We start from the raw sequence: 72089 nt of genomic DNA on the forward strand, positions 1-72089 counted from the left end.
ATCGCACAGGGTGGAAGTTAGGCATCGGACAACGTCGTAGGACGTTCTGACCCGAATTTATATATATAAAATTGAAACAATAATGTTTTATGTTTATAATATTATTATTTATAAGGATTATTCAAGTTTTTAGCTAAAAACATTTTGGCCTTACAGGTTATTAACTTTAACCCTTAATAAGAAGGCCATAATAGGTAATTTTTTTGTAATTTCATTCTAAAATGCATTGACAACTTATTTGATATCGATATGCTTATTCGATATGCTATCTATGCTCATTACTAAAATTTTTAAATAATTTCCATTAATATATTCTTAGTTATTCAATTGTGTTCAAAGAATGTTCGTTTCGAGTTTTTTAAAGAAGATCATAATATATTAAGCATTTAATTTTTCGTTTAAGTAAAAAACTTTTTTATGTAGTTTTATTAAAAGCGGATATTTTGATTATTACAACTCTAGTTTTAAGTTGAACGACTGATTTATAATAGTAGCCTTGTATGGAGCCCTGTTCCTTGCAAGGCCGTTTGGAAGAGCTTAATAAAAGTTAAGTTTAATAAATAGTGATTACATCTAGAATAAAAAAAGTAATGTATATGATACACAATAAAACAGAGTGTTAATTAATAATTTGTTTCTTTTATTTATCCAGTAAATGAACTAATAAAAAATCTATTCGTTACAGTGGCCTTCCATGGTCCACCCACCTTAATCTGATTTTCTCACGTTTTACACTATTTTTTGACCCCATTTAATTTTGACCCAAAAAAATTAAGTGAAAAATGCCGCAATTCCCCTAAGTGAGATTTAGAGAGATTCATATAGAGATTAATAGACGCCCCCATTAAACTCGAAGAGTAGTATAATATTTGTAACAAAATGCTTTAAATATAATGTATCAACTTTTAAGTAACATTTCAATGATATCTATAGCCAAACATTATTTTAACGAACAAAGACCTAATCTCCGACTCGGTTTGAATATTGAATAAGGAACAAGCTAATACGAATATTGTTAGAAAGTCCAGGCATGTAGAGTCACGCACGAATAAACCATTCAAATGGTGCTTTAGAGCTAACAGCTAACACCTCTATTGCTAAATCGAGCAGACTCCGAATATCCTTGCACGCATATCATGCCAAAAATAATATATGTATTTACAGTTAAAACTTGTCAGAACGGAGAAGGTAAAAAAATATATCTCTAATATGTATATGAATGATTTAAGAGAAAAAAAGTTTTTTTTTCTTATTGTAGAAACTTTATAAATTAGTTATTTATTGTATATCTCAATTTCCTTTTTGATCTTTACTTAAAATGTAGCTCTACTAGCTAATATCGGTTTTGGTTGACTGCATAATAAGCCCCCATAACCGTTCATCATGAGATCAGTATTCATTTCATAACTCGTCAATCGTCAATCATACTCCAATATGCTTCAATATTGTGTTTGCATTCTTGAAATTCCTTTTATAGACACAGATCCAGTAGACGTACAGTACTTAAGTACTTTACATAACGTAAAAATCCCATTTTACCCATAATGGTGTTTGGGATGCATATTCATGATTCCTTGTCATAGACAAATGCAGACCATTTCTTCCTATGTCTGGCCAATTGTTTTGCTCTTGCCCACGTACTTCCCTTTCTTTGCAAAATACTTTCTACTATTTTGTTCCATGTTTATTTTGGTCTGCCTCTATTATTCTCCTGCCTCGAGTCCTTGCCTCCTATGTTTTCTTCACTGGAATATCGTTGTTCATTATTTTGTAAATGTCGGTTAATGTCCCCACCAACCACCAACTCAATTGTCGCTGTGCTATAAATTCTTGTATTGATTGAATTTGTAAATTTTGTCTTATTATATCGTTTCTAATTCTTTCTCTTTTTTTTGTGTTACACCTCTGGCCCTTCTAAGGTATTTAATTTGTTTGTCGATGTATTAAGGCAATGTTTGGATTGTTGTATTTCATTTGTTAATTTAAGGGGTGCAAGGGGTAGTGAAGCGATACATATAGCCAGAATTAAATTCGAAGAATTCCTAGTCCCTACTTCTTTGCCAAATTCAATAGTCTCCGCCCCTTTTTACGTTTTAATTTCTGCCACCAGTTGGCAGCATCGACTTATACAGGCTCATTGACTAACTATTAATATATAAACAAGGGTATAACCTTATACAATCCTCAGACCTACCATCTTTCTGGGGAAGAGGAGTAGTAAACTACTCCTAGCCGGCCGAGAACGTACCACAAGGGATCTATCGTCGCGGTCCTCACTGTGTCATAGTCATCCCGAGCTACAGTTGCAGCCAAAACTGTGCGGCAGCGTAACCGTTACAGTTAAACCTTTTCACGCAGCTAACACACATCAATGATGGAACATTCGAGTGGGATAAAATCATCACCCGGAGGTAAAATACCCCCTCAATCGGATCTCCGGGAGGGGGTGCCTACTCGAGCGTATCATCGGAGAAACAAAAACATCAATGTTCGCACTCTACTGGACAAGATAAATTCAAATCGACCAGAGAGAAGAACAGCATTGGTCTCACAGGAACTCCACCGACTAAATATAGACGTTGCCGCTCTTAGCGAAACCCGCTTCGCGGATGAGGGTAGTCTCGTTCTGGAGCATTACACCTTCTTTTGGAAAGGTCACCCCGCAACACACAGGAGAATTCATGGCGTAGGCATTGCAATCAAAAACGAAATCGCCAACAAATTAACAGAAGTATCTATTGGTGTTTCCGAACGTCTTATGACACTACGGTAACCCATATCAGACAAATCTTACGTCAACATCATTAGTGCCTACGCTCCCACCCTAGACGCTAAAATTGAGGACAAGGATAAATTTTACCAAGCTCTACAAAATACTCCCCAACGAATTCCAAAGCACGAACGAATCATTTTGCTAGGTGACTTTAATGCTCGTGTCGGTAGACAACAGGAAATATGGCCTGACGTATTGGGAAGACATGGAATGGGAAACGTAAATAGCAATGGTGAACGCCTATTAACAACATGCACAGAGTATAATCTATGCATCACCAATACGTGGTTCATGTTGAAGGACAAGTTTAAAGGTACCTGGAAACATCCCAGATCAGGTTACTGGTTACTATCAATTGGACCACGTAATCGTTCGAAGGACGCATCTAAAAGATGTCAGAGTCACAAAAGCCAGAGTAGATGCCGAATGCGGCACTGACCACCCACCGACTTTTAATTTCAAAAATAAAAATCCAGTTAAAACCCAAACATCCACACTGTAAAAAGCAAAACAACATGACCAGATGGAACGTACGGGGTCTAGAGACCAAAAATACCGCCAACGCCCTCCGGAAAGCCATCAAAGATTCACTTCTACCGATAACTTCAATCTCAATCTTGAAAGCTGAACAAGGTTGGACACAATTAAGGGATGCGATTCATAAAACTAGCGAAGCAGTACTGGGAAAGGCCAACAAAAAAGAAACAACCAGACTGGTTTAACGAAAATCAACCTCATATACAGACCTTATTGGAACAAAAGCATAGAGCATATCAAGCAGTCACTGCAAATCCACACAATCCAAGGCTGGTAGACAACTTTAAAGCAGCCAACAACACGCTTCGAAGAAATCTGCGCTAATTAAAGGATGATTGGTTGTCACAAAAGGCTAATCAGATTCAAGAGTACGCCACGCATCACGTTTATTGTAAATTCTTCGAAGGCTGTAAAAGAAGTATACGGCCCGACCAAGAATGTAAACTGCCCAATCATGGCGCAAAATGGCGAGCTCCTAAAAGAGGAAGAGCAAATTAGAAACCGCTGGAAAGAGCATTACAGCCATATCCTTAACCAAGAAAATAACCCCAATATAGAAGCACTAAACACAATACCTCAGTATAACAACCTCGATGTATTAGATATACCTCGATGTAAAAGATCATAAAGATGTGTTCAATAACAGAACAGGAAATAATGGCATCCATAAAACAGCTTAAAAACAACAAATCAGCTGGCTGTGACGCGATCCCGGCGGAAATCTATAAGTGTACAAGTAAAGAACTTATTGGTCATCTTAAGGCTCTCTTCGATGTCATATGGGAAAGCGGAGAGGTACCTCAGGACTTTTGCAACGCGAATATAGTGAATATATTTAAGAACAAAGGAAGTGCATCAGACTGCGGAAATTACCGGGGAATTGCACTATTGGCTATCGGAGGAAAAATTCTTGCAAAAATTATGTCAAATCGCCTGCACCCACATATAGAAAAAATCCTTCCAGAATCACAAACGGGTTTTCGTACCAACCGCGGCACCGTCGATTCTATCTTTTCCATCCGCCAGTTACAGGAAAAAGTAAAAGAGCAGTAGTCTAAACTTTATGTTGTATTCATCGATCTAACAAAGGCCTTTGACTCTGTGAACAGAGATGCACTTTGGGCAATTATGAAAAATTTCGGAGTACCCAACAAATTTCTTACCGTGTGTAAAAGCCTCCATAACAACAACCAGTCAAGAGTGTCACATCATGGATCACTGAGACCACCCTGACAAATACAGGAGTTAGGCAGGGATGTGTCTTAGCGCCTCTCCTATTCAACATATTCATGGCAGCGCTCTCTATTATAGTGGACAGCAAACTCCAGGAGAGAGGATTGGGCATTAGATACAGATATGACGGTGGTCTGTTCAACATAAAAAAACTCAGAGCAAAAACACATACAAAATTAATCACAGAACTTCAGTACGCTGATGACTGCGCTCTAGTTGTAAACACGTTACAACAATTACAAGAAACATTGAATATATATACCTGGGCATACGAGGCTTTGGACCTTAAGCTAAACATCGACAAAACCAAAATCATGTGCACTCCCCCGGAAGATCATAACAATGCTATAAAAATCGGAGAAGAACTATAGGAATATGTAGCGGAAGTTATTAATTACCTCGGCAGTTTGATTTCCGAAAAGGCCAATATCGACTCTGAAATTCGGCACAGGATTAGCAGCGCCTCAAGAGCATTCTGGAAATTAAAAGACAGGGTTTTCTACAATCATGACTAGAGTACAAAAAAAAGTTGCAATAAAAAAATTGCAAGAATCTTGCAGTGTACCGAGCAATTATAATCCCCACCATGTTATATGGGAGCGAAACTTGGGTGCCGTACCGCCAACACATGAACGCATTAAACAGGTTGCAACAGAGACACCTTAGACAGCTCTTAAGAATCCGGTGGTTCCATCATGTCTCAAACGTATCGGTACTTGAAAAAGCTAACTGCGAGAGTATTGAAGTCATGGTTACAAAATCCCGCTTAAGATGGACTGGTCACGTACGCAGAATGCAAGAAAACCGCATACCAAAATCTCTGCTTTACGGTGAGCTTGTAGACGGTAAGAGGAGGCCGGGTAGGCAATTTAAAAGGTACAAGGACATTCTCCACGAAAACTTAAAGGGGATTAACATGCAGAATCATTGGGAAGAAGCAGTTCATAATAGAACTCAATGGAGAAGAATCGTAAACTCAGTTAACAGCGACAACCAAAAAGTAAAGAGGCAACAAAGCAATGAGATTTTTGAATGTCCGGAGTGCGGTAGGCAAATAACATCACGTATCGGGCTTTTTAGTCACAGAAAAGCTCATGAAAGAAAACGCCTTGCGTGACCATCTTTTGATGCGTGTCGAATACTCGTTAGCGAGTAATGGCAGTATGTATGTATGTATCCACACTGGCATGCTTCTTATTAAATTATCAACGTTATCTTGGGGAACGTTTTTCCATTCTGCAAATGCTGCATCAATAAGCTGTGCGAGATTTTCTGGATTGTTTCGACGAGCTCTAATCCTTCTTTTGACCTGGTCCCACAAGTGTTCGATAGGGGTTAGATCTGGTGAGCATGCAGGCCAGTCCAAAATTATGACATCTTCCGTTTCAAGACATTCTCTAGCCACTATGCTGGTATGGGGAGGTACATTATCGTGCATGAAGTTAAAATTATTCCCAATTGCAGCTCTCCAAAGCCTAACGATTGGTTCTAGCACTAAATCAACATACCTCCGACCCGTTAAAGTTTGTTGAAGTGGTAATAATGGAGTTTTTGCTCCCAGCATAATACCTCCCCAGACCATTTCAGTTCCTCCTTTATATTTTGGTACAGATTTGGCAGCCTGGAGCCTCGTCGTTTTCTTGGAGCTCTGAGAACCCGAAATCGATGGTTATCTGATCTTAGGCCAATTCTGGTCTCATCCGAAAAAAGAACATTTTGCCAATTCTCAATTGTCCAGTTTTGATGTTGAAGGCACCAATTTAGCCGATCAATTTTATTTTGCCGAGATAACTGTGGGACCAATAACTCCCTCCTACTGTACAACCCTCGATCACGAAGCCTTTTTCTTATGGTTTCAACTGAAACGTTCACACGTGTAGCTAGTAGCTGTCATAAGTTGTCTTTGAGAAACACTGGGATTTCCTCTAGCGATTTGGCACAGAAAGCGGTCTTGTTGTTCAGTTGTGACTGTTTGACGGCTTTGTCTGGGCCTGTTCCGAGTTCCAAGTACCTTGCATATGTTTTCGATACAACAGCCTGGGTAACGCCTACTATCCCTGCTACGTCTCTTTGGGGCAGTGTTTGTTCGGTGAGAGCAATAATTCTTCTCCTCTGTACATCTGTTAATCCAACATAAGGCATTTTTTATTTTGAATTGAATGAAAATTACCGGACAATCGTGATTTTACTACTGAACACAAAATTCACAAGAAAATAAATCGCAGCAGTCGTTTATTCTTTATTATCCTGTTTATTCACAACAAAAAGCCTTATCTTAAAGTAGTATACCAATTTTTTTCGTCTGCAAAAAGTCAAGTCAGAAATAAAGAGTGATTCCATATAAGTTTGGTTGTATGTTTATATTATAACAAAAAATGCTTGCAAGTTTTTCTCTGATTCAATCCAAACATTGCCTTGGCAGATCGACTTTCAAACCGAGCAAATTTAACAGTATCCGAGGAAAAATAAATACATTTCCGCACGTGCTAATGAAAAAAACCGTGTCCCCGCGGTCGGTCACATCTGCGGCCCCCCGTATAGACGTACCGCTCCAAGCAGTCTTGCGCATGTAGGTTGTGGAGCGTTTCCTATTTTGTCAGAAAGGAGGAGCAGTAAACTGCCGGGGCGAGCGTTGGTTGGGTCTGTTATCGTTCGCGGTCGGGAAACACCACGTGTTTTGGCGATATTTTTTTCTGCGGCGTATCGGTGAAGAGCAAGGCCGGACGGTGAAGGATATGGGACCAGTTTGACATCGATTGTCTGCAGACCACCACAAGTAAGTCACTGAAAGCAGAAATACCGTCTGGGAACAACACACCGTTTCTTTTTTGCTTTACACATAACCTAAAAAACATATCTGTCGCTGCTAAAGATAGGGCCTATTGACATTTAAGCCGGCTGCCCCAAAATTTTCATGAATGGATCTGGTTTGTTCGTTTCATAAATTATTCAAACATCGCGTGGTGGCTGACTGCTTGAGAATTTTTCTTTAAAAATTAATGCGCCTTGCATGCGGTCAGACTTTTTGATCGTTATACTGCAGTTTTCGCGGCACATGCACAATTTTCAAATGTAATATGTCAGATACGGAAATAGAATCTCTAATTGGTATGGTAATAACTTGGAAAAAAAGGTTAACGCGTTTATTTGGATCTATTTTTACTATATATGTAGGTATTAATATAGGTATCTATTGATATGCACGCATCATTGCAATATTTTTATATAGGTTTTATATGCATGCGTTTATACCGGGTGCCTCTCGAAAGTGGCTCACCCTTATAACTTTTTTATTTTTTCAGATAAAAAAAAACGAGTTTTGGTATGTTAGTATACGACATAAATTAGGATTGATTGATGTATTCAATTGCGTTTGGTCACTTCCTGATTCACCGTAAATTAGGTACTTTTGATTTTGAAGCTAAAATCTGCTGTTAGAATCAAATAACCAATTTTTATGGCGATGAGTTTTAAAATCCTTAAAATTGCAGTATTTTGCATGTTCAAGGATATCTAATATATTGTCATAAAAACAATAATTAATATTAGTTTTCTCTAAATATATTAATACATTTATGAGATGATAACTAACTTTAGAAATCTAGATGTCATACACAAACAGTACCATTTTAATTTTTCAATTAGAAAGACATTACTTTTTTGTGTATGACACTTAGATTTTTAAAGGTACATAGTTATGATCTCATAAGTTTATTTAATATTTTCTTTATTTAATTATAAGATGTTCATACAATTTTAAGTCTCTATCCAAAATTAGGATATTTATTTTTTGCATATAACCAAAGATAGCTGAAGCTGAAGAGTTATCGGGTCAACTTTCGTTTAGCTGCAATCAGTTATTAGAAAAAAATTAATTTTTGTCTTTAAAAAGCTACTGTGAACCATGGAAAACACAAATTTTCCTGCGGAAATACGTAATTTCCAAATTTCGCACTTTGGAATAACTGAAATCTGCTATAAAAAATACATTTTGCGTTTTATTTTTAATATTTTTCTGAACATATAAACACAAAAATTTTCCTGCAGAAATAAACTGTTTTCATTTTCTAAGGAAATTTATTAGACTTTAGAATAGCTGAAATCAGTTATATAAATAAATATATTTTTGCCTTTTAAGGTGCGTATTCATTATCCGAACGAACGAACGAATGTTCGCTAGTGGTATGGACGGGGACCGTACGATAGAACCGCACGAGAAGACCGGACCATAGACCGGACGCATTTCTTGGCGAACGCCTTTGATGTACCGACTCGAAACGGATGGTCGAGCGAACGAACGAACGAACGGCCGCATGCGTTCAGTCCCCGTCTAAATATACCGCACTTTCATTCGTTCGTTCGTTCGTTCGGATAATGAAAACGCACCTTTAGAAGCATTCACGAATTGAGAAAAATAAAAATTTTCCTGCGGAAATAAACTCTGTCCATTTTCTGAGGAAATTTAATAGACTTTAGAATAGCTGAAATCAATTATATAAAAAATAAATATATTTTTGCCTTTTAGATGTGTTTACAAACTCAGGAAAATAAAAAATTTCCTGCGGAAATGCTTGATTTTCATTTTCCATTTTTGTAAGCATAAATACATAAAAAATTATCTTTTTATCACTTTTGAACTAAAAAAATCATTTAAAAGCGTCTAAATACAGTCTAATAATAAATTTAATAATATTTTTACAAAATCACAGTTAATTATTAAATTATAAAAACCACAGCTTAACACCCACAAAGAAAAGCTAACCAAAGCAACCCAAATGCTAACCAACCTTATATTTTTGCAAAATCACAGTTAATTGTTAAAATATAAAATAAAAATGCATGATCCAATGATTTTTTGTTTTGAATCAGCCCTATTTAAGTAAAGCTTTAATAAAAAACAAGAATATGTGCAACATTCCGAGATACTTATAGTTTACAAGAACCTATATTATCTATTCTATAAGAATTGTTATTCTTCCGAAAGATGTTTTACCCCACCCAGCACCCCTATTCGCTCCCGGGTCCCGTAAGCTTCTAATGCCTAATAAAAATAAAAAATTTCCGTAGACACTTTTTTGTGTTTTTATGTTTAGAAAAATGTCTAAAACACACCCCGAAGACTAGTTTTGATGTAACAGATTTCGGCTATACTAAAGTCCGAAAAATGAAAATGACGCATTTCCGCAGGAAAATGTTTGTATATTTGTACTCCTAAAGCTCCGCGCGCACTGAATAGGTATCGGCGAGAGCGAGCGGCACGACCGGTCGGAAAGTCGATTGTAGCCGCGCACTGGAGTCGCACGATCGACGCGCGACGGTCGAGAGTACGTCACCAGCATAAATTTGAGCATAGACGAGGAGAAATTTATTCAAATTTAGTCCAATTCATTCGGCACTTCAAAAAATTATAAAGTATTATTACTATTTATATTTTTATGCAACTTTTTATATTTTATGCTTTATGATGGAAATTGATATTATTTAGATCTTAACCAAACACAATTAATATATTTAGATCTTAACAAACCACATAAAATTAGCGAAATAGAGTGGAAGATGGGGATAAAATATACTACATGACTCTTAGCTTAACTGATTTTAACAAATTTGGTATAACTGAAAAAGGTTTAATTTGTTCTTTAATAACAAAGCTAGATATGAAAAATAGTCAAATAAAACTTCTATTTTTAGTTTTTTAATCTAAATAAGTGTCATTACAAACGTTTATATACTATAGCTTTTATTTTAAGTTTTTAAAATCTTTGTTTTAAGTCAGTAGTAAATAAAACGAAACTTGTGTTTACATTTTGTTTAATGATTGACGTTTCGACCAATTTTAATTCGGTCTTGTTCAGAATCTATAATATACGTATAAATAATTTTCTACGTTTGTGGTAAGAAAAAATTATATATTAAACACATTGTTAGTGATAAAATTGTATTGTATATTATAGAAAATTGAAAAAAGAAAAAATATAAATAGTTTTTATAGTACCATATTATCGAAAAGGAACGGCATCAGCGATGACCATGAAATGAAGGTCGGTGCCATTTTATATGTAAATTTATATAGGAAATGTCATCAATCGTCATTTTCCATCCAACTGGACGCCGTTTTTTTCTATCATACGGTAGATATATGTACAAATATTTTATTCAAACATAAATATTATTTTCTCTATTTGTACCTTTTACGAAGCGATCAACATAGTAATATAGGATGACTTATTACTTATCAGCTGTTATTACTAGCGTCAAAACAAACCAAAAATTAAATAATATGATAAGTTTTTTGACGATATTTAAATTCGATTTTCAAAATAATGTGAGATAATCAAAACGAGATGAGAAATAAATGGGTTTAATCGGAAGGTTTTCTAAGTCAGTTATTGAATAAGTGTAGTAAACAATATAGGTTACGTGCTAGTAAGACATTTTTATAAAAAACCGCATATTAAGTATGATATGGTCTCGTACACTTTCGATTAATCATCGGACATGTTAATGTAATGTTTAATTCATCGGACATGTTTATTGTAAAACCGCTCCACTAAAAACAGTCGCTCGGCGTAGACTATTCGCCCCTTCCCATGCATTCTCTGATTTCGCCTGATGGCGCGAGTACCGCCGATAGCTCGAAGCGCACCGAGCGCACCGATCTAATGCGGTGCGCGGGCTTACATTTATTTCAACGTAAACTGAAAATTACGTGTCGCTCGTTCTCGCTGATACCTATTCAGTGCGCGAGGAGCTTAACGCCTTCTAGAACGCATATATAAAAGCTCAGTCACTTTGGAACCCGCTTTCAAGTAAAGTTTTCGATTTTTGGCTTATTATTAACTACAAACGATGCAATTGATTGTAGTAAATTCAATTTTTTTGTAGTACTAATAATTAGCCAGAAAAAGTAAACAATTGTGCTCAATGTAATAAAGAGAAAAAATATTGTTTTAACAAAGGTCTAAAAACCTTCAAAATCGTTTGTAGTTTTATGTAGTAGCAAAAAAATTCAATAAAAGATCCCTGGAATTAGTGAATTATAGTAAAATATGAAAATTAACATAGTTTGACATAATGTCTTTAGTTGTTCTTTGGTTGTACCCAAACTACAAACGATGCAATTGATTGTAGTAAATTCAATTTTTTTGTAGTACTAATAATTAGCCAGAAAAAGTAAACAATTGTGCGCAATGTAATAAAGAGAAAAAATTTTGTTTTAACCAAGGTCTAAAACCCTTCAAAATCGTTTGTAGTTTTATGTAGTAGCAAAAAAATTCAATAAAAGATCCCTGGAATTAGTGAATTATAGTAAAATATGAAAATTAACATAGTTTGACATAATGTCTTTAGTTGTTCTTTGGTTGTACCCAAACTACAAACGATGCAATTGATTGTAGTAAATTCAAATTTTTTGTAGTACTAATAATTAGCCAGAAAAAGTAAACAATTGTCCGCAATGTAATAAAGAGAAAAAATATTGTTTTAACAAATGTCTGAAAACCTTCAAAATCGTTTGTAGTTTTATGTAGTAGCAAAAAAATTCAACAAAAGATTCTTGGAATTAGTGAATTATAGTAAAATTTGAAAATTAACATAGTTTGACATAATGTCTTTAGTTGTGCCCAAACTACAAACGATGCAATTGATTGTAGTAAATTCAATTTTTTGTGGTACTAATAATTAGCCAGAAAAAATAAACAATTGAGCGCAATGTAATAAAGAGAAAAAATATTGTTTTAACAAATGTCTAAAAACCTTCAAAATCGTTTGTAGTTTTATGTAGTAGCAAAAAAATTCAATAGAAGATTCTTGGAATTAGTGAATTGTAGTAAAATTTGAAAATTAACATAGTTTGACATCATGTCTTTAGTTGTACACAAACTACAAACGATGCAATTGATTGTAGTAAATTCAATTTTTTTGTAGTACTAATAATTAGCCAGAAAAAGTAAACAATTGTGCGCAATGTAATAAAGAGAAAAATATTGTTTTAACAAAAGGTCTAAAAACCTTCAAAATCGTTTGTAGTTTTATGTAGTAGCAAAAAAATCAATAAAAGATCCTTGGAATTAGTGAATTATAGTAAAATATGAAAATTAACATGGTTTGACATAATGTCTTTAGTTGTACCCAAACTACAAACGATGCAATTGATTGTAGTAAATTCAATTTTTTTGTAGTACTAATAATTAGCCAGAAAAAGTAAACAATTGTGCGCAATGTAATAAAGAGAAAAATTTTTGTTTTAACAAAGGTCTAAAAACCTTCAAAATCGTTTGTAGTTTTATGTAGTAGCAAAAAAATTCAATAAAAGATCCTTGGAATTAGTGAATTATAGTAAAATATGAAACTTAACATAGTTTGACATAATGTCTTTAGTTGTACCCAAACTACAAACGATGCAATTGATTGTAGTAAATTCAATTTTTTTGTAGTACTAATAATTAACCAGAAAAAGTAAACAATTGTGCGCAATGTAATAAAGAGAAAAAATATTATTTTAACAAAGGTCTAAAAACCTTCAAAATCGTTTGTAGTTTTATGTAGTAGCAAAAAAATTCAATAAAAGATCCTTGGAATTAGTGAATTATAGTAAAATATGAAAATTAACATAGTTTGACATAATGTCTTTAGTTGTACCCAAAGTACAAACGATGCAATTGATTGTAGTAAATTCAATTTTTTTGTAGTACTAATAATTAGCCAGAAAAAGTAAACAATTGTGCGCAATGTAATAAAGAGAAAAAATATTGTTTTAACAAAAGTCTAAAAACCTTCAAAATCGTTTGTAGTTTTATGTAGTAGCAAAAAAATTCAACAAAAGATTCTTGAAATTAGTGAATTATAGTAAAATTTGAAAATTAACATAGTTTGACATAATGTCTTTAGTTTTACCCAAACTACAAACGATGCAATTGATTATAGTAAATTCAATTTTTTTGTAGTACTAATAATTAGCCAGAAAAAGTAAACAATTGTGCGCAATAGAATAAAGAGAAAAAATTTTGTTTTAACAAAGGTCTAAAAACCTTCAAAATCGTTTGTAATGTTATGTAGTAGCAAAAAAAATCAATAAAAGATTCTTGGAATTAGTGAATTATAGTAAAATTTGAAAATTAACATTTTACAATTTACTACAATCAATTGCATCGTTTGTAGTTTGGGTACAACTAAAGACATTATGTCAAACTATGTTAATTTCCAAATTTTACTATAATTCTCTAATTTCAAGAAACTTTCGTTGAGTTTTTTTGCTACTACATAAAACTACAAACGATTTTGAAGATTTTTAGACATTTGTTAAAACAATATTTTTATTCTTTATTACATTGCGCCCAATTGTTTACCTTTTCTGGCTAATTATTAGTACTACTAAAAAAATGAATTTACTACAATCAATTGCATCGTTTGTAGTTGATAATAAGCCAAAAATCGAAAAGTTTACTATAAAGCGGGTTCCAACGTGATAGAGCTATAATATATAAAGTCATTTTTTATTTAACAGATTTCAGCTAAACGAAAGTTGAGCCGAGTTATCTTCCAACTGACGATGCGCATGGGACCAGTTTGACATCATCGATTGCCAGCAGACGACCGTATGGAAGTCAGAAAAATGTCCTCTGACAACAACACACCGTTTTTTTTCGCTTTACACACTAACCTAAAAGATATACATATCAGTCGCTCATAAAGATAAGGCTTATTGACATTTAAGCCGGCTGCAATACCTACTACTCCAAAATTTTCATGAATGGCTCTGGTTTGTTCGTTTCATAAATTATTCAAATATCGCGTGGTGACTGCTCCAGAATTTTTCTTTGAAAATTAATGCGAAATAATGCAAAAAATTAATGCAAAATCATTTTTTTCACGGCACATGCACAGTTTTCAAATGTAATATGTCAGATACGGAAATAGAATCTCTAATTGGTATGGTAATTACTTGTAAAAAAAAGTTAAGGCGTTTATTTGGGTCTATTTTTAGTATCTATCTACTATCTATTGATATAGGTATCTATTGATATGCAGCATGCACGCATCATTGTTAAAAATATTTTTTATACGTTTTATATGCATGCGTTTATATTATACCGGATGCGTCTCTAAAGTTGTTCACCCTATAACTTTTTTATTTTTTCAGATAAGAAAACGAGATTTGGTTTGTTAATATATGACATAAATTAGGATTGATTGATGTATTCAGTTGCTCTTGGTCACTTCCTGTTTCACCGGAAATGACTACAACTTTTGATTTTTAAATGGCGCCCTCGGTATATATATATATATATATATATATATATTTATTATATTTTATTTTTATATTATGTATATTTATACATTTTCGCTTAAAATCAAATCGTATTTTAAACTTCAATCTAGTGTACCATGGCTGTGATAAAAACACTATTTCTTAATCAAGGAGCCTTGGAAAAATTGATTTGATCGTCGAATGTTTTTCGTGTCTTGTCCTGGAAAGCTGCCCAAATCGTATTTGTAGTCATATTTCAATTTTTTTTAAAATGAAACAAGGGGGCCCATTCCCATTAGCATATTTGGAAAAAAACATTTTTTACGAATAATTTGGTACCACACACTTGGGATTTTGAGTCAAATTGTTGTTATGTACCGCATGTTACAATTTCAAATAAACCATATGCAAAAATGTCAATAGTGGACACATGATATGCCATTCTATTCAGTGTCATTTTCTATCGAATAAAGTAGAAATACACCGAGGGTGCCATTTAAAAATCAAAAGTAGTAGTCATTTCCGGTGAAACAGGAAGTGACCAAAAACAATTGAATACGTCAATTAATTCTAATTTATGTCATACTCGTATACTAACATACCAAATCTCGTTGTTTTTATCTATAAAAAAGTTATAGGGGTGAGCCACTTTTGAGACGCACCCGGTATAAGGTAATCTCGTATGTTGTATTATGCTCAATAGTCGAATTCGGGCAATTCCCGAGAAAAATACGCAAATCTAGTTTTGAGCAAGGAATATATCCCAAACCCGAAAAATTAATTTTATTCGATTATTTTTTTTTTGCTTATAGTGTGATTTGAGTGCATTGGCTTCGCTCTTTTTCGTTGGATTTGTTTAGTTATTTGGCGAATTGGTTAGCGTGGTTATTTGGAGGTGGGTGTTAATTCATTGGTTAGTTGGTTTTTCGGGTTTGGGAAATATTCCTTGCTCAAAACTAGATTTGCGTATTTTTTTCGGGCATTGCCCGAATTCGACTATTGAGCGTAACATATGCACGTAAGTAAAGGAATTAGTATAATGCTAATAATATGATTACCGAGATGATTACGTACAATGATATAGATGAATAATGTTTAGTGGGACCGGTTTTAGGTCATGGAGTTAAAAATTAAAAGGTTAGGAGTATTTTTACTATCTATAAATATTAATTATAATAATAGTTAACAAATAATGACAAATGTAATAACTCGTATAATACTTTATAGTTTAAATTTAAGGTATTAGTAAGCTCCCTGAACTTCTCTCTGATCGAAAGTTATTGAAGGTAAAAATATACTACTGTGTCAGAATCAAATAACCAATTTTTATGACGATGAGTTTTAAAATCCTTAAAATTGATTTTTACACGTTCAAGGATACCTAATATATTGCCATAAAAACATAAATGAATAGTGAAAAATTAAAATGTACTGTTTGTGTATGACACCTAGATTTCTAAAAGTAGTTATTTGGATAGTTATCTCATAAATGTATTTAATATTTTCTTTATTTAGTAAGATTATCATACAATTTTAAATCTCAATTCAAAATTAGGATAGATATTTTTTGCATATAGGTGAAGAGTTATCTTCCAAATGACGATCATAGACTAATGTCATGTACTAGAGATAGATTGGACACTGGCATAAAAAAGGGTCCGTCATTTAGAGCCATCTGGTAATCCGGAAGAAATTAATGGAGGGTTTTGGCATAACATAATCTTTGACATAATATTAGCGTTCCGTTATTTATTAGTGCTAACTAAAATCGTAACGTTATTCAAGCGCAAAATCATTCCTTGTAAAATATAAAATAATAAATATAGAGTTTTTTTACTACATTTTATGTTTTATTAGATCATTAGAAGTGTCAACTCGACCAAATCTAGACCATGGATTATAGTCAACATAGAGACTGTTATGTCATCTTCATATACAGGGTGGCGCACCGCATTCGCCTCGGTTGATTTTTCGAAAACGGAAAGATGTAGAAACAAAATATTTTATGGGTATATGTGGAGGCAATGTGCACAATTTAAAATTATTTTGAAATATATAGGGTGTTTCAGAACTAAGATCCATACCAAAGTTATATTTTTTCTTATGGAACACCGGGTATTTTATTTCATTTTTGGATTCTTGGGACCAAAAAAAGGCATTTATTATAAGGGTTAAATATGTTGAAAATCTTTGGTTTTTGAGATAATTAAAGATATTTAAATTTGCAAGCTACAATAGAATAGATTATTAACACCCAGGTACACTACTTTTCAGAATTAATTCTTGTGCTGAGTTTAAAGGTAGAGAAATAAACTTTACAGAAAAATGTAATTGCGTCCTTAAATTTATACAGGGGTATCAAAAATTGCTGATCTATTTTAAGAATTTATTTTACATAAAAACTTCGCTATTTCAAATACAACACCCTGTATTTTTTAAAATAAATTAAAGCAGATTCAAATGCTTTTTCAAACTGTATTAGGGTTTCCTATACCTATCTAGCTCAGATTTTGAATAAAGAGCAATTTTTCAATAAAATGGCAACCAAGAGGTCTAGTGTCGTCATGGCAAGTGGCATTTCTAGTGACAGTTAGTAGCTATTTTCAAAATCGAAATTAGTTTATGGACTTATTTAAATTTATACCAGTTTACTTTTATTTAATTTACCTACAATAGTTTAATAAATAATATTTATTAAATATGAATTTATTATTCTATCAAGAATAACGAAGAACTAGTTCTTTGATTTATTTTACGATGACTTGTAGATATACGGATTTTCTATAAAAGAGCCAATTACGGTAAATTTATTTTCTTCACTTCCAACGACAGGTTTCTGCCTAATAGGTTTTTTATAAACCACACTACCAGCTCTGCGAAATAGGACAAGTAGTTTTTTAAAGGGACGCTTATCAGAAAGATTCCTATTTCGATATCTTTAAGCATAAGCCCTTGAGGCCAAGAAGCAATTTTTCTCACAATAATAAAAAAAATAAAATCACTAGTAACATATCTATTCGTTCCGCTCGCAGATGCTGCTTTTTTTCTTGATAAAATAATGAATACTTACTTATTAAACTATTGTAGGTACATTTAAGTAAACTGTTATAAATTATAAATAATAATGTCCATAAACCATCCATAAACTAATGTCGACTTTGAAAATAGTTACTAACTGTCACTAGAAAATTGCCATGGCGACACGAGCCATCTTGACTGCAATTTTATTTAAAAATCGCTTTTTATTCAAAATCTGAGCTAGATAGATATAGGAAACCCTAATATAGTTTGAAAGAGCATTTCAATCTGCTTCGATTTGTTTTAAAAAATACAGAGTGTTGCATTTGAAATAATGAAGTTTTTATATAAAATATATCCTTAAAATAGATCAGCAACTTTTGATAGCCCTGTATAAATTTAAGGAAGCAATATTATTTTTCAGTAAAGTTTATTTCTGTACCTTTAAACTCAGCATAAGAATTAATTCTGAAAAGTAATGTACAGGGTGTTAATAATCTATTCTATTGTAGCATGCAAATTTAAATATCTTTAAATATCTCAAAAACTAAAGATTTTAAACATATTTAACCCTTATAATAAATGCCTTCTTTTGGGCCCAAGAATCGAAAAAATGAAATAAAATACCGGGTGTTCCGTAAGAAAAAATATAACTTTGGTATGGATCTTAGTTCTGACACACCCTGTACATTTCTAAATGATTTTAAATTATGAACATTGCCTCCCACATATACCCATAAAATATTTTGGGTATATGTTGTTTTCGTATAATCAACCGAGGCGAATGAGGTGCGCCACCCTGTATAAATTAGAAACCTGTACTTTAATGCCTTTTGCGCCCTCTGGCGCTTTTTCTTTAAAATTAATGCGCCTTGCATGTGGTCATATCTAATTTTTAGAACGAACAGTTCTTATTTCTAATTTTTCAGATATGGAAATAGAATCAGTAATTGGTGTGGTAATTACATACAAAAACATCAACGTGTTTAGGTGGAACTATTTATAAATAATAATTTATATATAGCTATAGCATGATAATCATGCAAGTATTTCGAATTAAAAAATAAACATGAATTATTTTAAAAAGATATACAGGGGGTCCGAATTGTATTCCGGAAACTTTGGCTGCATATTCTGTAGATAAAAATAAGTAAAAAAGTTCATATATAGAAATGTATGTCCTAAAATGCTTGGTTTGGGAGATACAGGGTGTAGAAGTTTCATTTTTATTGCGATTTTCTCCAAATAATTTCTGAACTATATCTAGTGGATATTTGGATGAAAATTGGTATCTGTGTGTTTTTTGACAGTAGTCAGTGAAGTAGTGGGTAGTCAGTGAAGTAGTCAGTTAGTAGTGGGGTGAACTTCAAAAATGCAAACCAGATACAGAGATCATTATAAATACTGTAAAATAAAAAGTTTTCAAGAATTAATTCTACTATACCTACGATGGGATTAAAATTAAAAAGTTTGAAATGCATTTTACTTCCTGAATAAAAGAAAACAAATTAAATTATTCAATTAACTTTTTATTTAAACAATATTTGCATTATAAAATTGTTTAGATCCAAATAAAATGGATCAACATTATTTTCATGCATTTTGTATTGTTCCTTTAGCTGATTACTTCTTTAGGTTTAAAAGTTTTATTTTCGAATGTTAAAGTAACATCTTGGACTCTCATGTTGGGTGTTAGGAATTGTTGTAGTGTGTCAACTCCATCTCTGGGCAGTCTATCAAACGGATAACCCATTGAACGTCGGTCAGGATACAGCTTGTCCTTAAGGCCACAATAAGAATACGAGTCATTGCATTCTCCAGTAACTTCTTGGTCTATTTTATCATCAGCTATGTTTGATATCATAACAAATAATTGACAAGGCAATCCTTCAGGAGTGCCCTTGGGAATAAGGAGATTATCGGGCCATCCGCAACCACAAAAGTTAAAACGAGCCAAAGCATCACCTCCTTCTGGTCTAGAGGTATCTACATCTCGATATGTCCTTTCGAAAGGAATTGTAACAGACGAATCGCTGGAATTACGCATGATGGTGTTCTTTCCTTCTTTCAAATTAACCTTAAATTTATCCAATTCGATAAACATATGCTTTTGGTCTGTAAATAACCATTCATCGTTACGTTCGTCAAACTTGGGAGCTAAAAATATTCTACATGTTCCTTCGCGTGCTAAATCACTTTGAACGTCAATTTTGTATGTAAAAGATCTATGTTGAAGATGGGTGAATCGAACAAAGACAGCACCGCGAGGTTGAAAGTCCATACCTCTTGATAAGTCTACATCCGATTGTTGCCAAAAGGTTTGTAGGTTGTTTGTTTTCCCTCCTTGCACACCTACTTCAATACCTTCAACTGTCACTCCGGGATAATTAAGTTGGTTTACAGTGTACTTTGGAAGGGCTGATTTAAATTTTTGGAAAAGGTCGTCGATGTAGGAATGCCAACGATAGAAAATGGGATCTCTCATTGCCGTGGCCGAATCACCAATTACTCCGAAAGATTCTAAATGTCTGTGATCTGGATCGTGAATAAATGACAGGAAAACATGCCCCATGTTGTGAAGATTGCCGTAGAATTCTCCGTTTGGAGATAGAATGCTGGCTTCTACCATATTACCTAAAATATCAATACCTTCGTTTTCATTCAGTTCGATAGTTTTACCAGTGCTATCAGTAACTGATTTTGAATTAATAGCCGCAAAAATTCTGTCTCTCCATCGTTTCAAGTCATCTAAATCGAGTTTTAAACCGTCAGTTTCTCTTCTAAGATTTCTTATTCTTTGATTTTCAACCCTTGCAGGCCATCCCCTGCTGGCTACTAAACTGTCCAATTTAGGAAAATATGCCTCCTTAATGGGTTCGTCCCAGTCGATAAGACGTTCGACTCTTTTCATTTTATATATAATTTTCCTGCGGAAATGCGTAATTTCCAAATTTCGCACTTTAGAATAACTGAAATCTGCTATAAAAAAATACATTTTGCGTTTTATTTTTAATATTTTTCTGAACATATAAACACAAAAATTTCCCTGCGGAAATAAGCTGTTTTCATTTTCTAAGGAAATTTATTTGACTTTAGAATAGCTGAAATCAGTTATATAAAAAATAAATATATTTTTGCCTTTTAGAGGCATTCACGAATTGAGGAAAATAAAAATTTTCCTGCGGAAATAAACTGTATCCATTTTCTGAGGAAATTTAATAGACTTTAGAATAGCTGAAATCAATTATATAAAAAATAAATATATTTTTGCCTTTTAGAAGCGTTTACAAACTCAGGAAAATAAAAAATTTCCTGCGGAAATGCTTCATTTTCATTTTCCATTTTTGTAAGCATAAATACATAAAAAATTTTCTTTTTATCACTTTTGAACCAAAAAAATCGTTTAAAAGTGTCTAAATACAATCTAATAATATTTTTACAAAATCACAGTTAATTATTAAAACATAAAAACCACAGCTTAAGACCCTCCACAAAGAAAAGCTAACCAAAGCAACCCAAATCCTAACCAATCTAATAATATATTTGCAATATCACAGTTAATTATTAAATTATAAAAACCACAGCTTAACACCCTCCACAAAGAAAAGCTAACCAAAGCAACCCAAATGCTAACCAATCTAATATTTTTGCAAAATCACAGTTAATTCTTAAAATATAAAATAAAAATGCATGATCCAATGATTTTTTGTTTTTTGAATCAGCCCTATTTAAGTAAAGCTTTAATAAAAAACAAGAATATGTGCAACATTCCGAAGTACTTATAGTTTACAAGAACCTATATTATCTATTCTACAAGAATTGTTATTCCTCCGAAAGATGTTTTACCCCACCCAGCACCCCTATTCGCTTCCGGGTCCCGTAAGCTTCTAAACTGAAAAATGCATGAAAAACAAAGTGCACAAAATGACATTGACACTTTTCCGCAGGAATTTTTTTGTATTTCTTTGCTCGTAAAGGCTCGTATAAAACAAATATAAGTTCATTTTTCATGTAACTGATTTCGGCTATTCTAAAGTCAAAGCATTTTTTTATGTAAAATAAAAATAAAAAATTTCCGCAGACACTTTTTTGTGTTTTTATGTTTAGAAAAATGTCTAAAACACACCCCGAAGTCTAGTTTTGATGTGACAGATTTCTAAAGTCCGAAAAATGAAAATGACGCATATCCGCAGGAAAATCTTTGTATATTTGTACTCCTAACGCCTTCTAGAACGCATATATAAAGTCATTTTTTATTTAACAGATTTCAGCTAAACGAAAGTTGAGCCGAGTTATCTTCCAACTGACGATGCGCATGGGACCAGTTTGACATCATCGATTGTCAGCAGACGACCGTATGGAAGTCAGAAAAATGTCCTCTGACAACAACACACCGTTTTTTTTTCGCTTTACACACATAACCTAAAAGATATACATATCTGTCGCTCATAAAGATAGGGCTTATTGACATTTAATCAGGCTGCAATACCTACTACTCCAAAATTTTCATGAATGGCTCTGGTTTGTTCGTTTCATAAATTATTCAAATATTGCGTGGTGACTGCTCCAGAATTTTTCTTTGAAAATTAATGCGAAATAATGCAAAAAACTAATGCAAAATCATTTTTTTCACGGCACATGCACAATTTTCAAATGTAATATGTCAGATACGGAAATAGAATCTCTAATTGGTATGGTAATTACTTGTAAAAAAAGTTAAGGCGTTTATTTGGGTCTATTTTAGTATCTATCTACTATCTATTGATATAGGTATCTATTGATATGCAGCATGCACGCATCATTGTTAAAAATATTTTTTATACGTTTTATATGCATGCGTTTATATTATACCGGATGCGTCTCTAAAGTTGTTCACCCTATAACTTTTTATTTTTCAGATAAGAAAACGAGATTTGGTTTGTTAATATATGACATAAATTAGGATTGATTGATGTATTCAGTTGCTCTTGGTCTCTTCCTGTTTCACCGGAAATGACTACAACTTTTTGATTTTTAAATGGCGCCCTCGGTATATATATATATATATATATATATATATATATATATATATATATATATATATATATATATATATATATATATATATATATATATATATATATATATATATATATATATATTTATTATATTTTATTTTTATATTATGTATATTTATACATTTTCGCTTAAAATCAAATCGTATTTTAAACTTCAATCTAGTGTACCATGGCTGTGATAAAAACACTATTTCTTAATCAAGGAGCCTTGGAAAAATTGATTTGATCGTCGAATGTTTTTCGTGTCTTGTCCTGGAAAGCTGCCCAAATCGTATTTGTAGTCATATTTCAATTTTTTAAAATGAAACAAGGGTGGCCCATTCCCATTAGCATATTTGGAAAAAAACATTTTTTACGAATAATTTGGTACCACACACTTGGGATTTTGAGTCAAATTGTTGTTATGTACCGCATGTTACAATTTCAAATAAACCATATGCAAAAATGTCAATAGTGGACACATGATATGCCATTCTATTCAGTGTCATTTTCTATCGAATAAAGTAGAAATACACCGAGGGTGCCATTTAAAAATCAAAAGTAGTAGTCATTTCCGGTGAAACAGGAAGTGACCAAAAACAATTGAATACGTCAATTAATTCTAATTTATGTCATACTCGTATACTAACATACCAAATCTCGTTGTTTTTTCTATAAAAAAGTTATAGGGGTGAGCCACTTTTGAGACGCACCCGGTATAAGGTAATCTCGTATGTTGTATTATGCTCAATAGTCGAATTCGGGCAATTCCCGAGAAAAATACGCAAATCTAGTTTTGAGCAAGGAATATATCCCAAACCCGAAAAATTAATTTTATTCGATTATTTTTTTTTTGCTTATAGTGTGATTTGAGTGCATTGGCTTCGCTCTTTTTCGTTGGATTTGTTTAGTTATTTGGCGAATTGGTTAGCGTGGTTATTTGGAGGTGGGTGTTAATTCATTGGTTAGTTGGTTTTTCGGGTTTGGGAAATATTCCTTGCTCAAAACTAGATTTGCGTATTTTTTTCGGGCATTGCCCGAATTCGACTATTGAGCGTAACATATGCACGTAAGTAAAGGAATTAGTATAATGCTAATAATATGATTACCGAAATGATTACGTACATTGATATAGATGAATAATGTTTAGTGGGACCGGTTTTAGGTCATGGAGTTAAAAATTAAAAGGTTAGGCGTATTTTTACTATCTATAAATATTAATTATAATAATACTTAACAAATAATGACAAATGTAATAACTCGTATAATACTTTATAGTTTAAATTTAAGGTATTAGTAAGCTCCCTGAACTTCTCTCTGATCGAAATTTATTGAAGGTAAAAATATACTGCTGTGTCAGAATCAAATAACCAATTTTTATGACGATGAGTTTTAAAATCCTTAAAATTGATTTTTACACGTTCAAGGATACCCAATATATTGCCATAAAAACATAAATGAATAGTGAAAAATTAAAATGTACTGTTTGTGTATGACACCTAGATTTCTAAAAGTAGTTATTTGGATAGTTATATCATAAATGTATTTAATATTTTCTTTATTTAGTAAGATTATCATACAATTTTAAATCTCTATTCAAAATTAGGATAGATATTTTTTGCATATAGGTGAAGAGTTATCTTCCAAATGACGATCATAGACTAATGTCATGTCCTAGAGATAGATTGGACACTGGCACAAAAAAGGGTCCGTCATTTAGAGCCACCTGGTGATCCGGAAGAAATTAATGGAGGGTTTTGGCATAACATAATCTTTGACATAATATTAGCGTTCCGTTATTTATTAGTGCTAACTAAAATCGTAACGTTATTCAAGCGCAAAATCATTCCTTGTAAAATATAAAATAATAAATAATAGAGTTTTTTTACTACCATTTTATGTTTTATTAGATCATTAGAAGTGTCAACTCGACCAAATCTAGACCATGGATTATAGTCAACATAGAGACTGTTATGTCATCTTCATATACAGGGTGGCGCACCGCATTCGCCTCGGTTGATTTTTCGAAAACGGAAAGATGTAGAAACAAAATATTTTATGGGTATATGTGGAGGCAATGTGCACAATTTAAAATTATTTTGAAATATATAGGGTGTTTCAGAACTAAGATCCATACCAAAGTTATATTTTTTCTTATGGAACACCGGGTATTTTATTTCATTTTTGGATTCTTGGGCCCAAAAAAAGGCATTTATTATAAGGGCTAAATATGTTGAAAATCTTTGGTTTTTGAGATAATTAAAGATATTTAAATTTGCAAGCTACAATAGAATAGATTATTAACACCCAGGTACACTACTTTTCAGAATTAATTCTTGTGCTGAGTTTAAAGGTAGAGAAATAAACTTTACAGAAAAATGTAATTGCGTCCTTAAATTTATACAGGGGTATCAAAAATTGCTGATCTATTTTAAGAATTTATTTTACATAAAAACTTCGCTATTTCAAATACAACACCCTGTATTTTTTAAAATAAATTAAAGCAGATTCAAATGCTTTTCAAACTGTATTATTAGGTTTCCTATACCTATCTAGCTCAGATTTTTGAATAAAGAGCAATTTTTCAATAAAATGGCAACCAAAGAGGTCTAGTGTCGTCATGGCAAGTTTCTAGTGACAGTTAGCTATTTTCAAAATCGAAATTAGTTTATGGACTTATTTAAATTTATACCAGTTTACTTTTATTTAATTTACCTACAATAGTTTAATAAATAACATTTATTAAATATGAATTTATTATTCTATCCAAGAATAACGAAGAACTAGTTCTTTGATTTATTTTACGATGACTTGTTTAAATATGAATTTATTATTCTATCAAGAATAACGAAGAACTAGTTCTTTGATTTATTTTACGATGACTTGTAGATATACGGATTTTTCTATAAAGAGCCAAGTACAAGTAAATTTATTTTCTTCACTTCCAACGACAGGTTTCTGCCTAATAGGTTTTTTATAAACCACACTACCAGCTCTGCGAAATAGGACAAGTAGTTTTTTAAAGGGACGCTTATCAGAAAGATTCCTATTTCGATATCTTTAAGCATAAGCCCTTGAGGCCAAGAAGCAATTTTTCTCACAAAATAAAATCACTAGTAACATATCTATTCGTTCCGCTAGCAGATGCTGCTTTTTTTCTTGATAAAATAATGAATACTTACTTATTAAACTATTGTAGGTACATTTAAGTAAACTGTTATAAATTATAAATAATAATGTCCATAAACCATCCATAAATAATGTCGACTTTGAAAATAGTTACTAACTGTCACTAGAAAATTGCCATGGCGACACCAGCCATCTTGACTGCAATTTTATTTAAAAATCGCTTTATATTCAAAATCTGAGCTAGATAGATATAGGAAACCCTAATATAGTTTAAAAGAGCATTTCAATCTGCTTCGATTTGTTTTAAAAAATACAGGGTGTTGCATTTGAAATAATGAAGTTTTTATATAAAATATATCCTTAAAATAGATCAGCAACTTTTGATAGCCCTGTATAAATTTAAGGAAGCAATATTATTTTTCAGTAAAGTTTATTTCTCTACCTTTAAACTCAGCATAAGAATTAATTCTGAAAAGTAATGTATAGGGTGTTAATAATCTATTCTATTGTAGCATGCAAATTTAAATATTTTTAAATATCTCAAAAACTAAAGATTTTAAACATATTTAACCCTTATAATAAATGCCTTTTTTGGGCCCAAGAATCGAAAAAATGAAATAAAATACCGGGTGTTCCGTAAGAAAAAATATAACTTTGGTATGGATCTTAGTTCTGACACACCCTGTACATTTCTAAATGATTTTAAATTATGAACATTGCCTCCCACATATACCCATAAAATATTTTGGGTATATGTTGTTTTCGTATAATCAACCGAGGCGAATGAGGTGCGCCACCCTGTATAAATTAGAAACCTGTACTTTAATGCCTTTTGCGCCCTCTGGCGATGCGGAAGACACTAAATTTGTAGTTGGATAAATTTTCATTGAGTGTCTAGGGCCTGTTGCAATGCTATTCTAAAATTTACATCAATCAGCTGAAAATATTTGGTTCGTTCGTTCATTCGTTTTTTGAATTAATGAGTTATTCAATATTCAAATTTTCCTTACGTTGTATCGCGTGGTATCTGAATGCACGGGAATTTTTCTTTAAAATTAATGCGCCTTGCATGTGGTCATATCTAATTTTTAGAACGAACAGTTCTTAAATCTAATTTTTCAGATATGGAAATAGAATCAGTAATTGGTGTGGTAATTACATACAAAAACATCAACGTGTTTAGGTGGAACTATTTATAAATAATAATTTATATATAGCTATAGCATGATAATCATGCAAGTATTTCGAATTAAAAAATAAACATGAATTATTTTAAAAAGATATACAGGGGGTCCGAATTGTATTCCGGAAACTTTGGCTGCATATTCTGTAGATAAAAATAAGTAAAAAAGTTCATATATAGAAATGTATGTCCTAAAATGCTTGGTTTTGGGAGATACAGGGTGTAGAAGTTTCATTTTTATTGCTATTTTCTCCAAATAATTTCTGAACTATATCTAGTGGATATTTGGATGAAAATTGGTGTCTCTGTGTTTTTTGACATGAGAAATCTGATTTCGATGTGAATATGACTATGTCTATTTTTCTATGTCAATATGACGGGGATGTATATTTTTTCTCTCAGTAGTGTTATTCAGGTACGGTCGAAAAGTTATTACTCTTCAGAACAGCTAAAAAATATGTAGGTGGTGCCCCCTACATGTAGGAGTTCATACTGACATCGAAATCGAATTTCTCATGTCAAACACTCAGACACCAATTTTCATTCAAATATCGGCTTTACTTCAGAAATTATTCGGAAAAAATCGAAATAATAATTAAACTTCTACACCCTGTATCTCCGAAACGAAGCATTTTAAGACATACGTTATTTATACGAACTTTTTTACTTATTTTATTATTATTTTATCTGGACAATATACTGCCGAAGTTTCCCGAATACAAGTCGGACCACACTGTAGATCTGGATATCTATATGACATAAAAGAATATCAGGTATGATTTTAGGATCTTATAAAATTTAAATGAAATGATAAGTTGCCTATTAAAAAATTAAAGTTGCCTTTTAAAATTAAAGTTGCCTAATAAAAAATTGATGTTGCCTTTTAAAAATATTTTTATTTGTTTTAGTAGTGGGACGAACTTGAAAATGCAAACCAACTACAGTAAAATACAAAAGTTTTCAAGAATTCTACTATACTTTCCATGGGATTTAAATTAAAATAGTTTCAAATACATTTTACTTCTTGAATAAAAAACGAATTAAATTATTCAATTAACTTTTTTATTTAAATAATATTTTCATTACAAAATTCAAATACAATGTATCAACATTATTTTCATGCGTTTTGTATTGTTTCTTTAGCTGATAGCTTCTTTAGGTTTAAAAGTTTTATTTTCGAATGTTAAAGTAACATCTAAGACACTCATGTTGGGTGTTAGGAATTGTTACAGTGTGTCAACTTCATCTCTGGGCAGTCTATCAAACGGATAACCCATTGAACGACGGTCAGGATACAGCTTATCTTTAAGACCACAATAAGAATACGAGTCATTACATTCTCCAGTAACTTCCTGATCCACTTTATCATCGGCTATGTTTGATATCATAACAAATAATTGACAAGGCAATCCTTCAGGAGTACCTTTGGGAATAAGGAGATATCGGGCCATCCGCAACCACAAGGCATCACCTCCTTCTGGTCTGGAGGTATCTACATCTCGATATGTCCTTTCCAAAGGAATTGTAACAGACGAATCGCTGGAATTACGCATGATGGTGTTCTTTCCTTCTTTCAAATTAACTTTAGATTTATCCAGTTCGATAAACATATATTTTTGGTCTGTAAATAGCCATGCATCGTTATGTTCATCAAATTTTTTTATGTCACTCCAGGATAATTAAGTTGATTTACAGTGTACTTTGGAAGGGCTGACTTAAATTTTTGGAAAAGTTCGTCGATGTAGGAATGCCAGGGGTAGAAAATGGGATCTCTCATTGCCGAATCACCAATTACTCCGAAAGATTCTAAATGTCTGTGATCTGAGCTAGTAGCCTAGTAGCCTAGTAGAATAATTCCCCTCTCCGATTTTTGTTTACCACGGTTGCTTGGGTAGACTAAGTGACAATGCCAGTGATGAAGATTCAGTCCAATATCTTCTGAAGTACGCCAAGCGATGTTCTTCTTCTAAATCGGAAGCTGTAAAATCTTTAGGAATCTCAATTGGTGTCCGGTCATTTTCGGGTACTACTGTAGCATCTTCCAAAGCTTGTTCAAATACTTTGCTGTCCACATACTTATCTGGGAAAGAGTGGATTATAGACGGGACATCTAAGTCTTGAGTATCGGCTCTGTGAAGAATTGCCACAGATAGCCAATAGTTGAATAAATAAGGATTGACTCGATCTCTGGCGTAAACTGCAACGGCTATAAGGTCTTGCACATTTCGTACTTCTAAGAAGATATTTATTAATCTTCCAGCTATTCTTTGGTGCTTTGGTATGAAGAGAGTGAAGTTTTCGTCCCTTGCCAGGTCCAAAATTTCACCAAGGTCTGGAATAGATATCTTGTTGACAGCAATTTGTTCCGATGCTTCTGATCCAAAACGGCTGGCACCAATTTTCATCCAAATATCGCTTTACCAGAGAAATTATTCGGAATAAATGAAAATAAAAATGTAACTTCTACACCCTGTAGATATCTCCGAAACGAAGCATTTTATACACTTATATCTTTATACAATTCGGACTACTCGGTTTATTTATGTATATCTGGATATGATTTTAGAATTTTATGAAATTCAAATGAAATGATAAGTTGCCCATAAGTATTTTTTTTGTAGTGGGCCGAACTTGATAAATTCAAACCAAATACAGCATAAAAAGTTTTCAAGAATTCTACTTTATCTACTCACGATGGGATTAAACCAACTAAAATTAAAATAGTTTGAAATAAAAACAAATTAAATTATTCAATTAACTTTTTATTTAAGCAATATTTGCATTATAAAATTATTTGGATCCAAATACAATGTATCAACATTATTTTCATGCATTTTGTATTGTTTCTTTAACTGATAGCTTCTTTAGGTTTAAAAGTTTTATTTTCGAATGTTAAAGTAACATCTTGGACTCTCATGTTGGGTGTTAGGAATTGTTGTAGTGTGTCAACTCCATCTCTAGGCAGTCTATCAAACGGGTAACCCATTGAACGACGGTCAGGATACAGCTTGTCTTTAAGGCCACAATAAGAATACGAGTCATTACATTCCCCAGTAACTTCCTGATCTATTTTATCATCAGCTATGTTTGATATCATAACAAATAATTGACATGGCAATCCTTCAGGAGTGCCTTTGGGAATAAGGAGATTATCGGGCCATCCGCAACCACAAAAATTAAAACGAGCCAAGGCATCACCTCCTTCTGGTCTGGAGGTATCTACATCTCGATATGTCCTTTCGAAAGGAATTGTAACAGACGAATCGCTGGAATTATGCATGATGGTGTTCTTTCCTTCTTTCAAATTAACTTTAAATTTATCAAGTTCGATAAACATATGTTTTTGGTCTGTAAATAGCCATGCATCGTTACGTTCATCAAACTTGGGTGCTAAAAATATTCTACATGTCCCTTCACGTGCCGAATCACTTTGAACGTCAATTTTATACGTAAAAGGTCTATGTTGAAGATGAGTGAATCGAACAAAGACAGCACCGCGAGGCTGAAAGTCCATTCCTCGTGATAAGTCTACATCCGATTGTTGCCAAAAGGTTTGTAGGTTGTTTGTTTTTCCTCCTTGCACATCCACTTCAATACCTTCAACTGTCACTCCAGGATAATTAAGTTGGTTTACAGTGTACTTTGGAAGGGCTGACTTAAATTTTTGGAAAAGGTCGTCGATGTAGGAATGCCAACGATAGAAAATGGGATCTCTCATTGCCGTGGCCGAATCACCAATTACTCCGAAAGATTCTAAATGTCTGTGATCTGAATCATGAATATATGACAGGAAAACATGCCCCATATTATGGAGATTACCGTAGAATTCTCCGTTTGGAGACAGAATACTGGCTTCTACCATATTACCTAAAATATCAATACCTTCGGTTTCGTTCAGTTCTATAATTTTACCAGTGCTGTCAGTAACTGATTTTGAATTGATAGCCGCAAAAATTCTGTCTCTCCATCGTTTTAAGTCATCTAAATCGAGTTTTAAACCGTTAGTTTCTCTTCTAAGATTTCTTATTCTTTGATTTTCAACTCTTGCAGGCCAACCTCTACTTGCTACTAAACTGTCCAATTTAGGAAAATATGCCTCCTTAATTGGTTCATCCCAGTCGATAAGACGTTCGACTCTTTTCATTTTATTGCATAACCGTTCAAAGTTGTATCTGGCCATAATCTGTTGATGCATATAATAGAATAATTCGCCTCTCCGATTTTTGTTTACCACGCTTAACTCAGCATTGCTTGGGTAGACTAAGTGCCAATGCCAGTGATGGAGATTCAATCCAATATCTTCTCTGAAGTACGCCAAGCGATGTTCTTCTTCTAAATCGGAAGCTGTAAAATCTTTAGGAATCTCAATTGGTGTCCGGTCATTTTCTGGTACTACCGTAGCATCTTCCAAAGCTTGTCCAAATACTTTACTGTCCACATACTTATCTGGGAAAGAGTGGATTATAGAAGGGACATCTAAGTCTTGAGTATCGGCTCTGTGAAGAATTGCCACAGATAGGCAATAGTTGAATAAATAAGGATTGACTCGATCTCTGGCGTAAACTGCAACGGCTATAAGATCTTCAACATTTCGCACTCCTAAGAAGATATTTATTAATCTTCCAGCTATTCTTTGATGCTTTGGAATGAAGAGAGTGAAGTTTTCGTCCCTTGTCAGGTCCAAAATTTCACCAAGGTCTGGAATAGATATCTTGTTGACAGCGATTTGTTCCGATGCTTCTGATCCAAAACGACTAGCTACTTGGGTACCAACTGGTTTATATTTATCTGTAAGATATTCAGCAGGAACAACAAAGGCTTTTCTCTCGTTGCCTTTAGGCACGAACACTGGCTCTTTTGGGCGGTCAAAGAGCAACAAGAGATTTTTTTTATCACCAGACATCTTGTAATTAAATGAAATTTCTACACTAAAATAATAAATTTATATGTACTGCTTAATATGATCTAGTCAATAATAGATTTTTGAAATGTTTTGTTTTGGATTTTATACTAAAATATTGCATTTATCTGACCACATATGTTATGTACTGCATTTTCTCATAGAAATAAAATTGTTTACTAGTGGTTTTCTATTTTGTGTTTACTACGAAGCTCATTTTTCAGTAACTTTTAGAAAAAAAATCCGAATATAAGATTGAAAGGGAATAAAAATGATTACAGTGAAAATTATATAAAGGAACTCTGATCTTTAATTTTTTTTAATGAAGTTTAATTTCTTTTCTAGAAAAAAAGTTATTATAAACATGGGTACGAAAATGCATAGTTTTGAATTACAGGATGTTAAAACTGAAAAAAATATATTTTTTTGTAATTATCTTAAATGTCATTATTTTTTTCTTGAATTTGCTGTAGGTAGCACTGAAAATCATTTATAACTAATTAATTTTATTTTTATTTTATTAATTGTGATTAATAAAATTTCGTTTATCTCATCAAGGAGATCGAAATCGACAAAATATCAAGATGATACTTTTCTTCTTCTTCTTCCTGTGCCTTGTGCTTAGCCGCACGTTGGCGATTGTCTGTACTCTTTATACAATGTGTAGAGTGCCGTTTTCGGCTCTTCGAAATATGGTGGCTGCGTCGCTGATGTTACACCAATCCCATATGTTTCTTAGCCAGGAATGTTGTTTTCTTCCTGGGCCTCGCCGTCCCTCTATTTTTCTTTGTAGAATCAGCTTAGGAATGTAATATTTGTCTCCTCTAAGGATATGGCCGAGGTATGAGACTTTCCTTTCTTTAACTATATTAAGTATTTCTCGTTCATAGCCTGCAGTTCTTAAAACTTCTTCGTTGGTGGCATGTGCGGTCCATGGCACATGTAAGAGTCTCCGGAGAGTCCACATTTCGAAAGCCTCGATGCGGTTCAGGGTTCTAGCCTTGAGAGACCAGGTTTCTGCGCCGTACAGTAAGATGGGCCATATGTAGCATTTTACTACCCGTAGTCTAAGTGTTAGCGGGAGACTGCGTGCTAATAAGAAGTTTTTAAGTTTAAAAAATGTTGACTTTGCATAATTCGTTCTAAGTTTAACTTCCTCATCGCAGTCCCATCGTTCATTGATCATGGCACCCAGATATTTAAATCGTGGAACTCGCTCTATAATATTTCCCTCCATGGTCAATGCGGTGTTGATTGTAGACTGGCGTCCTATTACCATAAGTTTGGTCTTGGCAGAGCGTTGATTTTAAGACCGAAACGATTTCCCATGTCCCCTATCTTATTTATTATTTGCTGGAGATCCTCTAAAGTTGGTGCTAGTATTGCCTTATCATCTGCATATCTAATATTGTTAATTGGAACTCCGTTAATCTTAATTCCTCCACTTTCTCCTTCCAGGGCCATTTGAAATATTTTTTCGACGTATATATTAAAAAGTATTGGTGACAGTATACAGCCCTGACGGACTCCTTGACACACATTGAAGGTGTCTGTGGATAAATTTTTGTTAACTCTTATCTCCGCGGTTTAGTTCCAATATACTTTCTGTATGATTCTAATGTCTTTGGCGTCTATTCCTATCTCGAGCAGTCTGTTTAGGAGAATATCGTGTTTAACGTTGTCGAAAGCCTTCTCATAATCTATGAAGCACACAAAGACATCTTGGAGTTGATCATAACATTTCTGGATTAAAAAGATAAAAAAAAATTATAGACTCGAAGAAAAAGTTTCAGAGCATGACTCATTAGACTTATAAGTCTGTAATCACTACAGTCTTTTGGAGATGCCTTTTTGGGAATTGTTATAAAAGTTGATTTTAGCCAGTCGTTTGGAATTTTACCCGTATCGTATATTCGATTGAATAGAATAGATATGATACTTTTAATCGGCATTAAATGGCGTACACAATTTTGCTAACAAGAAAAAAGTCAGTGGCATACATGTTTTTTTTAGAAAAATATTCCAGTGATAACCTATATGTAAGCCCTTGATGAATCTGTTGGCCCTTTTTTAACCTACTAAAATATGTTACACTCATAGTAACTTTTACCGTCAAAATTTCATTCGAATCGCTAACTTGGAGGAAAATTAAAATAAATCGAAAAAAAAAATGAAAACTCCTGTAACTACGAAACAAAGCTGAATCGGATCTACGTTGATATAAAAAATTAGTCTTATTTTTACATGAGGAATTTCCACACGAGAGTTGGCATATGTTTTTTTGAAACACTTTGTATACAGGGTGGCGCACTTCATTCTCCTCGGTTGATTATACGAAAACGGAAAGATGTAGAAACAAAATATTTTATGGGTATATGTGGGAAGGCAATGTGCATAATTTAAAATTATTTTTAAATGTACAGGGTTTGTCAGAACTAAGATCCACACCAAAGTTATATTTTTTCTTATGGAACACCCGGTATTTTATTTTATATTTGGATTCTTGGACACAAAATAAGGCATAAGACAGTTAGTAGCTATTTTCAAAATCGAAATTAGTTTATGGACTTTATTTAAATTTATAGCAGTTTACTTTTATTTAATTTGCCCCTACAATAGTTTAATAAATAATATTTATTAAAGATGTATTTATTATTCTATCAAGAAAAACGAAGAAGTAGTTCTTTGATTTATTTTACGAGGACTTGTAGATATCTAATATCTATATGGATTTTCTACAAAAGAGGCATTTTCTTCACTTCCGACGACAGCCTAAGAGGTTTTTTATAAACTACACCACCAGCTAAATAGGACAAGTAATTTTTCAAAGGAACGCTTATCAGGAGATATTAACTATTTGGATATCTTTGAGCATAAGCCCTTGAGGCCAAGAAGGAATTTTCCTCATAAAATAAAATAATAACATATCCATTCCTTCCGCCAGCAGATACTACTTTATTTTTCTTGATAAAATAATGAATATTTACTTATTATACTATTGTATATGTTATAAATGCCTTTTTTTGGGCCCAAGAATCAAAAAATCAAATAAAATACCAGGTGTTCCATAAGAAAAAAAATATAACTTTGGTATGGAAACATACTGTATATTTCACAATAATTTTAAATTGTATTGCCTCCCCACATACACCCATAAAACATTTTGTTTCTACATGTTTTCCATATTATATTCCTATATTCCGTTTTCATATTATCAACCGAGGCGAATGAGATGCGCCACCCTGTATAATAAGCAATTTTTAGTAACTATTCCCGGTTAAACCGGAGATGCCTGGAATAGGAAAATATTTTAATGTGAAAATATACAATATGGTCAAAAAAAAACGGCGTTTGCGATGGCTATGAAATGAAGATTACTGTCATTTTATACGTAAAATTATATGGGAAATGTCATCGATCGTCATTTCCCAGTCAACTGGACGCCGTTTTTATTCGATCATACGGTATATTACCAATCCTTGAACAAAAAAGGATTTTTTTTTCAAAATTAAATCTTAAAAACTTTTAATGAGTTTGAACTTAATTTGTGCGAAAAATCCTGTAAACAAAAAATACAAAATGAAAAGTGATAGTTTGAGATACGTCTTGATGGAAAATCATTTGACTTTGTTTTTGAACAATTCCAATATCAGTCAACATAAACTGGGATAAAAGTCGAGTCAATATTCCCTCGGTGAATCTAGAGTTGTAAATGTAAAAATGATTTCTCTCTGTTGACAGTCAATAAAGGACACCGTTAGCTGAAACTTTTCCTATTTACTTTATATTGCATGTTTACGCTATTGAATCTCTCTGAAGTTTCTAACAATTGTGTGTATTGATCTTATTTAAATTCTTATTGGCATGTGAAGACTGGATAATATACCGGGTGCGTCTCAAAAGTGGCTCACCTCTATATAAGTTTTTTATTTTTTCAGTTAAGAAAACGAGATTTGGTTATGTTAGTATATGACATAAATTAGGATTGACTGACGTATTCAATTGTTTTCGGTCACTTTCTGTTTTCCGGAAATTACTACAACTTTTGATTTTTAAATGGCACCCTCGGTATTTTTTTAATTTAATGGCATTCTGAATAGAATGACATATCATATGTCAACTTTTGACATTTTCGCATACGGTTTATTTGAAATTGTAACGAAAATTCGACTCGAAATACCAAGTGTGTGGCATCAAATTATTCGTAAAAAATGCTCTTTCTAAATATGCTAATGAGCCACCCCTCGTTCAATTTGAAAAATGAAATACGATTTAAAATACGAATTTTTTAACCGGCCAGGACAAGACACTAAAAACATTATGCGATCAAATCTATTTTTCCAAGGCTCCTTGATTAAGAATTAGTATTTTTAATGACATATGATATGTCATTCTATTCAGAATGCCATTAAAGTAAAAAAATACCGAGGGTGCCATTTAAAAATCAAAAGTCATTTCTGGTGAAACAGGAAGTGACCAAAAACAATTGAATACGCCAATCAATTCTAATTTATGTCATATACTAACATACCAAATCTCGTTTTTTATCTGAAACAATAAAAAAGTTAGGGATGAGCCACTTTTGAGACGCACCCGGTAGATAGTATTGTTAGAGTATAAATTGTGTATTGTAAATGAAAGTATCAGTTCAGGATGTAGTGTATTTATGTGAATAAAAGGCATATGTTTTAAACTCTGAACTATTAAAAAATAATTAATATTTTTCTTCAATAAACAGTAATTACTACTAATAGACCAGTCGACAAGTGGTTTTAGGTGGAAATAATTAGGGGCAAGCTGCAATTAACACTTATTCTCTTTGTTTTGCTTTGTTGAATACTCGACTAAATTTGCACGGTCTATGGATCCCGGATTTGCCGCCATATTGGAAAATCTTGTCAAATTATGACATTTTTATGTTTTTTTTAAAAATAACTCGGTCTGGGTGCACTGTACAGAAAATTTGCAAGAAACCAAAAAGAAAGCTATTTAAATTCTCTACAAAATCCCTATTCATCGATTTCGTGCATGAACAGGTTAACGAGATACAGGCGCTTAAATATAAAGAATATATTTTCTAGTGGTTCATTTAATATGAGAAACTGATTCTATGTAAATTTGAATAATTGGCCAGTACAAATTTGTGTTTTTTTGTGCTCGTTTCCACACCACCTCGGCGCTCTTTTTTTAAATGGTTTTCCCTATAGGCCTAATCCACTTTCTTGCCGTTGCAAATGTTCTATTCATAAGAATAGAACATTTGCAACGGATATAAATCCATATGATATGATACGCTTTATAAGTATGTATTTTCACCGTCTGCTATTTTTTTGACGTAGAATATAAAGTATAAATTTGACGTCTTCGATATTTTCGTTGGTCATTAATTCTTCTAATCGAGAATCGATTTCTTCGTCGTCCCCTGGATCTTCTAGAGTTATTTCAGAATTTGAACACGCTCTTCCCTGACACGAACCGCACACTACCGAACAGTGCAATCCTGCTGTTTTGCAGCTGCAGGCTGCCTTTCAGTTCATTGGACGACTGCTTCCAACCCCAGTCAGTGGATATTTTTTCGTTACCGTACCATTTTTGGACTCGTAGGTATGTACGAAATGAGTGCATGCGAGCCGCATCTTCGGTTGGAGGAAGGGATGCAAGATTAAATAGACTCTTTGATTTTGAGTTTATAATCATCTGCTGATGATGCTAACATGGTTAGCGAAACGCGCGTCCAGTGTAAAAGTAAAAGTGTTTTGGTGTATTGTGGTGATTTAGTGTTTTTATTTTGCTGTGTGACACCAAAGGTTCCAACCCTCAACTGTAAAGACTCTTTGTTATAGATTGCGCAAAAAAATCGATGTCTATAGATGTGTAGTGATGTGTCGTCGCTCTTTGACCCATAAAGTGCAAGAAGAAATTGAATTCCAACTTTGGCTATGCTTTCTGGAGTTGCATTTGGGTCTCTAAAACAGTAAATGGCAATTTTCAAACTTGTCTGATTTCTTAGAACCTTAAGGAACTTCATTTTACCCTGCCTGTAAATTGCTGAAGTATTGTCGCACCCACTAAATGCATGTAAAAACAAATTGTTTTCTTTCACAGCCGTGTCCAATATTGATGCAGAGGGTGAACAGAGTGCATTTCCAGCTTTTTCCTTTCCTTGCTTTAAAAAGTAGATGTTATTCTGAGACTCGCATAGTGCAGTAAGTATAACCAGTAAATCAATGTTCTCGATTAGAAGAATTAATGACAACGAAAATATCGAAGACATAGACATTGAACAAGAACCAGATGAACAGTTTGATGAAGAATATATTCATGAGTCAATTGATCAACCTTCTACGTCAAAAAAAGCAGACGGTGAAAATACGAGTACATACTTATAAAGCATATCATGTCATATGGATATAAAAATAGAACATTTGCAACGGCAAGAAAGTGGATTAGGCCCATAGGGAAAACACAGCACAAAAAAACACAAATTTGTACTGGCAAACTATTCAAATTTACATAGAATCAGTTCCTCATATTAAATGAACCATTAGAAAATATATGCTTTGTATTTAAGCGCCTGTATCTCGTTAAACGAAATCGATGAATAGGACTTTTTTGTAGAGAATTTAAATAGCTTTCTTTTTGGTATCTTGAAAATTTTCTGTACAGTGCACCCAGACCGAGTTATTTAAAAAAAAAAACATAAAAATGTCATAATTTGACAGGATTTTCCAATATGGCGGCCAAATCCGGGATCACCGGGCGACCGTGCAAATTTAGTAGAGTATTCAACGAAGCAAAACAAAGAGAATAAGTGTTATTGCAGCTTGCCCCTAATTATTTCCACCTAGGCCTTTTTAAAACGACGTACCGACTGGCCTATACGATGTAATCACAAATAAAAATAATGTTAAACAAGCCTACATTCATAAAACATCTACTAAAACCGAGCCTATAAGCACAAAATATCTAGCTACGCAAGCGTAGCTAGATATTCTGTGCTATAGGTAATTGGTTATATACAGTATGTCCCTGGGTTGTCTTTACAAGATGAAACACACATGATGTTTTTTATTATTGACATTTTGAGAAAAATAAATTCTTCTTAAACATTTTTGCTTGTTCTAAAATCTTACATATCTATTGTGTGTCCCCCTTTCTTGAGTTATATCGAGTTATAAACTTATTTTGTCAACTTTATTCATCATACAGTCTCAGGGTTTTGACAAAAAAAATTAAACAATAGTACACTGCATATTGTGCATCAGGATAAATATCGTGACAGTAAATGTCTTAATAATGCCGTAATGTAATGTTATACCTGCCAACTGCGACAATGATTTATTTTTACAAAAATAAGTCAAGTAGAGTCAAACAACACAAAGTTGAGAAATATGTATACAGGGTGTTTCCTAATGACATACTAATATTTAAAGGGGTGATTCTTGGAGCTATTTTAAGAAACAAACTTCATATGAACGTATTTCCCAAACATTTTAACTTTTGAGATACAGGGTGGTAAACTTTTCTAAAAAAATATTTTGTTTCATAACTGTGATGTTATTATAGATATATCTATGAAACTGGATACACTTCTTCTATGAATAAAAATGCATTTTTTGAGGTACAAATCATTGTATTTATTTTAACCAGTGGCGTCTATACGGGTTTTAAATTGAAACATTTTAATGAAAAAAATGGTATCTACTCCACTGACTTCTCTTAAAATAAACATTAGTTTCAAAAAATCTTTCATTCGTTCGTAACAATAAATATCTCTTCGTCTGACTGACGTCATAGTTTTTCTTTAAAAAATTAAAATTATTTTACAAAAAAAAATTCAGATCTAAAATTTGTTTGGAAATCGTTTCTGCATTGGCTGTATGAAAATTAAACGATACAGCAAAAAAATGTTTGGTACATAAAAAACATTTTTATGCATAGAAGATCTGCATCAAATTTCATAAAAACCACAATAACATCAGAGTTATTAAAAAAAAATACCACCCTGTATCTCAAAAGTTAAGATGTTTAGGTTATACATCCATATGAAGTTTTTTTTCTTAAAATAGGTCCAAGAGTCACCACCTTAAATATTAGCATGTCATTAAGGAACACCTTGTATTTTTTTATTTTTTTTTTTGATAGATCTGATGTGAAGAATTTCCTGAAACACTATGCGACTGTTTTTTGTTTATAAAAATACTGTAGAAAGTAGAATTTTTTTATTTCTTTAAATGTAGGTTTATTACAGCCAAAGACGTGAAATTTTAAAACATTTTTTTAAATAAAAGGAAAATCAAAACGTTTTCATTTTTATGTGTATTATAATTTTCAGAATATTTTTTTAACTGTATTCTTTATTAAAATATCAATTATTACTCACACTGTATATATTATTTATTTATATTATTCAATATCGAAATTTCTATTACAATTAAAGTCATAATATCTGGGCTTGTGTAAATTAACTATTTAGTATAATTAGGGTCATATTTTGAAGTAGCAAGTAGGGTATTAAAATAAAATGTGGTCTATATAGTATTATTTTATTGAATTATTCTAATGTATCCAAGCAGTAACCAAATAACAACATAAAAGAAGAAACAGTATTTTAATATTTTTAAAGGATTAATTATAAAAAAAATGTAATGTAATAGTCCTGTAGCAATTCCATATTTCACGCCCTGTACAATATTTGTCTCTATAGTAAATGATTAATTAATTTTCCTTAGGCTTGAATGTTTTGTTTTCGAATTTGACTGTAACATCTTGGACCCTCATGTTAGGTGTTAGGAATTGTTGTAGCGTGTCAACTCCATTCCTAGGCATTCTGTCGAAAGGATATCCCATTGAACGGCGATCAGGATACAGTTTGTCCTTAAGTCCACAATATGAATAAGAATCATTGCACTCTCCAGTAACATCTTGATCCACTTTGTCATCAGCTATATTCGATATCATTACGAATAATTGACATGAAAAACCTTCAGGGCTTCCTTTAGGAATAAGGAGGTTATCAGGCCATCCGCAGCCGCAGAAGTTAAAGCGTGCTAATTCATCACCTCCTTGTGGTCTGGAGGTGTCCAAATCTCTGTATGTTCTCTCAAATGGAATGGTTACAGACGAATCGCTAGAATTTCTAGTAATAGTGTTCTGACCTTGCTTTAAATTTACCTTGAATTTATCCAATTCGATGAACATCAGTCTTTGGTCTCTGAACAACCATGGGTTTCCACGCTCATCAACCTTTGGTGCCAAAAATATCCTGCAAGTTCCTTCACGAGCTGAGTTACTCTGGACCTGGATTTTGTAGGTGAAGGGTCTGTGTTGAAGATGGGTGAATCGAACGAAGACAGCACCACGAGGCTGGAAGTCCATACCTCTCGACAGATCGACATCAGATTGTTGCCAGAATGTCGGCAGCACGTTGGGCTTTCCACCTTGTACGTCTACTTGAATTCCTTGTATTGTTACTCCTGGATTGTTGAGTTGGTTGACGGTGTATCTGGGTAGAGAGGTTTTGAATTCTTGAAACAGATCGTCGATGAAAGCATGCCAGCGGTAGAAGATTGGATCTCTCATGGCAGTAGCGGAATCTCCAATAACTCCAAAAGATTCTAGATGTCTATGGTCGGGATCGTGAATATACGACAAAAATACGTGGCCCATGTTATGTAAGTCTCCATAGAAGTCTCTGTTTGGTGACAAGATACTTGCCTCGACCATGTTTCCTAAAATATCGATGCCTTCAGTTTCGTTAAGTTGTACAGTACGTCCATTTCTGTCTGTCACTGAACCGGAATGTATGGCGGCGAAAATTCTGTCTCTCCATCTCTTCAAGTCGTCTAAATCAATGATCACACTATCGACTTCTCTGCGCAGATTTTTTAGTCTCTGGTTTTCTACTCGTGCTGGCCAGGCTCTGCTAGATACTAAACTGTCCAATTTGGGAAAATAGGCTTCTTGAATCGGAGAGTCCCAGTCAATAAAACGCTCTGTTCGCTTCATCTTGTTGCATAATCGTTCAAAATTATATCGAGCGATGATTTGCTGGTGCATGTAATAGAATAATTCACCTCTCCTGTTCTTATTTACCACGCTTAGTGCAGCTTCGAATGGGTAGACCAGATGCCAATGCCAGTGATGAAGATTCAGCCCGATGTCTTCCCTGAAGTACGCTAAACGATGTTCTTCTTCCAAGTCGGAAGCTGTATAATCTTTCGGAATTTCTATAGGGGTCCGGGCTCCTTCTGGTACAACGTTCGCATCTTCTCGAGCTTCCCCAAAAACTTTACTGTCCACATACTTATCCGGGAAAGTACGGATAATTGATGGAACGTCCAAGTCTTGCGTGTCGGATCTATGAAGAATGGCAACGGATAAACAGTAATTGAACAAATAAGGGTTTACCCGATCTCTTGCGTAAACAGCAACTGCAATTAAGTCCTGGACATTTCGTACTCCCAAAAAGATATCGATCAGTCTTCCGGCAATTCGTCGGTGTTTCGGAATGAAAAGACTGAAGTTTTCGTCCCGTGCCAGTTCCAGAATTTCGCCTAAAGATGGAATGGATATTTTGCTAACTGGAATTTGTTCTGAGGCTTGATCTCCGAAACGGTTCGTGACTTGGGCACCGATAGGTTTGTATTTGTCGTTCAGATACTCGACTGGAACACTAAACACTTTTTTCCCGTCGCCTTTTGGCATGAAAACGGGTTCTTTGGGACGGTCGAAGAGCAACAAAAGGTCTTTCTTGTCAGCCATGTTGACCGAATAATTTGATTGTACGAGTTTAACGTAAAGGTTTTTACTGTGTTACCCTGAGTAAGACTGCTTAGGTAATGTGGGTCGAATAAGTCGCTGTGCTATTTTATAGTAAAATCTGAATGATAATTTACCGCAGGATACATGTAAAATGCATTTTCTCATGGGACGTTGTGTTGTTTTTTTAGGTGGTTTTTTGATATGAATTTCTTTCAATAACATGTTTACGAGTTCATAATAATGCAAATAATATTTGTTTTAACTATTTTTTAAGAAAATAAGTAAAAATTATAAAGATATAATAATAGTTTACTCTTTTCATATATTATAATTATTTTTTTATTTCATATATTTATAAATCTATATCTATACTAATATATAAAATCCTTAAGTGACTGACATACTGATTAATCACGATCCTGCTCAAACCACTCAACGTAAGAAGCTCAATTTTGGCATACAGGTTGATTCTAGGGTGTAGAGGTTCGATAAGAAGGGATTTTTTGAAATTCCAGTTCCAAGAGGGTGAAACCATCCCTCAAATATTACAATATATTTTTATTTAAAAAACGGTCAAGTTTCCGAAAAAACGCTTAAACACGTATATTTTATTTTGTTGTTTTACATATTTTAAGATTTTTTATAAATGTATACAGGGTGTTTCATAAAATATGACCATTGAGTAATCACGATTCTGCTTAAACTGCCTGACGTTTCAAGCTGATTTTTGGCAAACGGATTGACTGTGGGGTGTAGAGGTTTGATAAGGAGGGGTTCCTCGAATCTCAAATTCCAAGAGGGTGAAAACGCCCCTCAAATATCACAATATTTGTTATTTAAAAAACGGTTAGTCTTTCGGGAAAACGCTTGGACACGCATAATTTATTTTGTTTTTTTGCTTATTTTGATTTTTTTTAAAAATCATACAGGGTGTTCCAAAAAGTTGGGTAATTTCTTAACCACGATTCTGCTTAAACTGCTTGACGTAAAAAGCTTATTTTTGGCAGACGGATTTTTCGAAAGTCAAATTCCAACGAGATGAAACTACCCCTCAAATATTACCAAGTTATATAATAATATCGCCATATTGTTTTTTCTCATGCTGACATAAATGTGAGAAAATTTTAGCCAGTTTGTATGTTAATGGAAATTCTTGCTTTGCTTTATCATCACCATTACAAATGATTAATTCGACGCGAACGAAGTCGCGGATACACGCTAGTCATATTATATTATTTTATTATTAACGGACATTTTGTCTTCAATATTTTTATTTTTTTGTAGCTTTAATTCTACAGAACAAAATTTTGACAGAAACATTTAATATTTTGCTTTAAGTTCTTGTGAAAATATAAAAGAAAATATGTTAGGGTTATAATAATAGAAATTTATTAAACTATAAATGGGCATTTTTCGCTATATGTGTTATTCTTTAATATTAAGTTACCCGATTACAGTTGGAGGTTGGAAATTTTGGTGTTACAACAGCAAAATCAAATTCTATTTTACCACAATACACTATAAAACACTATTACTTCGAAATAAAAAATATATACAGGGTGAGTCTTAAATAAGTGTAAATATTTTTAGGGGTAATTAGTATATTTCGATCCCAGAACAACGAAAAAAAAAAGAGTTTTTTTCCGCAAAAAAAATTGAATTTTTTTTAGTTTTTAGTTAAAAAACATAATTTCTTGATAATATGGAAACATTGGTAGTAGATTTGAAATTCGAGACAAAATATTTTTTTGGAAATAGATTTGTGTGTCTGGAAACGTTCTATCCTTTTTTAATTTTTCTATAATTCTTATTAATTTTTGACAAGTTTTATAACAATTTTCAGTAAATGACGTCTAGAGATTGAGCTCGACAAAATTATTCTCGATTTTCCCAGCCGTCTTTTTTTTTCGATTATACCGTATAACCTATTGTCATATTTAATGGTCAATAAAATATTTAAGCCACACATTTACGGGAAAATATGGTATAAAATTTGCCTTTTATTTATCATATTTTTGCTGCAATTCTACGATTTATATTCCGACTACATAATATATCAATTAAAATTAAAAGCAGTTTCAAACTATAAACCTAAAATATTGTTTTATTTTATATTTGTCATTTTATTGTATAAAGCATGAACATATAAAACACTGATAGGTATATTTTTAAAATGGACATGAAAACCCATATTACTGTTCAATAGGATTTATAGCACGCTAACTTTTTTGTAAAATGCCATTGTATCTTCGAAAAATACAACAATATAATATTTACCGTGTTTATACAGTGTGTTGAAGATACAGTTCATATCAAATAAACTTTGAGTCACGTGATTAAACTTGACCGGCGCTATGCTCACTTTTATATATTTTCTTTTAATCAAAATATTTTAGGAAACAAAAATAAATTAATTATAAATATACAGTTATTATTTACATCAACAAAACTCACCTTCTTAAAAGCACTTAAGGGACATAAAGGGTCATTAATATCGCTTTCCCGTTTAACATATTCTAATAAAGTTACGATGAGTTTTTTTACGGCTATTAAGCTATCTTGATCTTGTATACTTCGCACTAAAAGATGTACTAAAAAGATCTCTGCTAGTATTTTTTTTAAGCCCACAATACAATTTATTTAAACCAAAAACTCGTAATACGAAACTAAAGTGTCAAAACGAATGATAGTGTCAGAAATAAATAAATAAATGTGGCAACTTGATATTTTTTGCAGCAGAGCTACGACCTGAATCCCTAGCGAGAAATTTGAATGCCAGTTAGTCAGCCAGGCGACGAAAATACCTAAGTAAAACATATTTTATTTTAATAAGTAAGAAAAATCCTATTTGTCTTTTTTTAAATTTTTATATATTTTCCATAATTAGTTTAACAAATTCATGTGGGTTTTATTGATCATTCATTAATGCAAGGCAATTCCTTTCAAATCAAATAGCTACTGTCGTAAATTGCCCATACGATCTGAGTTTGAAGTACAAACATACATTATTTACCTTAACAAAGTTAACAAGCGTCTTGGCTACCCTTAGAGAAAATGTCAGGTCGATTTGTGTCGCAGAAAAGTAGGTTGATTTTTTCCTTTTAGATATAACTCAATTTTCTATTCTATTCTTTGTTCAAGAAATGTCATGTTGTGTATAAAATGTGTTTTTTATTATAAATAGAACCAAGTACAGAAGAAATTTCATTTAAAGTTGATCATACATTTTTATTATGTTTTATTCCTGATAAAAGTCTGTATATTTCATCAAAGTGCTAATAAATGACTCAAAATTTAACTCTGTTTTTTTATTGAATGCATACAGGGTGCTACAAATTCGAGGTACGAGCATTGGTATCTCGGAATCATAATAGATATGAAGATGGTTAATTGGGACAAAGTTGTGCTTCGGCATGTTATCAAAAAAGTTTCAAAAATTTCAAGAATGGGTTTTGGACTGGGTTTTTGAAAAAAAAAGTTTTTTTTTTGAAAAAAAAAATTAGTTTTTAAAACCATATATTGTACTGAAGTTTTTCCATTTACGAAATTTTGTGTTGCAATAATAAAAATAGTACTACCTTATACAGAGTGCCTAAAAATTTATTTTAAATAATCACTACCTTCTCTTCAAGTTTTCGTCATCTCTTTAAGTTTTCGTAAAAAAGGCATTTTCTTATAATGTAGACCTCATTTATCAATATATCCATGGAATTATGAGGAGGTCTAAATTATTAGAAAATGCATTTCCTACGAATACTTGAAGAGATAGGTAAAAAATGATATAATACAATTTGATACACAATTAAATTGTGCATCTGATCCTCGTAAAATATACAGGGTGTTCTATTTACTTTAAAGAAGTTATTGCCATAAAGGTAGTAATTATTTTAAATAAATTTTTAGACACTCTGTATAAGGTAGTTTATTATTGCAACACAAAATTTGGAAATGGAAAAACTTCAGTATGATATTTGGTTATAAAAACTTAAGCCTAGAGAAATGATGCGTTAAAAGTTAGGTACTGCATTTTCACAAAATCGTAAATATTTCAAAAAACGGCAAACCTTAATCAAATTTACCTTTATTTTAATCGTAGAAACTAAAAATGTAATAATATACAGGGTGTTCCATTTTAAAAAAAATACAACTTTGCTAAAATGCTCAAAAAATGCTAAAAATGCTCACTTACTATCATCATCATCATCATCATTAGCCGTTTGTCGTCCAACTTTGGACATAGGCCTCTCCCAATTCTCGCCACCGATCTCTGTTCTGTGCTGTGCGTGTCCAATGTAGTCCTGCCACTCTTTTGAAATCATCGTACCATCTCATTTGAGGGCGTCCTCTCATTCGCTGTCCTAAGTATGGCCTCCATCGCTGAATTACCGTGTTCCATCTATTGTCGGATTGTCTAACTGTATGTCCTGCAAAGCTCCATTTCAATCGTGCCGCCCTGGCTGTCACATCCTCAACTTTAGTCCGCATTCTTATCCAGCTATTTCTTTTTTTATCCTTAAGTTTAACTCCTAACATAATTCTTTCCATGGCTCTTTGGGTCCTCGACAGTTTTTCTATATTTGCCTTTGTAAATGTCCATGTTTGGCAGCTCGTATGTAAGGATTAAAAATATGCATTGGTTGAAAATTCTGCTTCTCAAATATTGGAAATTTCTGATTTTTGAGTATCCACGATAATTTCCGAATCCAGCCCATGCCAACTTGCTCCGCCTAGTAATTTCGGCCGTTTGGTTTTCTTTTCTAACTTGATCACCTGTCCCAGGTATATGTATTCTTAAATTTTAATTACAAATTAATTTTGACATTAATTACATAATATTTTGAAGTAATCTCAAAATATTATGAAAAGGAAAACTGTATGAAACTCAAAAAACCTAATCGAGTATCGAGTTATTTTATCTCAAAAAAAAAGTTAAGGTTGCGTTTTAATACAAAACAAACAAAAATGCGTTGTTTTAAACAAAAGACCGCATACAAAAATCTATAAAATTGAACAATTTCTTACATTCACCCCTCCAGAATCTTCCTGCATTTATTATTATATTTACCAATATAACTTATGTATAACAAATAAAAAATGTTTTAATATTGCACAGAAATAAAACAAACACAACACAAATAAAACAAAATATTTTATTAATAATAAGGTAAACAATTTTGGAATCACGTCTCCTGACGTACTCCTCTCTTAACTTGGATGGGTCTAGTAGTATCTCCTATTTGTATTGTCATTGTTGCGTTCTTGTATATATTATGGATTATCTCTCTATATCTTGAATCAATTCGGCAGTTGTTCATTGCTTGTTCTACAGCTCATAATTTTTACACTGTCAAAGGCCTTTCATAGTCCACGAAAGCAAAATACATGGGAAGATGATACTCGTTTGCCTTCTCAACCAATACTTTCATAGTCAGCAGGTGGTCTGACGTACTGTATCCTTTACGGAAACCTGCCTGTTCCACCGGCTGGTAGTTGTCGAATTTTGATGTTAGTCTGTTGTTCAATGACTTTCATGAAATCTTATACACTTGAGAAAGCAGGATATTGGCCTGTAGTTTTTTATATCACCTCTATCACCTACGCTGAATAAGAGTACTTCCTTTGGCTGTTATTCCAATCTCTTAAGTATTTGTCCGAGATGTAACATTCGTTAAATAGCTTTTTAATGTTCGGTATCAAAATGTCTTTTAATTCCTTTAGCATTTCTGCTATATACTTCGATCTTGGCCTGGTGCTTATTATTCTTCAACGTTTCTTATGAAATGTTTAATTTCGAATTCATCTATATCCGGCAGTTCCTCGGATCCAACATTTTCTATTTTCAGTTTTAGTTTTTCTCTTGTACTACTCTCACTTACTATACACAAAATTAATAAAAAATTGCAAAAATGCACAGGTACAATTAATAATATATTAGTTCGGCATAAAAGTTGCTGTCACGACATCGAACAATAAATTAAAATTCGTAAAATAAATTAAAATTATTAATTAAACAAATCTTTATAAAGAAACGCAAGTATACCAAATTTAAGAACAATCGAACGCCATGAAATGGTATCGTAATATGGTTGAAAATAATTTTAAATTGTAGCTTTAGTAATCATCCAACGATCCCAACACAAATAATTTCTAAAAATCGTGTAGTTACAATACTCCATGTCGAATGAGGTGAATAACCCTGTATATAGATATATAGACATTAGAGTATAGAAGACATAATTTCACTATGTTTATAGAAACAAATGGTGAACTTTGTTTCATAGAAACAACATTTGGTTTAAATGAGCAAGGTTCAGCTTTATCGGAAGCTCTTACAGTAATTAAAAAAGTATATGGTTCGAGAAAATCTTGGAAATCGTCCATAGAGAGAACGTCCCCGCATAATACGAATTATTTCGGCTGCGTAGGCCTTTGAAAGCGATTAGAGAAGCGCGCCCGGCTCCCCAGGTGCTCAAAGAATGCCTCTGCACGAAAAGGATTTTATACCCGCTAACCACGGCACTACGCCCTGCTACGCCACCCCAATTGGTGCCCCTCTAGGGGAGCAGCAGGCAGGCAGTGGCGGCGCGTGGCTCAAAGCTTTGGGGGTTCAGAACCATAGAAAAAATATCACGCCGACAACGCTCAAGAAAGATCTTTTTGGACTATCAAATATAGTCTGTCTATCGACAGAATCCTTGTAATGTAATGGATGTCATTTTAATTTCACGCTAGTTTGTTTTATTTTAAAAAGGAATAAGATGGTACAATTGGAACGCAAAATGGGAAATTAATATATTTTAAAATTTTAATTACAAATGATTACTTCAAAATATTATGAAAAGGAAAACTGTATGAAACTCTTACACAACACAAATATTACAATTAATTGTTATTATTAATATTAAACAACACAAATAAAACAAAATATTTTATTAATAATAATTTCAATAACTTACAAACACTTTTAACACTGAATTTTATACTTTATTAGTTGCTATTTATACCTAACGTTAATTAATTTTAATCTTATTTTTTTAAACCAGTACCTTTTGACGTTATCTCTCTACAGTACTAGAAGGTATTATTTATATACTCCTTATTTAGATACTCCAGTTTTTAGTACCATATACAGACCGGACCATCGTAGTAGTAACATAGGCAGAACCGGACGAATTAGCGTATACCCGTCCGCCGCAAGCGAAAAAATGCGATGAAATAAAAATAGGTAGATATGTGATATGTTTAAGTAGATAAGAATGTTTCAGAATTTGTATTTATTCGTGTTTTAATAGCCAAAACGAGTACATAGATTCTCGCGGCAGCTCTCGTGTAAAATTTATTTTTTAAGTAAAATAATGGATGTTTACGAAGTTCGTGAGAAAATTCAAATTGTAAAATGGTATTTCCAAAATAGGTCTTATCGGGATATACAAACAATTTTTCCACAAACTTTTGTAAACAGGCCAATTCCATCTTTACCTACTATATCAAGAGTTATTAATAATTTTGAAACACATGGGTGCGTGTCCCCACAAAAACACAAAATTGTTGATTAATGAAGAACAGGAGTTAAAGGAAGTGTTCGTTTGTGCTACCGCGAATCAAAATTCCACGTTTTCAAGTAATGAAATTGCTGAGGTAACAGATTCTTCACTTAGCACGGTTAAAAGAGTCCTTAAAAAGAATGGATACCGATCATATAAAGCGCGCAAAACTCAAGAAATTTTCCATGAAGACCAATTTCGGCGTATGGCGTTTTGTGAATCTGTAATGGAAAAGGCCAATTTAGATGAAAACTTTATTCAGCGTATAGTTTTCACCGACGAATCAAGTTTTCATTTATTGAGTCGTCATAACCCTACACAAGTACGATATTGGTCTCGGGAAAATTTGCACAAATTTTTTGAGGTACGCACGCAATATCCTCAAAAGCTAAATGTTTGGGGTGGTTTTGTAGGGGAGCATATGATTGGTCAATTTTTTATAGAGGGTAATTTAACTGTTGCAAAATATTTGGACTTGTTACAACAGCAGATTGTGCCTAGAATTCCACAATGTCTGGTTTCAACAAGATGGTTGCCCTGCCCACAATGCCCGTATTGTTCAAGAATATTTGAACAATACTTTTCCCAACCGTTCAATTAGTGGATATGGAACTATTTGTGGCCGGCTAGATCACCAGATCTTTCTCCCAATGATTTCTTTTTGTGGGGTTATGTAAAATCCAAAGTGTATGGTCATATTAGGGCTAATAATCTGGATGAGCTTCAAGTAAAAATACGAGAGGCTTTCCAAACTATTAACCCTAATATGTTAGCCAATGCCAGACGGGGATTTTACGACCGCCTAGGCTTCTGTCTAGCACAAGAAGATGGTCTTTTTGAACACTTGTTATAACTTTTTTTTATTTTAGATCTTTGGAAATGAGTTTTGGGTTTAGAGAATTTATTTATTTTTAGTTTTGGCTTGTAAACACACTCAAATAATAAATATTTAAGTATTTTTATTTTAAATGTTACCTTAAGTGAAGGTAAACACTTAGAATGAAAATAATAAATGCTCGGCACTCCTCGCGTCGCGTCGTATTCCTAGTCTGTCACGACCGACCCGTCCAAGCACAACTGCAACTGCCTACTGCCTGACCAGCCGACTAGCCGGCAGTGAATAAGTACAAACGCAATCGGATAAGCGTAAATTCGTCCTGCAAGTTGCTATGTTACTAGTAGCCTGGTCTTCTCTGTATACGAGATGGTATACAAATAAACATATACAAAAAGAACATAACATAAATAAACATAACATACCTACGTAAAAATTAAAAATAATCATACAGAAAGATTACAGTGGAGGGTTGGAACCTTTGGTGTTACACAGCACAAATAAAAACACTAAATCACCACAATACACCAAAACACTTTTACTTTTACACTGGACGCGCGTTTCGTATAAACTGACTAGTTTGTAATCATCTGCTGATGATGCTAACATGGTTAGCGAAACGCCCGTCCAGTGTAAAAGTAAAAGTGTTTTGGTGTATTGTGGTGATTTAGTGTTTTACTTTGCCATACAGAAAGTTTGGGAATTTTTGGTTTTACCTTATTAAGTAATTGTTATCAGTAATTATCAGTAGTAATTGTTTATTTTGAAGTTAAACTTGATATAATGTCATTTTAACAGAACGTCAACGGTTTTTGTAGACGTATATGTTTTAAGAAACTAAAGTGTTCTCGAATAGTTGAATTTAAATATTTTAAATAGTTTATTTCTTTATTCTTTGTATTTTTTTTGCTTCCGACGACGGAAAGAGATAAACTTTCCGAAACGTTAAGCATTTTTTTGTTCGTTAGGCAAATTTGTATATCTGTAAACCTAACTTCTGACAAGTAGTTTTCGTTTGGGATTAACGCAGAAGTGTTTACAAAAAAATAATTATTTTATTTTGTTTGTATGTTATTTTTTTCCTCAAGAAAAGGTAATATATTTAGATGTTCACATCATGTGCACTGTGCACTTATTGAGGAACCGCCACTGCAAACAGTAGAGTGAGGGTGAGAGGGGCAAGGAAGTGGAGGCGTTAGTGTTGATAAAGAACAGAAGAACGGTCAAAGAAAGGGAAAAAAGTTGCAATGTGCGACATCCCTTTCACATAATTTATCGGGCTAGTTGGGTAACAGCGGCGCATGCAGGAGCGATTTTTTTTATTATAAGATACCGTACGATCGAAAAAAAACGACGTCCGGATGGCTTAGAAATGAACATCGATGACGATCCTCATGTAAGTTTACATATAAAATGACAGCGATCTTTCTTTCGTAGCCATCCATGACGCTGTTTTTTTGTCGGTCATATTGTATTTTTGAGATTGCATACCTTAATACAGAAAAATAGCACTAAGGAACAAACAAAATCTTATATTATAAACATATAGACTAGATGTAAACAAAAAGATTTCAATAATGTTCTTGTTACATATGTTAAGTCGACACAAGTTTTAATAAAAAAAGCTAAAACTTAATAGTCAGATCTTAGACATAGTCCTATCTTAGATCAGGTTGCCTTCTGGGTCTTTTTAAACCTTTTCGATACCACTGAGTAATTTTGGCCAGCCTTCTATCTATTACTGTCTATTATAATGTGATTTTTTGGGGATCATCTAATGGAACCAAAAATCGGTATTTATCGCCCAAAAACGCATTGATAAAAGAATCTGCAAACTGCTCCCATGCACCTCATGTATGTCATTTCTTAAGAAGCTCACTATACAGGATGTTTCAAAAAATATGTGCCGTGGGGAGATTCCTCATGTAAAAAGAGCATTTATTTTTCATATCAACGTAGGTCCGATTCTGCTTTGTTGCGTAGCTACAGGGTGTTAAAATCTTAATATTTTTTCGATTTATTATAATTTTCTTCCAAGTACTTTTAGCGATTCGAATGATATTTTGAGAGTAAAAGTTACTATAAATGCGACATATTTTAAAGCTAAAAAGTGTCGACATATTCACCAGGGACGTGCATATGGGTTATCATTTGAATATTTTTCTAAAAAAAGCATGTACGCCACTGACTTTTTTTTCTCTTGATAGCGAAATAGTGTAAGCTGCTTAATGCCGATTAAAAGTTGTCTAATAATATTTTGTCGATTTCTGCCTCCTTGATGAAATAAACACAATTTTATTAAATTGCCTTGATCCAAGTCTAATAGGAACCTTTAAAAAAATTTAATATCATTAACTCGAGAAAGTTTTAAATACGTACTCATTGATTTCTTATCAAAAAATATGAAAAAAATTTCCTATAAACATGGGTATGGAAAACCATAGTTTTAGAGTTACAGGATGTTAAAACTTTTAAAATTTCTTTTTTTAAATGTCGTAAATACCATTATTTGAAATTGCTGTAGATTGGACTAATAGTTATAAAAACTAATAGTAATAATATTTAATAATAAATTAGATAAAATATATAATTTATTAATTTTATTTTTACTTCAATTTTATTAATTGTGATTAATAAAATTGCGTTTATCTCATCAAGGAGGCCGAATTCGACAAAATATCAAGAGATTAATTGGCACTAACGGCCTGCACAATTTTGATGTCAAAAGAAAAAAGTCAGTGGTGTTCATTCTTTTTTTTTAATATTCCTGTGATAACCCATCAAAATATGTAGCACTTATAGTAACTTTTACCCTCAAAATTTCATTCGAAACGCTAAAAGTACTTGGAGAAAAATTATAATAATTCGAATATTGAGACTTTAACACCCTCTAGCTAGGAAACAAAGCAGAATCGGACCTATGTTAAAAACGTAAATAGCAAAATTAGTTAGCTGTATTTTGTTTGTCTTATTTGGAGTTGCTTTGTTCTTTTTGTAGATTTTTGTTGGCAATAAAGATATTATTATTATTAGTATAGCTAATTTTTTTAATTATTCTGGATCTTGTGCATTATTTTATATGAAAAACTTTTGTTCTTTTGCAGAATATCCGAGACTATTAGACTGACTAGGTTGGATAATAGTGAACTTCAAAAAGTACGACATATGCTAACCGTGAAGCAAAATTGGAAAAGGTGATAGTTAATAGGTAAGTTAACTTTTAATCTAGAATTAAATAATTTATCTGGGAAAAGGCAATACTATATTTAAATAGGGTTACCAGATGAAAACTTGTCCACTCCGGGCAAGCCTTCCCAAAAATCCGGACGTAATAATTTTTTAGCGATATAAGAGCAAAAATAGTATATTGTTTTATTAGGAGTAAAAATGATACTTTTTGTGGCGAGGCTGTGGAGCGGACGTTTGACATACAGGCGAGGCACAAAAAATCATTTTTACTCCGAATAGAACATGAATTTTTTTTTCAAATGCCACAAATAATTTATTTTAATATAGTCTATAAAACGAATAATTTTGAATTTTGACCGTTATTTTTTACCAACATGGCAAATATAAAATCCCTCTGTCAAAAAAGTTACTAATATTCTTTAAATTGAGTGCCTGAACGAATCAGATAGGTAACTCTTTTTACTTTCGTGAAATAGAAAAGGAAAATAATAAAACAAGTGACAGTTCTTCTTCTTGCAAAAATCAACACGAAATGTCATAATTGACAAAAGTAAAATGTCATCAGCTTTTGACATTTCTAAATATTAGACCAATGCCATCTCAACAGCCACGGAGCGAGATTTATGACGTCACGCTAGTTAGATACTACGGATTAATAAATATGTTGTAGAATACATGGAAAACATAATTATTCCTCGTATTTTTGGTTTGTATTTTAAAAATGATATAGTTTACATAAAATATACATAATATACAGTTAATAAATACAATATAATATATACCTATTTATAGTAATAAATACTTTGGCAAATAAACTATGAACCATACAAATGCAGCAAATGTTTTACAATATACAAATAATGAATAGGTGGTACATAAGATAATGGGTAAAATGTAAAATATATTTTAAATTTTGAGGTTTGAAAATCGATCTAATTTAACAAAAAAACATTCAATATCTACTAATAGTGATGTATTATTATTTGCATTCACAAAATTTATTTATATATATTATATATATATATATATATATATATATATATATATATATATATATATATATATATATATATATATATATATATATATATATATATATATATATATAGGTATTTATTAACTGTATATTATGCATATTTCATGTAAACTATATCATTTTTAAAATACAAACCAAAAATACGAGGAATAAGTATGTTTTCCATGTATTCTACAACATATTTATTAATCCGTACTATCTAACTAGTATGACGTCATAAATCTCGCTCTGAGGCTGTTCTATTAGAGACGGCATTGCGTCAGCATGGCCGCAAGTTGCTAACCTAATAAATTTAACACTGGAAAAGCCCGCGGAAACTGTCAAATTCAAAGTTATTCGTTTTACAGACTATAACAATTTTATACTTCCAAATAATATAAATAGATTTAACAGTAATACCTTGTAAGTAATTATACGTATATCGAGAAACTATGGTTACGCTCGTTGAATTTGACACTATGTCAGATTTAATATATTTCGTACTTTTGTGCTTAGGCAGGCGTAAAAGTGCTTTACTTTTATGCCTAGGCGTTATAATTACTTTTTTATGTTTCAGTCACGTCGGAAAAATTATTACTTTTGTGACGTTTGAAAAAAAATACATTTACAACTTTCAAAACTTAAAAAGTAAAACTTACGAAGTAAAACAATGAATTTACACTGCTGAATTTATCGACAATTTTTTAAATAACTAAATTTATCAAAACTTATATATTGTGCTTTAGGAATCGATGACATCAATTCTTCAATGATTAAAATGAGTTATCCAGTTATACAAAAATTTTTATTACATATTATAAACAGTTGCATTTTAGAAAACTATTTTCCATAAAAATGGAAAATAGCCTTGATCCGGTCTATTCCCAAATCTCCGGATGTTAAGGAATATAAGGACCTACGTCCCATTAGCATATTACCGTATATGTCGAAAATATTAGAACATGTATTGAATGACCAAATAAAAACATATGCCAAAAACAATCAGATTTTGGCCCGTCATCAGTCGGGTTTCCGTGCCGGTCATAGTTGTGCGAGTGCCTTACTGAAAATATCGGATGATATATTGACAGAGCTGGATAGGGGTAATATTTCGATCCTTGTATTGCTGGATTACAGTAAGGCCTTTGATTGTTTGAATCATAACGTACTCATGTCAATGCTTCATTATTACGGATTTTCGAACGATGCGGTGCGGATGATTGGGAGTTATTTTACAGATAGGCTGCAGATGGTTAGATTGGGAGCAAACATTTCCGGACCTGTTGAGTTAGGTCGGGGAGTGCCTCAGGGCTCAATCTTAGGGCCTCTTATGTTTTGTATTTATACCGTATGATCGAGAAAAAACGGCGTCAACGATGGCTATGAAATGAAGATCGCTGTCATTTTATATGTAAATTTATATGGGAAATGTCATCGATCGTCATTTCCCCGCCAACTGGACGCCATTTTTTTTCGATCATACGGTACTTCGCAAATAACAAATGTAGTCCGGTATTCCCATACACACGCTTATGCTGATGATACGCAGATATATGCGTCTTTTGCTAAGACTGATTTTGGCCTTGCTCTTAATAAAATTAATTTAGACTTACATAACATATATCTTGAATTCATTAAATATGACTTAATATTAAACCCTCAAAAAACAAAGGTGATGTTGTTTGCAGGCGGAAATCATTATCAGGATCTCCTCGGCGAGGTTAGGTTATCAATTAATTGTGCCATACTGCCTGTGGTCGAACAGGCAAAAAATCTGGGAGTTATAATAGACAGATCCTTTGCCTAGAGCAGGCATGTATCGTCCTGCATTCAAAAATCATATGCTGGTTTGAGACAACTGTATCCTCACCGTTATTATCTGAGCCATAAGCTCAAGGCTAACTTGTGTAATGCCCTAGTTTTGTCGCATTTTTCTCATTGTGCTCCATTGTATTCGCAAGCCTTAAACACTCATGAAGTGTATCGAATACAAAAAGTGCGGAATACATGTTTGAGATATATTTTTAATCTAAGAAAATTTGACCATGTTTCGCATAAACTTCGAGAATTGGAGTGGCTCAGTATGAAGAATAGGCATCGTTTGGGCACACTGAGTCTGTATCATTTTATTATTACTACCCAAGAACCAACTTACCTGTTTGAGAAGATTCAACTTAGAGAGAATGCGCATAGTGTTAATATTAGAGCAAAGGATACTCTTACAACTCCCTACCATAAGACCTCTCTTTTTGAAGGTTCGTTCAGTTATTGTATTGCGAAATTGTATGCGAAATTATATAATAAATTACCTTCAAACCTAAAAACTCTAAATATTCATACATTTAAGATGCATACCCGTCGATGGCTTTATGAAAATCAGTAGGTCTTTTTTTTTTCTTTATCTAACTGAAACTTTTTTTTTCTTTGAAATTGAGTTTTTTTTCACACGTTTATTAAAAATGCGCCCGGACTCATCCGGACACAGTGCAATCGGGATGTCTGGTAACCCTATACTTAAATAATTTGAATTTTGATATTGTTTATTGATTGAATATTGTAGCTTAACTGAAGAATAAAAATTGTCTCCTAATGATGAGGAGATAAATCGTCACACGTAAGACAGTACCTAATACCACAGATTATAAACTTATCGTCAAAAGCATTGTTTTTCGTGGTTCCAATTTTCGGAGTCGCGCACTAGTTAGGTTACTAGTTTGCGCACAAGCACGCCCATTTATGGCCTATAAATTGTGCACAGCGCCTGACCAGCCTTGTGACCGGCCCAGTTATTACGCTGTTTAAACGGGAGTTTATTTTGGCGCACAAGAAATTTTACTCGTTTGCTCATCATAAAAAAATATTTTTATCTGTATACTTATAGGATACCTAATCTGTGGTAATACTGTGGTACATATAATCAGGGGGGTGACAGTGAAATAGGAAAATTGGAAACAGTCATTAGTGTCATTCCTGTCATCTCCTGACGACAAGTATGGCCGCCTAGACAAGGACAACAATGTTTCTGTCTAACTATTGTCTAACTTCACAGTTTAGAATTGACAGATTTGTTCTAGAACAAATCGAACAAATTTCGACGCCATTTTAATTCTCTCCGTTTAGTTTTGTTTTGTAAATTCAATTTGATATTTCGCCTGAAATTTATAAATATAAAAGGTAATAAAGCATATAAAATATATATTACATGAAAAATCCTGGAGAAAAGACGTTTCTGCAGTACTAGGTATGTCCCATGTATATTAAAATAGGTAGAAAATAAACACTATTTCCATGTTTTTAGATGCAAGAAAAATTTTGTTATATGTTTATGATCGACGATTTTATTGAAAATGGAAACAATTTACAGCAAGGTAAGATCATTTTTAACTATAGCCAATATTAATTATCTCCAATATGTGCGATTTATTGTCAATAATACAATAAATCTGTCTGATACAATCTGATTGTTATCCGATTAAAAGTCTATTTTTACTTCTTTTGGATTCATAAACCAGGTGTTTTTGGGAATAATGGAGCTTTTTTAATTAGTATATTTATATTTTATACCTATATTGATATTTTTACATTGTTAATTTTAGTATAAAAAAATGTGTTTTTCTGTTTTCAGGTTTGGTTTGTTATGGTATAAGGCTCCCGTTTTCATGTTCCTGCCCCCGTTTTCTGTTTCTGAAGGCTGTGAATACGTGTATTTATTTACACATTTCTGTAAGTCATGCTTATACCTTACTAATTTACGATAAAACTGCATATAATTATGTAATTGATATAGAAATCATTCAATTCTTTATTTTTTTATATTTATTTAGTCACGTTGTCTCATATTTCAAATAAATATGTTTGAATAAATTTTTATTTTGTTTTATTTATGATAAGAAAGAGTACAAAATACATTTAAACTGAAAGAGGTGCCCGCCATTGAATAACCGGAAACGGAAATAAAAATGAAGCCATCATGTCAACCTGTCAATTGAAAAGTAGTTCTCCAGACGACAACGAAGGCTTTCGGTGGCGTATCGTGTTTCCCCGATTTAACACAGAGTTGACACTTCTTTCTAGTTAATTATTTTATGCATATAATATGTATAATAAAAATATACATTTATACAATTTATATAAAATTAAGATACATAAATAAAGATTTTTATTGATACACAAGGAATCGTGTTATAAAATAAATATGGTAGTTTACCATAAATAAACTGTTTTGAGCTACACCGAATTTCCTGGCTATGTAATCTCCAAAGTTAGTTTAGTTTATCAGTGTTGCATTTACACAGGCGTTTTAAAATAAAGTTCGCTAAACTTGCAACTTCCAAAACAGCCGCTTGGATTCTTTTAACTGGAATTTATTTTTCTAGGAACGATGGCTCATAGTTTTCTATGAAAATCTTTTAATTCCGTCGTTGTTCGTTGTATTTCACTTTTCCTAAATTTATGAATTGTTTTTATATTTTTATTGTTAGTAATACAGAGACAATATATTTTTATGTTCAATTTTTTGAACATGAATCTTTTTAGTAGCTTCATTCAAACACTTAAAAGCATTAATTTTAAATCCACTTTTATAGTTTATTAAATGTAATTTTTATGAACACTTTGCATGATATTTGATTAATTATTGAAAATATTTAAAACGTTTAAATAAGGTATGACATTTTATAAAAGACGAGCATCATAAATTTAGGAGAACCCCCGATGGCGGAAATGTTTTATTATCCTCTCTACAAATGTCATTTTTGTTTTAGAGCAATAGTTCTTTATACAGTTAGTTGGGAAACAGGTTATTTTGTCTAATGAATAGAGTTTTGTTTTGGAATAAACATGAGCCCACCAAAATAGGTCCTTCCCAACGCGTTGCTTACAAGATTTTTTCTAATTTCAACCAGCAATTAAGTATTTTATGTGGCTATAATTGTCATGTAAAAATCCTTTTGTAGATTGTACGGGAGAGGGTATGAAATGAAGGTAGTTAATCACCGCAACCTTATAGATCTATTATGCCCCCCTTTCTTGAGTTTTAACTCATCGTACAGTCTCAGGGCTTAGTCATGTATATAGACGGTTTTACTGAGGTTAGCTCTCCATATCCGATATCAGTCGTACCAAAAATTATGGCTCGAAGGAACAGAATTAAATTATTCTAGGTGCCAGGCCACAGCGGTATCTAAGTCAACGAAAAAGCCGATGAGCTAGCTAGGAAAGGATCATCGGCATCCTCTCTTGGTGCAGAGCCAGTACTGGGAATACCCAAATGTATGGCCCGTAGTGCACTAAAAGTCTAGATCAGGGAAAAGCAGAATATCCACTGGAGAAACAGACATGTGCAGAGGCACAGCCAGGCCTTTATCTAGGGACCTAGCTCTAAAACCACAAAAGAACTGCTCTAATGCTTAGCAGGAATAAAGTGCGGATTACAACAGGTCTATTGACTAGACACATGACTGTCAAGTATTACCTGAACAAGCTCAACCTGTATCAAGGAAATCTTTGCTGCAGACTCTGCGATAAAGATCCTGAAACAGCGGAGCACATAATTTGGCACTGCGGGGCTCTGGATCGCAAGCGACACTTATTTGGGAAAGCTAGGCTAGAACCGGAGGAACTATGCTCCTATCATATCCCTATAAAAAGGATTGGAAGGAAGAAACATTTGCTCAGCATGTAAAATCATCATCAAAACCAAAGCAGGGACAGGGATGAGTGTTGAGGCTGAAACTAAATACTCCGAATCAATGGGCACCTATCCTTCAGGTAGAAATTTACCCTATCGAAAGATGCGTAAAATTTATCTTAGATAGGAACTATCGAAGACAGAAAAAAGCCATTTTATCCGGTAGTCAAGCAGCACTAGCATTTTATCAGATAGTCACGCGATCAACTCAGTAACCATCAATTCGAAGTTTGTCAAAGAATGTCTAGAGAAGTTCAAATAAAGTCATTTACTCTGGGTGCCTGCTCACCAAGAGATAGAAGGCAATGAAAAAGCAAATGATCTAGCTAGAAAAGGAGCGAACACTCCACTAACTGGACCAGAACCGTTCTGTTTTCCAAGCGGGAACCAACTGAAAGCAGAACTGAAGAACCTGGAAGACTCCAACTGTAACCTGGAATGGGTCTAAGTAATGGGTCTCCTAATAAAATAAGGTCTTCCAAGGGTCTAAGATACTCGAAAAAGTTCCTCAGAACTTAAGACCGAGAAAAATCAAAGATTTTCCTTGGTTTAAGTAAAAAACAATCATCGGATTGTAACGGGGTTTCTAACAGGATATTGTCTCCTCAACGAACACCTCAGTAGACTGAAGCTGAGAAACAAAAACGAATGCAGATTCTGTGGGGAATACGGGGAAACACCAGAACACCTTATATTCCAGTGCAGTTATGACATTCACCATGTTGAAATTGCAAATTTTTTTAGAAAGCTGCGACCATTGAAAATGGTTAGCCTTAGTAAGCCTTATTAACATACTAAAAGTCCCCATTTGTCCGATGTGTGCGTCATAAAAAAAAATCGGCCGCCATCTTGAATTTTGGTACTTTTTGGAAAAAAAATGTAAATAACTCGAAAACGGTGCGTTATAGCGAAAAACTTCAAGAGGTAAAAATTAAAGAGAATAAAAAACTCTATGACAATCAATAAAAAAAAATTATTATCCTAACGCAATGACGTACAAAAATTTTTTGAAAATCTAGCAATTTTTAAAAGGAACCGTAATGCAAATTACTAATTTTTTAAGCTTATTAACAAATGACATGGATATTTAGCATCAATTCAAGTGAAATACAATCCTTGTGACATTTCAAGAAATATTTATTGGTGGGTTAATAATATTTAAAAATTAACCAAAATTGTCAAAGCTCTCCTTTACTAAATACATGTGTACTAATAATGTGCGAAAGCAGCCTCCACCTTGTCCCGGTCGGGTCGGGGCTATTTACACGTAAACCAAGGTCTTTTTATTACCATTTTGTAAACAACATGTTTTTAAAAATACAGTGACAGTTTGAAAAATTAGGCTACAGGTTGGAAGAAAAAAATAAAATGTAATGTGTAAACTGGCGACTTTCAAAACGTTGCAAAAAGATCCTCATCTGTGACCTGTGACAAATTACATCGGTTCTTTTAGATCCTGTAGCACAAAAATCTGAGCTAGTCGAAGCTGGAAATACATTCTTATTTTCATTATATGGTCGACATAGGCTAGCAAAAGATTTATATCAGTTGAGGTATCATAAATATAAAACCATTACATCTCGTCAGATACTTATAAATATAGTAAAAATTTTGATTTAGCTACATTACCTCCAACAACTAACGCAGCTAAAAATCATTATTATAGGACCTATTTACAAATGCAATATTGGCTAAATAACGGAAAAGGGGCAACAGAATGGGGATGGAGTAAAAAACGGATACCTTAGTTCCAAAAACATTGTCAAACGCAGTGGCACCAGAATTTGTATTGAAAATGATTTACTGTAATTGCAAATCTGGATGTAATAAACTATGTACATGTTTAAAATCCAATATGCCATGTTCAAGCTTGTGCGGTAACTGTAATGATATTTCTTGCGAGAACAAACAAATATCGGTCGATGAAGAACAAATCGAATAAAATTGTAAACTTCATTTTTTTTCTAGAGATGACAGTTTGAAAAGTTAGGTTACAAGTTGGTAACACATTTTTATTAAAATGGTCATAATTTGAATTATTGTTATTCGATAGTAGGGGTATGTTTATAATGTATAGTTATCATAATGAAAAAGTGTTAAAATCTTAGGTTAAAATCAAAGATGATATTTATGTCAAAAAGACATTCGCAAGTACTTTATTACATTATATTTTTTTTCCAACCTGTAGCCTAATTTTTGAAACTGTCACTGTATTTTTAAAAACAAGTTATTTACAAAATGGTAACAAAAAGACCTTGGTTTAAGTGCAAATAGCCCCGACCGGGACAAGGTGGAGGCTGCTTTCGCACATTATTAGTACACATGTTTTAGTAAAGGATAGCTTTTACAATTTTTGTTAATTTTGAAATATTATTAAACCACCAATAAATATTTCTTGAAAATGTCACAAGGACTGTATTTTAGTTGAATTGATGCTAAATAAATATGATATTTGTTAATAAGCTTAAAAAATAGTAATTTGCATTTCGGTGATTCCTTTTAAAAATTACTCGATTTTCAAAAAAATTTTGTACGTCACTGCGTTAGGATAATAAACTATTCTTTATTGATTCTGATAGGGATTTTGCTCTCTTTAATTTTTACCTCTTGAAGTTTTTCGCTATAACGCACCGTTTTCGAGTTATTTACATTTTTTCCCAAAAAGTACCAAAATTCAAGATGGCAGCCGATTTTTTTTTGATGACACACCGGACAAATGGGGACTTTTAGTATGTTAATAAAGGTTACTAATGCTAACTATTTTCTATGGTCGCAGCTTTCTAAAAAAAATTTCAAATTCAAAATTATTTGCACTGGCCTATTATCACTGAGTGCGCCAAGATGACGATCGTTCGTGCCATGAACTTTGATACGGCCGATGTCGAGGATGGAGAGCTGGCCTCTCTAGAGCCGTCTCAGATACTGGCTTTTGTTAAAGCCTTGAGGCTGTATGATGAAGACTGTAAGACTGGCTTTTTAAGCAATCTTTCAAAACGCCAGAAGCTCACGAAAAGTGTTACTTCAAATGTCTAAATTATAAAATAAATATCTAAAAAACATAATATAAAAAAAAAAGATTCATATAAAATGAAGGGTTTTCAGTAAAACTATATAATGTTTTTCTTTAAATAATACTGTTGGCGAAACCTCTGATAAAGGTTCGTTAACAGTATCATAGAAGCGAAGTAAGATGGACAAGGGACTGTAATAATTTAATGCTTGTAGTCCAGCACTTACTTTGATAAGGTAGGGTAGGTATTTTCAAAGGGAGTTCGTGATTTTCAGTTCTTGTAAAAGTTTTCTCATTTTTTTCATTTCTTAATTGCTACAATTTGTTCTTGCCAATAATTAGATCCTTTATAAATATTCTGAATTATGTTAATTTAAAGCCGTGACAGGTTGACAATTTGAAAACGAACTGTATTTAATATTACCTCTACCGATGATAGTATGAAAATTTGGCGAAATACGTCAATTTGCATATCAATTTATGAGGCATTTGTTGTGTTACTTTCAACCCTTTGACCCCCAGGGTACCTACCCCTAAAATTTTAAATGGCAACCCCTATTTCTTTTACCAATTTTGTGTTCCTTATAAAATTCTCAAAAAAATAATGCAGTTTATGTAGAATTCTATAAGAAACACCAAAATGGTAAAAGAAATAGGGGTTGCTATTTAAAATTTTACGGGTAGGTGCCCTGGGGGTCAAGGGGTTGAAAGTAACACGACAACAAATGCCTCAAAAAGTGTCCCCCTTGATATGTAAATTGACGTGTTTTGCCAAATTTTCATACTATCATCGGTAGAGGCAATATTAAATACTGTTCGTTTTCACCCCCAATTGTCACCCAGTATAATAGTGTTTAAGAACAGTTAGTATGAAACTGTAATACAGTATTTTAACTGTCTAAAATAATAATACATAAAAATCTATTAAACACAATGAAGTATTATCATTATAAACTAAAAGCCTTTGTTTGCATCGAAACAATAATTCGTCTCTATTACATTTTTAGTTTGTTAAATTAAATTTAAAGCTGTTTTTTGCAATACGTTGTTTAAATAATAGGTATGTAATTTCTTTTGTCAACAGTCTCTCGAACAATCCTTTAGTACAATCCTTAAAAACTCATATACAAGGGTACAATGAACCAATTGAAATATAACAGAGCAATTTATATTTTATATTACATTGTATTACGAGATGAATATATTTTAAATTCAAATATGAATGACAATTATTGACGATTTGAAAGGGTCAAAAGTTTTTTTAAAGGTTAAATGAGAAAGAAACGCCGCCGACCAGCACTCCAAGTACATTTAAATTATATGGCACTTATAAAGCCCCGTCTACGCATTACGTTTTACGTGACAGTCTTATCTGTTCGGTCAAAACGTATCAAGGAAAATATTTTGAGTAGACGAATAAATAAAGACGGAATAACTGAATAAGACGGAAGACCCTGAAGACTGTCAGAGAACTGTCGTTTTGGCTACACTGAAATAAAATTATATAAAAAAAAATAATAAAAATAAAAAAAAATAAATAAACATAAGTAAAAAATAAAAAATAAAATAAATAGTAAATATAAGTAAATTTACCAAAAGTAATGTGGATCTATTACAGCTTCATTAATAAGCGACTTAAAAATCTAATATTTTTGCATAGTTTAAAAAAAAATATTAAATTTTTTTGTTAGCGTATATTTCTATGTATTGATATTGATAGTTACCTAAAGTTGTAAAACTAATACTCTTAATATAATATATTCCATTTTTGTTTTGTTCTTTGTGGTTGAATGTGTTGTGTAGTCTTTGGTGTAGTAGTGATAAGCAGTTCCTGTTGTCATGTACGAATTCTTTCAGCTTTTAGTGCGTTGGATTCATAAACTCATACAAAAATTATAAATTAGTTTTTCTTTGTGAAAGTCATTTGTGACGAATTAAAACTATTGTAATTCACACACAACTTTATGAACAAATAATGTGATTAGAATTTAAATTCTTTTTGATGTTCTTTAGATTCTGCATTAATGTAGAATCCAAAAAACATCAAATATATTGATGCTTCTATTTAAACATGCAAATTCATACCCTCCTCCTCCTAGGTGCCTTCTCTGTTGAGGTTGGCGATTAATATGGCGTATGACTCTCTGTCCAGAGCTTGGTGAATAAGAGTGTTTCCGTCGGTGTGGGTCCAATCTCTTATGTTACGTAGCCATGATTTCTTTTTCCTCCCTATGCTACGTTTTCCATCGATTTTTCCTTCTATTATGAGCTGTATTTCTTCATATTCTGAGTGCCGCATTATATGTCCAAGATAGGAAGTCTTTTTGATTTTAATTGTGCCTGTTAGGTGTGACGAGTTTTCGTTCTGTCTAAAACTTCACAATTTGTTGTTCTGGAGGTCCAACTTATCCTCAGCATCCGACGATACATCTACATTTCAAAAGCATTAAGGCGTTTGATGTCTTCTTGTTTTAACGTCCAAGTTTCGCATCCATATTGAAGTAGGGGCCATATATAACATTTTAATGTTCTTAGCCTCGTTGGTATACCTATTCTGGGCTGGCACAAAAACTTCCGCATGTTGAGAAAACCAGCCCTAGCTATTTCTATTCTTCTTCTGATTTCTTTAGAGTGGTCTAGCTGGCTGTTTAATTCCCTGCCCAAGTAAATATAACTCCGCGTGGTTTCTAGATGGACGCCGTTTACCATTATGTCGTTATTTTCATTGTCTTGCGGATGTCTCTCGAAAATCATAGTTTTTGTCTTGGCGGTGTTAATCTCTAGACTCATCTTGATACTTTCTTCTGTCAGTTTGTCCATTAGGGTTTGCAGCTGGTCTTCGGATTCTGCTAATACCACGGTGTCGTCTGCATATCTTATATTGTTTATAATTTGTCCATTTATTTTAGCCCCTTCTGGACAATTTTGAAAAGATTTTCGGATTATATATTCGGCATAAACGTTAAACAATAATGGTGACAATATGCATCCCTGTCTAACACCTCTTTGTATGTCTACGTATCTTGTATTTCCTTTTTTCTGTTCTGACACAACATTTGTGATTCCAGTATGTGTTCCTTATAATGATAATATCTCTTTCATCCAAGCCTACTTCTAGTAATTTTTCGTGCTGTATTCGATCGAAGGCTTTTTTGTAGCCAACGTAACATACGTACAGCTTCCTTTGGACTTCCATGTACCTCTCTGCAATTAACGTTAAACTCAGGATGGCTTCTCTTGTTCCTGTCCCCCTTCTAAAACCGTATTGTGATCTAGTAAGGAAATCATCACATTTGCTGTATACTCTATTGAATATTATTCGCATAAAGATTTTCGCTGCGTGGCTCATCAGACATATTGTCTGTGGTCTTCGCATTTCTTCGCTTTATTCTTTTTGGGTAAGGCTATGAAGGTAGATGTTACCCAGTCTTCGGGGATTGTTCCAGTTTCATATACTTTATTGAAAAATTGGGTCAGAATTTTGATGGCATTATCGCTTATGTGTTTGAAGTGCTCTGCTGTTATTTGATCTTCGCCCGGTGCCTTATTGCTTTTCGTTTCTCTGGTTGCTTTGATGACTTCATCTTTCAATATGGGTAGATGGTAAAAACACGGTAATTAAGATGGTAAATTCATACCCACCTCTGGGTAAACGGGAAGTTATACCGGGTGAGAATATACCGGGTGCGTCTCAAAAATGACTAAAAAAAACGAGATTTGGTATGTTAGTATATGACATAAATTAGGATTGATTGACGTATTCAGTTCTTTCACTTCCTGTTTCACCAGAAATGAATACAACTTTTGATTTTTAAATGACACCCTCGGTATTTTTTACTTTATTCATATATGATATCACAAGACCTATAAATTTAATCGATTAAACTATTCAAATATATTTTGCGCGTGATTTTGCTTGGAAAATAGTTGAATGCACAATAATTTAATAAAATTATTGTGCATGAAACTATTTTCTAAAAAGCAAAATCATACAAAAAATTATTTGGGTAGTTTAATCAATTAAATTTATAGGTCTTGTGATATCATATGAATGACTTAGAATGAAGCGAATGACTTAGGATGGAGCAAATAACTATAAGAATTTTATTAACTATAAAATTTAACATTTTCGGACAACATTTTTTCAAAATGACGTCTCGTAAGCAATGTTTGTGCTTCTGCGACCTTGGTTACGCATCTCAACAATGCATCGAGGACCGTTTTGCATGTCAACATATCAAATTCTGACGTATTTTTCTCCACTTATTTGTTCAAAATAATATCGAATAAGGGGTTTTCACCGATTAAAATCGTTATTAAGTCATACATATGAGTTGTAAATCAATGTTTTTAAATGAACTGTTGCCAAAATCTCTCAGAATTAATTATAAACGACAAAAAGAAAACCCAAAAGGAAGCCGAAAAAATAATCGCGGTTAAACAGGTCTTGGGATTTAATCACTTATCTAAACAAAATTTATTCGAAAAATTAGATTAGCTGATTGGTCCATTTCACGATGAGGGAAATAATCGATAGAAAATAACACTCTACATAGAATGACATATCATATGTCAACTTTTGACATTTTCGAATATGTTTATTTGAAATTGAAACATGCGATTCATAACGACAATTTGACTCGAATTACCAAGTGTGGGTACCAAATTTTTCGTCAAAAAATGTTTTTTCCAAATATGCTAATGAGCCACTCTCGTTCCACTGGAAAAAATTGAGATATGATTAAAAATACGATTTAGACATCTTTTAAATGGCCAGGACAAGACACTAAATTTTTCCATCCGCAACCTGGAATGGAAATCTTGCAATGGTCTAAGACACTCGAAGAAGTTTCTGAGAGCTTATGATCAAGAAAAATCACAGATCTTCCTGGGTCTGAGTAAGAACAATCTTCGGATTGTCACGGGGTTTTTAACAGGACACTGTCTCCTCAATGAACACCTCAGTAGATTGAAACTAAGAAGAAACGGCGAATGCAGATTTTGTGGGGAAGATGGGGAAACACCAGTACACCTCATCACTGAGTGCGCCGAGACGACAACCATTCGTGCCATGAATTTTGGTACGACTGATATTGGAGATGGAGAACTACCCTCTATAAAACCGTCCCAGATACTGGCTTTTATCAAAGCCCTGGGACTGTATGATGAGTTATGATTTAAGAAAGGGGGACACAATGGATCTGTAAGGTCGAAGTGATTAACCCCCCTCCCACTCATTCTAAATTCTAAAAAAAATTCTAAAAGACACTAAAAACATTAGACGATCAAATCTATTTTTCCAAGGCTCTTTGATTAAAAATTAGTGTTTTTAACACAGCCATGACACTCTATATTGAAATTTAAAATATAATTTTGTCTATAGGCGAAAATGTCAAAAGTTGACGTAATATGATATGTCATTTTGTTGGTATAAAACTTACTATCAGTTCTATAATATTTCCATTAAATTCCTATTGCAACTATTACTGCAACACTTCAGAAATTGGCTATTCTGTATACGGGTGTCCCATTTTCGTATGTTTTACAGGGTATCTCGTTTATGAGTAGAGATACAAAGATGCGATAGTAATGTGAAACTATGCACAAATTTGTCGTAGCTTTCTTAGTTCCTAAAATAAAGAGAGAATTTGAAAATTTTGCATTTTTTCTAGAATGCTATAGAGATTTCACTTAGAATCCAGTGGTGTAACTAATTTTTCACAGTGTGCTGTCTTTAGTTTTTTTTTTAAATAAGACACCCTATCTGTGTGTATATTTTTTTATTTTCTTTACCTTGTTTTGATCTTTCTAAGAATATAATATACTGAAAGCTCATAACAAGACAAATAAAAAAAATAATACATATGGTTTCCCCATTTAAAAAAATTCAGGGTGTCCCAGAAATAAGTGCAAGTATTTTAACTGGTAGTATAGTTCAACCCCAGAAACACGCCTATGAGGTTTTTTTCGCGAAAAAAAATAGAAAATTCGAAATTTTTTTAGTTTTTAGTTAAAAAACATAATTTCGTGATAATGCGGCAATATAGGTATTAGATTAAATTTACAAGAAAGAAAATCCAGAAAAGATCCAGTGGCTCTCAAAATTTTAGCAAAAAATAATTTTTATTTGGTTAGGTTAGTTAAATTTTAGCATAAAATCATTTTTTTGGACGGTCAAATAACTCCCTTATTTTGGACTTATAAACGATAAAGAGACAATATCGTCAGTGAAACGTGATAATCTGCTAACTCCATTTTTTACGTTAATAAGTTTTTTATACTATTAGAAAGAGAAAAAAATACTCTATAAGTAGGGAAAGCAAACATATTTTTTCCCATTAAAGAAAATTTTTTATTTTAACTCAATAATATCTGCTAACTCCTAGTGATCTGAAATTGCCACCGAAATGCTGCTATCTCCGTAATTTTCGTTACGATCACGCTAAAGCAAACACACAGATTCTTAGTCGTATGTTTTTTTAGTACAGTACGTCGATCCAGGGTCGCACTAGGCCAAAGGGGCCCGGGCGGCAATGTAAGGAGGGGCTAGTGTGTTTTTTTGGCGTATTTTTTCGCCTTACGTTTTGGTCAATTTTTCCCTATTATATGCAGGCGGAGTCTTAAATAAGTGCAACTATTTTTAGGGTAGTATATTTAGACCCAAGAAACACGATTATGAGTTTTTTTGCGCGAATTTTTTTTTTGGAAAATTTAAAAAAAAAATGGGATTTTTTTTTTAATTTTTAGTTTAAAAACATACTTTGTAATATGGTAACATAGGTAATAGATTAAATTTACAAGAAAGAAAATCCAATGATTCTCAAAATGATAGCAAAAAATTGGAAATTTTAAAAGTGAAATAACTCGGTTGTTTTGGATTTATTTGAAAAACGGTAAAGAGAAAATATTATGTTTCTTTTATCGAGATTTACCAGCCCTGCACATATTTGCACTTATTTAAGACTCACCCTGTATAGAAATCAGGGAACTACCCTATGCAAGGTAAACCAATGCAATGCAAATTCCATAATGCAATGCAAAAGCAAATATTGTTAAGAATAATAATTATTCTTAATTCTCATTAATTATTAATGAATTAAAAAGGCCCCCCCCCTAATAGTTATCTATATAATATGGCCAGTCCGACCCTGCGTCGATCCGTTCTGTAAATACGGGGTATTCGTAAAGGGTAAGGGGAAAAACGAAATTCTCTATATACGAGCAATTCATCGGCGTGCTATAAATAGTTTAAATAACATTACTTACTTGTACAAGAATTTCCATAATACCTAATCAGTTTTATTTTTTTCAACGTATTTTCACGTAAATGATACATCATTTTTATAAAAATTAAAAAAATAAGGAGAAAAGTAATAAAAATTTGATAAAATCACGCACTGTCTTCCAAGCTCGGTCTACTACCGTTATATAAAAATTAGGATAAGCATGGAAGGATTCTACCATATCTTCTAAGAATTATAAGTTTAATTTTTAAATTGTTTTCATATTCATTAAGTCCAAAATTCTGCTACTTCAGTTCATTAAAAATGCAAAAATTTTTAAAATTTTCATTAAAAATTTATTCGTTTTTGGGCTTGTATGTTTTGCTCCTAGACCGACGATATTATAAATATATGGTTATGAATATCATATTTTTTAAATTTAATTGATTATAAATCTGTTTGGGTAATATTCATTTCCACTTTCAAAATTTCAAACAATAAAGGTTGCTATCTCCAGAAGTATATTTTTATTTCTTATTTCTGCAAGACGAATATCTGCTATCTCCCTATTGTGTCGGAAAAAATGACGTAACACGAAATATTGAGTTTTATTGTTCCCCAGCCAATAAAATTCTTATCTCTTTATCATATTAACGCATCAAAATACTTCCCACATGTGTACATATTTTTCTGTACCGTTTTTTTGCTCTCCTGTAAAATTAGGCATAATGGAGTTAGCAGTTTATCACGTTTCACCGACGA

General features: G+C 32.7%; 2 protein-coding genes across 3 annotated transcripts; both read right to left on the minus strand.

The window, feature by feature from the left end:
- Nucleotides 1-19323: 19323 nt before the first annotated feature.
- Nucleotides 19324-32127, minus strand: LOC115874981 (phenoloxidase 1-like). Of its 2 annotated transcripts, none has more exons than XM_030890300.1 (2): nt 31308-32127; nt 19324-20726 (listed from the first exon to the last, which is right to left on the minus strand). In XM_030890300.1, exons 1-2 carry the CDS (start codon nt 32059-32061, stop codon nt 19426-19428), a joined length of 2055 nt encoding a protein of 684 aa, XP_030746160.1. In that variant the 5' UTR covers nt 32062-32127; the 3' UTR covers nt 19324-19425. The 2 variants fall into 2 exon arrangements, with proteins under 2 accessions (XP_030746160.1, XP_030746158.1); XM_030890298.1 differs by having other exon boundaries at nt 19324-20721; nt 31303-32127.
- Nucleotides 32128-40590: 8463 nt separating this feature from the next.
- LOC115874982 (phenoloxidase 1-like) lies at nt 40591-42909 on the minus strand. The gene has a single exon (XM_030890301.1). The coding sequence runs from the start codon at nt 42820-42822 to the stop codon at nt 40777-40779; it is 2046 nt and encodes a 681-aa protein (XP_030746161.1). The 5' UTR covers nt 42823-42909; the 3' UTR covers nt 40591-40776.
- Nucleotides 42910-72089: the final 29180 nt, after the last annotated feature.

Source organism: Sitophilus oryzae, unplaced genomic scaffold (genome assembly GCF_002938485.1).
Source record: "Sitophilus oryzae breed Bouriz unplaced genomic scaffold, Soryzae_2.0 scaffold_130_pilon_pilon, whole genome shotgun sequence".
In the NCBI taxonomy this organism is placed as follows: domain Eukaryota; kingdom Metazoa; phylum Arthropoda; class Insecta; order Coleoptera; family Curculionidae; genus Sitophilus; species Sitophilus oryzae.

Excerpts from the sequence above, each read along its gene's own strand:
- LOC115874981 (XM_030890300.1), bottom strand. The coding sequence starts at position 32,061 with ATGTCTGGTGATAAAAAAAATCTCTTGTTGCTCTTTGACCGCCCAAAA. Across the intron at positions 20,727-31,307 it reads CAACTTTGAACGGTTATGCA|ATAAAATGAAAAGAGTCGAA; the intron begins ATAAAATGAAAA and ends GGAAAATTATAT.
- LOC115874982 (XM_030890301.1), bottom strand. The coding sequence starts at position 42,822 with ATGGCTGACAAGAAAGACCTTTTGTTGCTCTTCGACCGTCCCAAAGAA.